The following is a 72,089-nucleotide window of genomic DNA, read 5'->3' on the forward strand; positions in this document are numbered from 1 at the left end:
ATTTGAGGAGGACCGTCTTGAATTTTGATTTGTCTTCATCATCAGCAAAGGTGAGAGAGTTGAAGATGTGGATGGCCTGGTCCCCAGCCATGGAGAGGAAGAGAGCGATCTTCCTGGCGTCTGAAGCAGCTTCCAGGTCTGTGGCTTCAAGGTAAAGCTGGAATCGTTGTTTGAAGATCTTCCAGTTGGCCCCGAGGTTACCGGTGATGCGGAGCGGCGGTGGCGGACGGACACTGTCCATTTTGCAGGCTGGCTGTGAGCTGGTGGAAGGCAGATCACTTGCAGGTCGGTCTAAGAAGTTCTAACATCAACTACTGGTACCATGATGTGTTGGGTACTCTGGATCCGTGGAGACTGCGTTTACCTCAGCAGTAACACATACAGGCTACCAACACTTGAAATAGTACAACTATTTTATTAAGCTAGAAACTGTTGAACATACTTTCACTGTGGGTCGACACTATATTAGATTAAATTAAAGACCTATGCCTATCCTAACCAGTCTATGCACTCAGCACATGGTGAAGATCTGAGCTGCAAGCAGTGAGCTCTGTCCTTCTGAGAGGCTGCATCCCGAATGAGCGGGAAAACTGATGCCCTCTGTGAGTGTGCTCTAACTGGTGATTGGCTGCGGTGTTGTGTGTGTTGATTGGTCTTGCTGTGTGTCAATCAGTGTGTGTGTCTGCACCATGATATACTGGTGTACATTATGACAGATGTTGTCTACATGGACTTTAGTAAAGCATTTGATAAGGCCCCTCATGGCAGGCTGGTGCAAAAAATTAGATCACATGGGGTCAGGGGTGAACTAGCTGGATGGATCCAGAACTGGCTCGACCACAGAAGACAGAGGCTAGCAGTGGAAAGGCGTTTTTCCAAATGGAGGCCTGTAACAAGTGGTGTTATGCAGGGATCAGTTCTGGGACCTCTGCTCTTTGTAATATATATAAACGACTTGGAAGAAAATGTAGCCTGGAATGAAGAACGTGTCGTATGAGGAACGGTTGAGGACTCTGGGTCAGTACTCAGAGTTTAGAAGGATGAGGAGGGGAATCTTATTGAAACTTACAATTTACTGCAAGGCCTGGATAGAGTGGACGTGGAGAGGATTTTTCCACTTGTAGGAAAAACAAAAACCAGAGGACACCATCTCAGACTAAAGGGACGAGCCTTCAGCCAGAGGGTGGTGAATCTGTGGAACTCTTTGCAGCAGAAGGCTGTAGAGGCCAAATCACTGAGTGTCTTTAAAACAGAGATAGATAGGTTTTTGATTAATAAGGGGATCAGGGATTATGGGGAGAAGGCAGGGGAATGGGGATGAGAAAATATCAGCCATGATTGAATGGCGAAGGAGACTCGATGGGCTGAGTGGCCTAATTCTGCTCCGATGTCTTATGGGCTTATGGTAGCGGATCTGATTAGCAAGTTTGTGGATGATACTAAGATTGCAGGACTTGCGGATAGTGATGAAGATTGTCAGAGAATACACAGGATCCAGATAGGCTGCAAAATTGGGCAGAGAAATGGCAGATGGAATTTTACCCGGACAAATGCGAGGTGATGCATTTTGGCAGATCCAACTCAGGTGGGAGCTATAAAATAAATGGCAGAACCATCAGGAGTATAGAGACACAGAGAGATCTGGGCGTCAAGGTCCATAGATCCTTAAAAGTGACAGCACAGGTGGAAATGGTGGTAAAGAAAGCATATGGCATGCTTTTTTATTTAATAAACATTTTATTGGGTATTTCTTTGGCATTGTAGCAGCAGCAACATAAACAATGTACATGAAAATATAAACATAGTGCAAATACCCGCTCCCTCCCCAACAGGTCCCACCATTAATTTACCCCCTAATCTACGCTAACCTAACCCCCTCCCCTCCAAACGGCTGACGATTAATTTTCCGCGAAGAAGTCAATGAATGGTTGCCACCTCCGGGTGAACCCTGACACTGGCCCTCTCAAGGCGAACTTGATTTTCTCCAGACAGAGAAAGCTAGCCATGTCCGATAGCCAGGTCTCCGACTTCGGGGGCTTTGAGTCCCTCCAAGCTAATAGTATCCGTCTCCGGGCTACCAGGGAAGCAAAGGCCAGAACGTCTGCCTCTTTCTCCTGCTGGATTGCCAGATCCTGCGACACCCCAAAAAATCGCCACCTCTGGACTCAATGCCACCCTTGTTATTAATACCGTGGACATGACGTCAGCAAACCCCTGCCACAATTCCCGAAGCTTTGGACATGCCCAGAACATGTGGACATGGTTCGCTGGTCTTCCCACACATTTTGCGTACCTATCTTCCACCCCAAAGAATCTGCTCATCCAGGCCACTGTCATGTGAGCCCGATGAACGACCTTGAATTGAATCAGGCTGAGTCTGGCACAAATTGCAGTCGCATTGACTCTACTCAACGCGTCTGCCCATAGACCATCCTCTATCTCTCCCCCCAGCTCCGCCTCCCACTTTCGCTTTAGCTCCTCGGTCTGCGTCTCCTCTGATCCCATAAGTTCCTTATAATTGTCAGAAATGAGCGGCAGGAGTGGGAAGGTTGGTACCTGTCTACGCAGAAAGTCCCGCACTTACAGATATCGAAATTTGTTTCCCTCCACCAAAGCAAACTTCTCCTCCAACGCCCCCATAGTCGGAAACCTCCCCTCTATCAACAAGTCCCCTATCCTCTCAATCCCCGCTCTCCGCCTTATTCGGAACCCCCCCCCTCCCCGGTGATTATCGCAGATTGGGGACCACACCGATGCTCCCACAGCTCCCACATTTCTCCTCCATTGCCCCCAGACTCTCAAGGCCGCTGCCACCACCATGGTGCTGATGGAGTACCGCGCCGGCGGGAAAGGCAGAGGTGAACAGCGCCCCCAAACTTGTGCCCTTGCAAGAAGCACCCATGCATTCCCCCACCAGCCACTTCCTAATCATGGCTATGTTAGCCGCCCAGTAGTGGTCTAGCCGGGGTGGCCGCAGCCGGCCAGCGAGGAGGCCCCCGACCAGGTCCCTTTCCCCTTGTCCGGCCCTAGGAAAACCCAGAAATCCTCTTTTAGCACACACACCCCGCATATCCACCTACACCCCAAAGAGCCCTCACTTCTAGTGCAAGTCCCATCACTTCCCTTGTCCAAATATATACAACATTGGCTCCTTTAGCCCACACACCGGCACGCAGTAAAACAAAAAGAAGAAACAAAAAAGAAGAAAATACAGACCTGAGGTTACATCGGCACATGGCCATTTCTCAATTCTGCCACAGTCCTTCTGCCTTCGCAAACTCCTCTGCTGCTTCCGCCGTTCTAAAATAAAAGTCCTTGAGCTTATAAGTCACCCTCAGCTTCGCTGGATATACAATGCCGCACTGCATCTTGCTGATGTACAGTGCCCTCTTCACCCGGTTGAAAGCAGTCCTGGTATACACGTATACCAGCTCCAACCCACTGCACCACCCGCTTCTGCTTGGCCCAGCACAGGACCTTCTCCTTCGCACTGTACCTACGGAAGCACAAAGTCACTATTCTTAGCGGCTCACCCGCCTTTGGTATAGGCCTCCCCGACCGATGAGCCCAATACAGTTCATATCGGGAGGGATCCTTCCCCTCCCCCAATAGTTTCGCCAGCATAGCGGCAAAATACTCCGTCGGCCTCGGCCCTTCAACTCCTTCGGGCAGCCCCACAATCCTCAAATTCTGTCGCCTGGACCTGTTTTCCAGGTCTTCCAATTTTCCTCGCAGATCCTTGATCACCTCCATCACCTTCCCAATCTCCTTCCCCATCGATGTAAGTTGATCACTGTGCTGCAATAATGTCTCCTCCACTTCCTTCAGCGCCTCCCCTTGCTCCCGCACCTCCGCCACTGCACTCGCCACCGCCGTTGTCACCGGGGAAATCGCCTCCTCCAGCAGCACACTCAAAACCTCCCTCATCTCCTTCCTCATCGCCTCCAACTGCTTTTTGAATTCTGCAGCCATCACCTTGGTTATTTCTTCAGCCTTCAGCAATGCGGCCTCCCCTGGTGCTCCAGCCTCCTTTTTCCCTGGTGACCCAGTGGTGACCTCTCCACTCCCCGACGGGCCCTCAGCTGCTTTTTTAACGGCCGTTTTCTTACTGACCCTTGACATCTTCTTCTGCTGTGCCTCCTCTGCGCCTGCTCCGTGCCTTTGATGCCTCCGTGGACCATGGGACTGGGCTTAAAGCCCCGAGAATGCTATTCCCGAACGATGGCCCTCCGTTGCACGGCCGCCTCCTGCCCTCCGTCACCGGAAGTCATCATGATCACATTTAACAGCCTTCTTATATTGGCCACAAGCTGCCTGCCCTTAACAAACCCCGTCTGATCCTTGACAGTGACGTTCGGCACACAATCCTCAATCCTGGAGGACAAAATTTGGCCGACAGTTTGGCATCTACATTCAACAGGGAAATCGGCTTATGAGACCCACAAAGCTCTGGGTTCTTGTTCCGTTTCAGGATAAGCAAAATCGTGGCCTGTGACATCGTCTGGGGCAGAACCCCTCTTTTCCTTGCCTCATTAAACACCTTCATCAGCGCCGGTCCCAATATCCCGGAAAACTTTTTGTAGAACTCAACTGGGTCCCCGTCCGGTCCTGGGCCCTTACCTGACTGCATGGCCTTCAGGCCCTCCACTATCTCTTCCAACCCGCTCGGGGCCCCCAGTCCTTCTACCAGCTCCCTGTCCACCTTTGGGAAAGTCAGCCCCTCCAGGAAGTGCCTCATCCCCTCCGGCCCCGCAGGGGTTTCCGACCTGTACAACCTGCTGCAGAAATCCCTAAACGCCTTGCTCACCCCTGCCGAGTCCCCAACTAAGTTCCCAACCCCGTCAATAACTTTCCCTATTTCTCTAGCTGCCTACTCTTTCTGAGCTGCTGTGCAAGCATCCTACTGGCCTTCTCCCCGTGCTCATAGATTGCCCCCCTCACCTTTCTCAGCTGTTCCACCGCCCTCCCTGTTGTTAACAAGCTGAACTCCGCCTGTAGCCTCCACCATTCCCTCAAAAGCCCTGCCTCTGGAGTCGCCGTGTACTTCCTGTCGACTTGTAGCATCTCCTTTACCAGTCGGTCCATCTCTGCCCTGTCCGTCCTGTCCCTGTTATCCCGGATCGAGATCAGCTCTCCTCTCACCACTGCCTTCAGTGCTTCCCAGACCACCGCTGCTGAGACCTCCCCCGTATCATTTACCTGCAGGGAATTTTGTATGCATTTCCTCAGCCTCTCAAACACCGCTTCGTCCACCAATAGCCCCACTTCTAACCTCCATTGCGGGCGCTGATTGCTATCTTTACTAACCTGCAGATCAACCCAGTGTGGAGCATGGTCTGAGATCGTAATCTCCATGTACCCCATGTCCACCACCCCCGCCAATAGGGCCCTACCCACGACAAAGAAATTGATCTGAGAGTATACCTTATGCACGTGGGAGTAGAAGGAGAACTCCTTCACCCTCTCCTGCAGCATTACCATATCCGCCTTCAGTCCCCTCAGGTGCACAAACACATGTGCCCTCTAACCAGCCCATTCAACCCTGAAACATTCCAGGTGATCAGCCTAGTTGGAGAGCAAAGTGCCCCCACCCCGCCGATCAGCCATCCCCTTTTTTGGGCCCGTCTCCAGCCCATGCGCCGTGCCCCTCGGCAGCCCCCAGCACCGACCTCTTCTCGGTCCCTCAACCGAAGTCCTTCCCTCGCAGGAGAACAACTACCACCCCCAGCAACACCACTCTGAAACCTGACCCTGACAATAAACGAAACATATGCACAACCCCCACTGCGCTTCTGTGAGTTAGCTCACCCAGCTAGCTTGGTGGCTCCCGCCCCCTGCACCAAAAAGTCTCCCACCTATTGTTCCCTCACTCCCCTCCCCCCCGCTCATTACAAACAAATTCCCTCATCTAACAATCCCCACACAATCACCCAGCTGAAAAAAAACAAACACCAAAACCCAAACAAGCTCGTTTCCATCCCACAAAAGAAAAAGACATTGCCAACGTCCACCAAAAAGAAAACCCGAAAACAAAAAAACTTTCCTCCCCACTTCTTAAACAGAACTCAAAAACAGAAGAGAAAAAATAAAAAAAGAGACCCAATATAAGCCAACAAGTTGCATCAAAGTTTGAGAATTCTCAGCCCCCCCTCAGTCCTTTTCTTTTCGCGAAGTCAGCGCGTCTTCGGGCGACTCAAAACAATGATGCAGATCCTCATATTTGACCCAGAGATGAGCTGATACAGGAGTCCAAATTTCACTTGTTTCTTGAAGAAGATTGAAGCCTGCCCTTTTCCGGCCACCTCCACACTCAGGTCCTGGTACACCCGCAGGACACTGTTGTCCCACTTACAGCCCCGCGTTCGCTTGGCCCACTGAAGAATACATTCCTTGTCTAGGAACCTGTGGAATCTCACCACCATTGCCCTCGGAGGGTCCCCGTTCGTGCCTTCCTCGCAAGCACTCTGTACGCCCTGTCCACCTCCAAGGGTCGGGGGAATGTCCCCTCCCCCAGCAGCTTTTCAAACATCCCTGCTACGTATGTCCCAGCATCAGCTCCCTCAGACCCCTCCGGGAGCCAGACAATTCCTAAGTTCTGCCGACGGGACCGATTCTCTAGGTCCTCCACCTTCTCCAGGAGCCTTTTCTGCTGGTCCCTCAGCATCCCCACCTCCAGCTCCACCGCTGTTTGATGCTCCTTCTGCTCAGCCAGAGCCTTCTGGATCGCCCGATCCTGGCCGTCCAATCTGTGCTCCAGCCGATCAATCGACTCTTTACTTGGGTCCAGGTAGTCCCGTTTCTGCTTGGCAAAGCCGTCCTGGATGACTTTGCATCAACTGCTTGCTGGGCCGACACACCAGGGGTCCGATCCTCGGCCATGCTGTCTCCTGCTGCAGCTTCAGCGTAGATGTTGCCTATCTTTCTATTTCTGTCTTTTCGTGCACTTCTGGTTCTTTTCTCCATAGACCGATATGTGGAAACGGTGCCCAATTGCCTTAGCCTTTGAATTTACAGTTTAAAACCGGAAAAAAGTCTGGGGGAAAGGTCCAAAAGTCCAACCAGAGTGATAGCCACCAAATGTGCGACTTATTCCTTCATAGCCGCCAACGGAAGTGTCCCAGCATATAGCATGCTTGACTTCATACGACAGGGTATCAAGTATAAAGGTTCAAAAATTATGTTACAATTATATAGAACGTTGGTGGGCCACATTTGGAATACTGTGTCCAATTCTGGTCACCGCACTACCAGAAGGTCGTGGAGGCTTTGGAGAGAATACAGAAAAGATTTACCAGGATGTTGCTTGGTCTGGAGAGTACATAGAACATAGAACATAGAACGATACAGCGCAGTACAGGCCCTTCGGCCCTCGATGTTGCACCGACATGGAAAAAATCTAAAGGCCATCTAACCTACACTATGCCCTTATCATCCATATGCTTATCCAATAAATTTTTAAAATGCCCTCAATGTTGGCATGTTCACTACTGTTGCAGGTAGGGCATTCCACGGCCTCACCACTCTTTGCGTAAAAAACCCACCTCTGACCTCTGTCCTATATCTATTACCCCTCAATTTAAGGCTATGTCCCCTCGTGCTAGCCACCTCCATCCGCGGGAGAAGGCTCTCGCTGTCCACCCTATCTAACCCTCTGATCATTTGTATGCCTCTATTAAGTCACCTCTTAACCTTCTTCTCTCTAACGAAAACAACCTCAAGTCCATCAGCCTTTCCTCATAAGATTTTCCCTCCATACCAGGCAACATCCTGGTAAATCTCCTCTGCACCCGTTCCAAAGCTTCCACGTCCTTCCTATAATGAGGCGACCAGAACTGTACGCAATACTCCAAATGCGGCCGTACTAGAGTTTTGTACAACTGCAACATGACCTCATGGCTCCGGAACTCAATCCCTCTACCAATAAAGGCCAACACACCATAGGCCTTCTTCACAACCCTATCAACCTGGGTGGCAACTTTCAGGGATCTATGTACATGGACACCGAGATCCCTCTGCTCATCCACACTACCAAGAATTTTACCATTAGCCAAATATTCCGCATTTCTGTTATTCTTTCCAAAGTGAATCACCTCACACTTCTCCACATTAAACTCCATTTGCCACCTCTCAGCCCAGCTCTGCAGCTTATCTATGTCCCTCTGTAACCTGCAACATCCTTCCGCACTGTCTACAACTCCACCGACTTTAGTGTCGTCTGCAAATTTACTCACCCATCCTTCTGCGCCCTCCTCTAGGTCATTTATAAAAATGACAAACAGCAACGGCCCCAGAACAGATCCTTGTGGTACGCCACTCGTAACTGAACTCCATTCTGAACATTTCCCATCAACTACCACTCTCTGTCTTCTTTCAACTAGCCAATTTCTGATCCACATCTCTAAATCACCCTCAATCCCCAGCCTCCGTATTTTCTGCAATAGACGACCGTGGGGAACCTTATCAAACGCTTTACTGAATCCATATACACCACATCAACTGCTCTACCCTCGTCTACCTGTTCAGTCACCTTCTCAAGAACTCGATAAGGTTGTGAGGCATGACCTACCCTTCACAAAACCATGCTGACTGTCCCTAATCATATTATTCCTATCTAGATGATTATAAATCGTATCTTTTATAATCCTCTCCAAGACTTTACCCACCACAGACGTTAGGCTCACCGGCCTATAGTTACCGGGTTATCTCTACTCCCCTTCTTGAACAAAGGGACCACATTTGCTATCCTCCAGTCCTCTGGCACTATTCCTGTAGCCAATGATGACCTAAAAATCAAAGCCAAAGGCTCAGCAATCTCTTCCCTGGCTTCCCAGAGAATCCTAGGATAAATCCCATCCGGCCCCGGGACTTATCTATTTCACCTTGTCTTATCTATTTTCACCTTGTCATTAGGGGTATTAGGGGTATAGATCGGGTGAACAGTTGGAGGCTTTTTCCCAGGGCGGAAATGACAATTACAAGGGGGCACAAGTTCAAAGTGAAGGGGGAAAGGTTCTGTGGAGATGTGCGGGGGAAGGTTTTCACACAGAGGATGGTGGTGGCCTGGAATGCTGTGCCAAGTGAGGTGGTTGAAGCAGTTACCTTGTTCCATATGCTGCTCACATGATAATATTCAACACCCTCAGTCCCGCATTGACACCACTTCCTTTCTCATACTTGTCACCTTTTTTACTCTGCCTGAGGGTGATGTTCTATTATTTTTGTTCTCTATTTCTCCTTCAGTTATTACACCTTCTAAGCTAATGTTCTGGTTCCCACCCCCTGCCATACTAGTTTAAATCCTCCCGAGTGGCTCTAGCAAACCTCCGAGCCAGGATATCGGTGCCCCTCCAGTTTAGATTCAACCTATCCGTCTTGTACAGGTCACAGCTGCCTCGGAAGAGATTCTAATGGTCCAGAAATCTGAAACCCTCCCTCCTACACCACCGGTTTAGCCATGTGTTTAGCTGCACCATCCTCCTATTTTTAGCCTCACTGGCACATGGCACAGGGTGTAATCCTGAGATTCCAACCCTGCTTTTTAGTTTACTGCCTAACTCCCTGAGCTGCTTCTTCAGGTCCTTCTCACTCTTCCTGCCTATGTCGTTAGTACCTATGTGTACCACGACCTCTGGCTTTTCACCCTCCCCTTTCAGGATTTTTTCATAGAATTTACAGTGCAGAAGGAGGCCATTCGGCCCATCGAGTCTGCATCGGCTCCTGGAAAGAGCACCCTACCCAAGGTTAACACCTCCACCCTAGCCCCATAACCCAGTAACCCCACCCAACACTAAGGGCAATTTTGGACACTAAGGGCAATTTATCATGGCCAAACCACCTAACCTGCACATCTTTGGACTGTGGGAGGAAACCGAGCACCCAGGAAACCCACGCACACACGGGGACGATGTGCAGACTCCGCACAGACAGTGACCCAAGTCGGAATCGAAACCTGGGACCCTGGAGCTGTGAAGCGATTGTGCTATCCACAATGCTACCGTGCTGCCCTGTGGGCACAGGATGTCCTGTGTTCGTTAGAGACATCCTTGATCCTGGCACCAGGGAGGCAACACACCATCTTGGGAGTCTCTTTCACGTCCAAAGATGCACCTATTGTGCCCCTTACAATAGTGTCCCCTATAAACTATCGCTCTCCTGCACTTTGCCCTCCTCTGCTGAGCAACAAGTCAGTTGTGGTGCCACTGTTGTGGCTGCTGGTTGTTTTCCCCTGATAGGTTGTCCTCCCAAAACAGCATACAAAACGATATACCTGTTTGAGAGGGGGACAGCCACAGGGATTCCTGCACTGATTGCCTGCCCTTTCTAGTGGTCACCCATCTGTCTGCCTTCACCTTGGGTGTGACCACGCCTCTACAACTCCTATATAAGATATTTTCCACCACCTGCATGCTCCTATATGCATCCAACTGCTGCTCCAACCGAGCTGGTCCGCTGGTGTGATGTATTCTCATCAATTGCCACTGATTGTGCTTTACATACCAACATTTTACAGAGGAATGAGTAACAGGCCCAGGCCAGCCGGCAGCTCAAACCTGCTGCAACATTTTATAAGATTATAGCTGATATGATTTCTCCATATTCATACCTACCCCTTAGAATGTATCACCACTCTACCTTTTCATATTTGTGCATATTTGCATTAAAAGTATTCAAAGTCTATGCTTCCAGCACATTTTTATGAAGAGACCTTCCATGATGCATGATAATGTATGAGAAAATAATATCCCCCTGCTTTGTATTTGGCATGGGGGACCTTTCATTTTTAAACAGTGGGTCAGAGTTCTCTATTCTCCCACAAGAGGAAGAAAGCTTCTTGGCATCGACCCTGCATAGAAATTTCAGGTTTTTGAGGTCCGACGCCCTTCTAACTAAAATCTCCAATGTCAAGATTCTGAATTTAGCATTCACGGACATCCATTGTGCTTCCCCTAAAAAAGTAGGAATACAACAGTTTTTCATGAATCAAGCAGAGTTTTATTAAGCAAACATTTTACACATACTTAACAGAAAACAGTGAGTACAACATAGAGTTTTCCTCATCTCTCAAGTTCCTTCGGTGTCTTTGATGTTGCCAGCACAGGCCTTTTCTGATCTGTCCCTGAAATGAAATATCATTGTGTCTAATGGCACCTAGGGTTCCATTATCACCGTGCCAACAAATATTTCTATTTCCAACTAGTAACTCTGCTTTCATTATTCCTCTTCGCTTATTTGCAAGCAATTCAAACTACCTCTTTGATCGCTGAATGGATGCGTATTAATCTCATATCAGCCCAAGTCTGTACCTAGAGCCATGTTGACTGAAGAGACATCACAATCTGTTTCTGAAGGTAGGTCTGTCAGAGTTTACATTCCATTGTGAACAAGTAACACATTTCCTTTAGATGCAGTAAATAACAAGAAAAGTCACATCCTCTGGTCAATAACACTTCAAACCATAATCTCAAAGTTCATGAGCAGGAACTACCATGATGGAGAAACTTGAATGTGTATCATGTCAATCACAACATTTCAACAAAGTACATTGAAATGTATGTGTGTATGTCTGTGATCTTTTATATATTGCCGTATAAAATAGATTTAGTAATTGCATACTGAATGAGTACTGTGCTATTTAGTGCTCTTATGTATTTTATCTCGTCTGCGGTCCCGTTAGTATGGAATGAGTTTGCACATAAGTATTGAAGTACAATCCTAGTTGCCAATGAACATTATCAGCCCAATTTTCAAATTGATTAATCCAGATGCGCTTCAGTTGATACAAAGTCATGCAGCTAAATACAATGCGAGAACAAACCTCCAAGGTTATGAGTTGTGCACTGCCCTGTGAAAATGTTGTTGGTTGCAGACTGAAATTGACTATGTGATGTAACACATTACCTTAACCCTCAAACAACCGGGCTTGTTATATAACTAGGGTGGCACGGTGGCACAATGGTTAGCACTGATGCCTTACAGCACCTGGGCGTGGGCCTAAGTAGAGTGTTCCTCCTGAAAGTCGGGGCAGTCTCGATGGGCCGAATGGACTCCTTCTTCATTGTTGGGATTTTATGATTCTAGTTTACATTACGGAGGCACTATCAGGGTTCTTCAAAAGGGAGGAAGACAGAAAGGAATAAATGACAGGCCAGTTAGCCTAACATGCATGTTAGATAAAATATGATAAAAGGGAGAGTGAAAATAATATTTTCTCAGAGGGTCCTGTATCTCTGGGAACTCTCTTGCTTAAAATGCAAAGGTACTGGAAGCAAAGTGTTAGAATATTTTAAGGTACAGCTCGACAGATGTGTGCAGAACAAGGGGATGGAAGGGTTTCAGGGGGTAAGCAGAAAATGTACGGTTCAGATCAGGCATGATCTTATTGAATGGTAGAACAGGGTCGAGGTCCCAGGTGGCCTCGTGCTGCTCATAATTTGTGTGTTTGATTCAGGATTGAGCTTTAGAGTTATTGAATAGATGTGGCTGGAAATAATGACGTATCCCTCGCCTTCTGTCTATCTGCAACCTCTTGTTGCACAATTCAGTCATCTCAAGTTGTGCTGTTAGGTCTGCGTCTCTCTTGCACCTCACTGTAATAAAACATTGAGCTGCGTCCACCCTCCACCCTGCAACAGGCTCACACTATGCGTCAGGGTACATTTGTCATGTGAGGGTCCCTTTAAGAAAAGTGTCTTTATCAAATAGCTGTAAGTGATGTCATTGTGTGGGGGCAGCTGAGCTGTTTTTCTGGCTTTACTTTTGTTTTGAGATGGAAGCTGTTTTGTAGTTGAGTTTTTGGTTTCATTTTCAGTTGGGAGCTGCATTCACAGAAGGTGTATTTTGATCTCTCTCTCTCTCTGCATGCAAAGAATGTCTTCAGATCACTTGATAATCTAAAAGTGATATTGCTTTCTGGTAGAGAATTCAAACCTGCTGTCTTTGATAAAGAGCCATGATGTGGAGATGCCGGCGTTGGACTGGGGTGAGCACAGTAAGAAGTCTTACAACACCAGGTTAAAGTCCAACAGGTTTGTTCAAAACACGAGCTTTCGGAGCACGGCTCCTTCTTCAGGTGAATGGAAAAGGTGCCTTTTCCATTCACCTGAGAAGGAGCCGTGCTCCGAAAGCTCGTGTTGAAAACAAACCTGTTGGACTTTAACCTGGTGTTGTAAGACTTCTTACTTTGATAAAGAGGGCATTTCACTGATGGAAATTGTTAGGAAAGTTATAAGGGGTTTCCTATAGAGTATTGTATCTGTGGGGATTATTTGTATTGGTAGTTGATAAACTATTTACTGTGTGTTTATAACATGTGAACTAGATTCATAGAATAACATTATTATTGTTTAAAAATACTTATGGTCTCTGTTGCACAACACCTGGAAAGTGGGCCCTTGTGATCCCCATAGCCAAAATCTATTAAACATTGTGGGTCAGGTGAATTCCATGATATACTTTGGTGCTCTTGACCCCTGGCCCTAATAAATTGGGGGCTCGTGGGGTAAAGTATATCTTTTGTGATTGAATTGGCTTAGTGAACGTAAAGACAGTGAGGGGTGATCATATTTTGGTTTGCTTTCAGGGTGTGGTATTCCAGTTCAAGTAGGGAGTGAGATGTGGACAATGGATCTTTCAGAGGCTCAGAAAGTTTTGGGGTGGACAAAGCCCATGCAGTACCTTACGAACAGAGACTAAAAAAAGGCTTTTAGAATGGCAAAACATTGCAGTTAACATTACTTGACAGCATAAGAAAAGATACAGGCAGACATCATTAGAAAATGGCAAATAGTCAGTTACAGATTTATCAATTTTAATATGAAAGAGCAGTAAAGCAGCTTGAGGGGAAAAGAAAGAGAAAGGGAAAAAAAGAAAGAATGTCTAGCAGGACAACAAGAAAAGAGAAAGGGAGATACAGATCGGGAAAAAGAAAAGAGAGTTTGAACTTCAGAAAATGGCCATGAAATATGAGGGTAAAGAGAAAGAGCATCATAGTCAAAAGGCTTCATGGTGATCTATAAAAAATACGTCCACGCATTGCCAAGGTTTGATGAGAAGGAGGTAGAAGCCTTTATTATTTCATTTGAGAAGGTAGCTAATAACTGAAATGGCCACAGGACACTGATTCAAAAAAGTTGGAAGGAATAGCTAGTGAAGTGTTTGCATCGAGGAGGTATCTTTGACGTATGAGGAAGTGAAAACATCCACCTTAGGTGCATATAACAAGTGCCTGAAGCCTACAGACAAAGGTTTAGAAATTTAGAAAGAACCTGGTCAGACATACATGGAGTTTAAAAGGCTCAAACAGTGTAATTTTGATAGGTGGATAAACGGCTTTGAAAATAGATCAAATGTATGAAGCTCTCAGAGAAATTATACTTTTAGAGGAGTTTAAAAATTCAATTCCTGATGTAGTGAGAACTCATGTGGAAGAGCAGAGGGTTAAAACTGCGAGTTTAGCAGCAGAAATGGAAGATGATTATGAATTAGTTCATAAATCAAAGATTGGTTTCCGACATCAGTTTGAGCCGGTAAGGGATAGAAACTGGGGAAAAGAGAAATACTCAAGTGGTAAAGGTAAAGGGGACCTGGTCGGAGATAAAAAAGGAGACTGTACCTCAGATTAAAAAAGAAATCCAGGAGGGTGGGAGAGTAATGAAAAGTTTAAAATGTTTTCACTGCAATAAACCAGGCCATGTAAAGTCACAGTGATGGTGGTTGAAGAAAAGCACTGGGAAGGCCGATGTGATAAAAACAGGACAAGTCAGTGGGGTTTGATAAAGGGGTAAAGGAAAGCCCAAGTGAAGCGAAGGAGATGCAAAAAGATTGTACAACCTGATCAAGAGTGATTGATAAGAAGGTGACAGATCTCTTTAAAGAATTTACTTGTGTGGGTAAAATTTACTCAGGTGTACCAGAAGTAGGTAAAGAAGTAACAATTTTAAGAGATACGGGAGCTAGTCAATCTTTGATGGTAAGAGATGAGGTGTTATGTAGTACGGAAGGAATATTGCCAGAAAAGGGGCAGCATGGTAGCACAGTGGTTAGCACAATTGCTTCACAGCTTCAGGGTCCCATGTTCGATTCCTAGCTTGGGTCACTATCTGTGCGGAGTTTGCATGTTCTCCCCATGTGTGCGTAGGTTTCCTCCAGATGCTCCGGTTTCCTCCCACAGTCCAAAGGTTAGGTGGATTGGTCATGCTAAATTGCCCTTAGTGTTCAAAATTGCCCTTAGTGTTGGGGTTACTGGATAGGGTGGATGTGGACGAATTAAGTGGGGTGCTCTTTCCAAGAGCCGGTGCAGACTCGATGGGCCAAATGGCCTCCTTCTGCACTGTAAATTCAGGGTGAGAAGAGTAGTGTTCCATTATATAAGGTAAGGATGGAAAGTCCAGTGAAGAGTGGTGAAGTGGTAGGAGGAGTAATAGAGAAACTATCTGGTCCAGGAATACAGTTTATCTTGGGTAATGATATAGCTGGATCGCAGGTGGGAGTGATACCTACTGTGGTTGATAAACCAGTGGAAAATCAGACAACTGAAGTGTTGAAAGACGAATATCCTGAAATTTTCCCGGATTGTGTAGTAACAAGGTTGCAAAGTTACAGGTTAAGACAAGAGGAGAAATCATAGAGTGCAGATAAAGTTGAAGTGCAAATTATCATTATCAGAAACGATTTTTCATCAGATGGTTGGAAAAGGACAAGAACAGGTGGAGGATGAGGCAGATAATTTTAGTTCAGGAAAATTGGCGGAGTTACAACAGAAAGACATGCAAATAAAATGGATGTATCAGAAAGCATACACGGAAGAGAATTCTGATTGTATATCAGAATGTTATTACCGTGAAAATGAAGTCTTGATGAGAAAATGGAGACCTTTACATATGCAGATGGATGAAAAGTGGGCAAAAGTGGTATTGCCGGTAGGGTACAGAAAGTAGGTGTCGCGAGTTGCACATGAGGTCCCAGTGGGGGGTCATTTGGGAGTAAGGAAAACACAATCTAAAATACAAAAACATTTTTATTGGCCTGCACTATATAAAAATGTAGTTATATTTTGTTGATCATGACACACTTGTCAAGTGATAGGGAATCCTCAAGCAGTGATAAAACCAGCGCCCTTAATACCAATTCCAGCATTTGACGAATCTTTTCAAAGGGTCTTAATTGATTGCATAGGACCGCTTCCTAAAACGAATAGTGGGAATCAATATCTTTTGACTGTAATGGATGTGTCTACTAGGTTTCCAGAGGCCATTCCAGTACGTAATATTACAGCTAAAAAGGTTGTGGAGGAGTTACTTAAATAATTTACTAGATATGGACAACCCAGAGAAATACAATCGGTTCAAGGATCAAATTTTACCTCAAAGTTATTTAAGGAAGTTATGGATAGCTTAGGAATAAAACAATTTAAATCAACTGCATACAATCCAGAATCACAGGGAGCGTCAGAAAGGTGGCATCAGACATTGAAGACATGTTTGAGGGCTTATGTCAAGATTATTCATGGATTGGATAAAGGAATTCCAGTTGTATGGGTTTGCAATTAGGGATGCACCTAATGAGTCAAACCAAATTCAGTCCTTTTGAACTAATTTTGGTCATGAAGTTCAGAGGACCACTTGAGAGGAAAAATTGGTGAGTGAGAAATCGGAACTCACATTATTGGTAGGTAGAGCGGGTATCAAATGTTAGGGACCATTAAATAGACCAGGGGAATTGACTGGACCAACATTTAAAGTTGCACAACATGTGATGAAACGGGTAGCGGACAAGAAAGCAAAGTTTGGAGTTTTGCCGGTGGAAATAAAGTTGTAGTAGTTTACCAGTGGTAGGTGAACAGTGATAAGGTCCACAAAAGCAAGGTTTGTTGGGACCTTATCAGATTGAAGGAAATTAAGTGATTGAATTAGTGGTAAGAACGCCGAATAGAAGGAAAACATCACGAGAGTGTGTCATATGAATATGCTTAAAGGCACTTTGAAAAGGGAGAGAGGAAAAGGAGGGAGGTTTCAATGATTCTAACTCAAAGTGAAGAACCAAATCCAGATGACTTGAATTGACGTCCCTCAAATTAAACTGGAAAACAAGGATATTCTTAAAATTGGGATAAATTGTGAGTTACCTTCCAGAGGAAAAAATGAACTGACCTGAAAGAGTTATTGATTTCACATGGAAGTGTTGTGGGGATATGTTAGGACGTACTAAATGGGCTGCACTTGATGTAGATGTGGGAATGCTGTTCCTATCTAACAACATCCATATAGACTTAACCCTTTAAAATTGGCACACGTTAACAAAGAAATTGAAAGTATGCTTAACAATGGCATAATTGAAGTGCTTTGCAGCCAATGGGGCTCATCCATAGGGTTGGTACAAACCGGATAGTAACCCAATGGTTGTGTGTGGACTAGGTTAATGCGTTATAATAATGGACTCTTATCCTATCCCACGCATTGAGAACTTGGGACAAGGTACCTGTATCCGAAAGGGCGTCGGAGATTTCAGCTTTTGTAACTCCAGATGGGTAATAGACAATTCAAGTTATGCCATTTGGCATGAAAAACACCCCAGCCACATTTTAAGTTAACTAAGAAAGTGGTTTCAGATTGCCCAATTGTGTGGTATAAATCGACGATCTGGTAATTTTTAGTCAGACATGGAAAGAGAACATTTGAAGCATCCTGGTGGAGTTATTCGATCGACTTCAGGAGGCGATTTGGTGGCAAACCTAGCCAAAACTGAATTTGGAAAAGCAAGTCACTTTCCTTGGCCATACAATTGGACAGGGTCAAAGGTCCCACGGGATGTGAAAACAAAATTATTAGGGAGTTTCCAGGGCCCTCGACACAAAGGGAAACTAATAATAATTAGTTATTAATTTTGTTTTCACATCCCGTGGACCTTTTGACCCTGTCCAATTGTATGGCCAAGGAAAGTGACTTGGCTTTTCCAATTCAGTTTTGGCTAGGTTTGCACCAAATCCGCCTCCTGAAGTCGATCGATAACTCCACCAGATGCTTCAAATAAGTGGATTTTACCTCCAATTTTGCCGAATTTTAGCAGTATGGTCGCTCCACTGATGGACTTGATTTAGAAGCGTAGCAAATTTTCAGTGGACAGCGGAGTGTCAACAGGCATTTGACGGCCTGAAGACTGTGTTAATCACTGCTCCTGTGTTGGCCATCCCAATTACATAAAAACCATTCAAAGTGACTGTTGTTGCGAGTGATGTGGGTGTAGGTACGTGCTCTTAACAAGAAGACGATGAGGACTAGAGCAGCCTTCTTGAAAATTGGTTATTTTCAAAGAAATTAATTAACACCAGAAGAGTATTCAACGATTGAGAAGGAGATTTTGAGCTTGGTGCTAGCTTTGCAACATTTTCAAATTTATATTACCATCAAATAGCTGCAGTGATGTCATTGTGTGGGTGGAGCTGAAGCTGGTGTTCGGCTTTTACTTTCGTTTTGAGCTGGAAGCTGTTTTGTAGTGAGTTTTTGGTTTTGTTTTCAGTTGGATCTGCATTCAAACAAGAGGTGTATTTGATCTCTCTCTCTGCATGCAAAAGAATGTCTTCAGATCACATGATAATTTAAAAATGATCACTGCTTTCTGTGGAGAATTCAAAACCTGCTGTCTTTGTAAAAGGATATTTGATTTATGATGTTGTTCGGAGTTATAGATTATTGTATCTATGGATTATTTGTGTTGGTATTGATAAACTGTTTGCTGTGTGGTTATAAAATGTGAACTGGATTCATAGAATAAACATTGTTTGCTTAAAATACTTATGTCTCTGTTGCACAACACCTGGAAAGTGGGCCTTGTGCTCCCATAACAAAATCTATTAAACATTGTGGTCATATATATATTATATATATATATAATATATATATTTATCAGTATATCCCTGATATACTTTGGTGTTCTTAAAACCCTGGCCATTATACATTAACAAAGCAAGTTAGAGCCATTGTGGTTCATTCCATGGGCGATGCCACGGTTAATCAGAGACTCTGGTGCTTGATTTAAATTGTAAGAAATGTTTGGCAGTTGACCTGTCAGTCATGATTAAATGAAGGGCATGTTTCAATGCCATGACAAAATAGATTCGGCTTGCAACCAATTAAGCGCCCCCTTATCATATAGTATCAAGTTCTATTTACATCTGATATCCTTGCAAAGTGCCTTGATAAAATTTGAAAATCTTTGACAAAATGTCCTTTTTATCTGCACTCCGATTACGTTTTGGTAAGCTATAAACATTGATTTTTTTTTCTGCAATTCTGTGAACAATTTCTCTGTTAAAATATTCCGGAATGCGCTTTTCAAAAAAGTCGATGGGTTCCCATGTCCTGACGCATTTTTGAAGATAAATAATGATGGTGTTTTGGTTGCTCAAGTGTAGTAACGTATTCATCAGTAAATCGAATTCATGTGATTTGTAGACATATCTGAACCCAGGATGTAGTCATAGTCTGATGGAAATTGATAAGGTCTCTACCCCAAGAGAGGGCACAGACTTTTGCGAGGTGAAGATTGGCAGAGGGGATATTATTGGTGACGTTGTATTCTATTTGACTCAGAACCTTTGGTTGGTCTGTCAATGTTACATGTCCGCCTGCGAAAAGAAATTCAAGAATAATAACATATCAACTTATATTGAATCCCCATGATTGCAATGTGAAAAGACTAAATATGGGAAAAAGCATCTGGAGCAATGCAATTAACCCCACAATATATACACAATCATGCAATTTTATTATAGCGACAATGTGAAATACCCATGAATCAGTGATTAAGCAATTAACACAAATCCGTGCTGACTATCCTGGATTAAACTGTATCTTTCCAAATGATCATAAATCCTATCCCTCAGGACCCTTTCCAATAATTTACCTAGTACCGAACTGATGGTTTGCTGCAGGTTCCGGGATTTAGATGTTTCTGTAAGAACAGAGAAGATGGTAAAAGAGGGGCTGGGTGGCATTGTTAATCAAGGAAAGTATTATGGTGGCAGAAAGGAACGTTTGAGGACTCGTCTACTGAGGTATAGGGGCCGAGGTTAGGAACAGGAGAGGCGAGGTCACCCTGTTGGGAGTTGTCTATAGACCTCTGAATAGGTCCAGAGTGTAGAGGAAAGGATTGCAAAGATGATTCTCGACAGGAGCGAGAGTAACAGGGTAGTTGTTATGGGGGACTTTAACTTCCAAATATTGACTGGAAATACTATAGTTCGAGTACTATAGATGGGTCAGTTTTTTGTGCAGTGTGTGCAGGAGGTTTTTCTGACACAGTATGTAGACAGGCCAACAGGGGCGATGCCACATTGGATTTGGTACTGGGTAATGACCCGCCAGGTGTTAGATTTAGATGTAGGTGAGCGCTTTGGTGATAGTGATCACAAATTCGGTTATGTTTACTTTAGCGATGGGCAGGGATAGGTAAATACCGCAAGGCAAGAATTATAGCTGGGGGAAAGGCAATTATGATGCTATTCGGCATGATTTAGGATGTATAGGATGGGGAAGGAAACTGCAGGGGATGGGTACAATCGAAATGTGGAGCTTTTTCAAGGAATAGCTACTGCGTGTCCTTGAGTAAGTATGTACCTGTCAGGCAGGGAGGAAGTTGTTGAGCAAGGGAACTGTGGTTTACTAAGGATGTTGAAGCACTTGTTAAGAGGAAGAAGAAGGCTTATGTTAAGGATGAGACATGAAGGCTCAGTTAGGGCACTTGAGAGTTTACAAGTTAGCCAGGAAGGAGTTAAGAAGAGCGAGGAGAGGACACAAAAAGTCTTGGCGGATAGGATCAAGGAAAACCCTAAGGCTTTCTATAGTATATCAGGAACAAAAGAATGACTAGAGTAAGATTAGGGCCAATCAGGGGAGTAGTGGAAAGTTGTGTGTGGAATCAGAGGAAGATAGGGGAAGCGTTAAATGGATATTTTTCGTCAGTGTTTACACTGGAGAAAGACAATGTTGTCGAGGAGAATACTCAGGTACAGTCGACCAGGCTAGATGGATTGAGGTTTCACAAGGAGGAGGTGTTAGCAATTTTGGAAAGTGTAAAAATAGATAATCCCCTGGGCCAATGGGATTTATCCTAGGGATCTCTGGGAAGCCAGGGAGAAGGTTGCAGAGCCTTGTCCTTGATCTTTATGTCGTCTTTGTCGACAGGAATAGTGCCGGAAGACCTGGAGGATAGCAAATGTTGTCCCCTTGTTCAAGAAGGGGAGTAGAGACAACCCTGGTAATTATAGACCTGTGAGCCTTACTTCGGTTGTGGGTAAAATGTTGGAAAAGGTTATAAGAGATAGGGTTTATAATCAACTTGAAAAGAACAAGTTGATTAGCGATACTCAACCGGTTTTGTGAAGGGTAGGTCATGCCTCACAAACCTTATTGAGTTTTTGAGAAGGTGACCAAACAGGTGGATGAGGGTTAAAGCGTTGATGTGGTGTATATGGATTTCAGTAAGGCGTTTGATAAGGTTCCCCACGGTAGCTATTGCAGAAAATACGGAGTAATGGATTGAAGGTGATTTAGCGGTTTGGATCAGTAATTGGCTACTGAAAGAAAGACAGGGGGTGGTGGTTGATGGCAAATGTTCATCCTGGAGTCAGTTACTAGTGGTGTACCGCAAGGATCTGTTTTGGGGCCACTGCTGTTTGTCATTTTTATAAATGACCTGGAAGAGGGTGTAGAAGGATGGGGTTAGTAAATTTGCAGATGACAAGGAGTCGGTGGAGTTGTGGATAGTGCTGAAGGATGTTATAGGTTAAAGAGGATCATAGATAAACTGCAGAGCTGGGCTGAGAGGTGGCAGATGGAGTTTAATCCAGAAAAGTGTGAGGTGGTTCACTTTGGAAGGACTAACAGGAATGCACAGTACTGGCTAATGGCAAGATTCTTGGTAGTGTAGATGACAGCGAGATCTCGGCATCCAGGTACATAAATCCCTGAAAGTTGCCACCCAGGTTAATAGGGCTGTTAGAAGACATATGGTGCGCTAGCCTTTATCAGTAGGGGGGTTGAGTTTCGGAGCCACGAGGTCATGCTGGCAGCTGTACAAAACTCTGGTGCGGCCGCACCTGGAGTACTGCGTGCAGTTCTGGTCACCACATTATAGGAAGGATGTGGAAGCTTTGGAAAGGGTTCAGAGGAGATTTACTAGAATGTTGCCTGGTATGGAGGGAAGGTCTTACGAGGAAAGGCTCATGGACTTGAGGTTGTTTTCGTTAGAGAGGAGAAGGCTGAGAGGTGACTTAATAGAGACATATAAGATAGTCAGAGGGTTAGATAGGGTGGACAGTGAGAGTCTTTTTCCTCGGATGGGTGATGACCAACACGATAGCTTTAAATTGAGGGGTGGTAGATATAGGACAGATGTCAGAGGCAGTTTCTTTACTCAGAGAGTAGTAGGGGTGTGGAACTCCCTGCCTGCAACAGACTCGCCAGATTTAAGGGAATTTAAGTGGTCACTGGATAGACATATGGATGAAAATGGAATAGTGTAGGTCAGATAGGCTTCAGATGGTTTTCACGGCTCGGCGCAAACATTGAGGCCGAAGGGCCCGTACTGCGCTGTAATGTTCTATGTCCTAACCTGTCTATAATTCCGTAATTCATTTAGGGCCTCTCCTATATCCTGCCCCCTCCGCTCTCCCATTTCCCCCCCATGTTTCTCTCTGTGGCTCCCTCCTCATCTTCTCCGCCCTATTCCATTTGTACCTCCTTGTTTTATTACTTTTTGTGTGCTCTGCCCCGTCTCCTTCTCTTTCCCTAGTCGCTGGTAGCCTCAGCCAGGTGTTGGAACAGGCCGAACGAATGGCCTTTCGGGTTTGTAGAAGCCTCGTCCGACCGTTGGACGGTGTACCAGGTGGAGAAATTCCACGAGGTCTGCCCTCCAGTCCTGAAACTGTGGTGGTGTTGCTGATTGCCAGCCGACTAGGATTCTCCAGTGTGCGATTAAGGAAGCAAAAGCAATGACATCGATCTTCTTCCCCATATGTAGCTCTGGCTCTTCTGATACCCAGAAGACTACCACTCTTGGCCTCGGCCCCATCCTCACCCCCACAACCTTGGACCTTGAACCTCGAAGAAGGCTGCCCAGAGCCCTACAGGTCTGGGGCAGCCTAGAACATTGGGCATAGTTCTCCCTGACACCTTCGGGAAAAGCCTGTTTCATTCGGGTTCTGGTGCAGGTGCGCTCTGTGCACCACTTTAAACTGCATGAGGCTGAGCCTTGCACAGGAGGAGGTGAGTTGGCCCTGCTCAGTGCTTCGCTCCAGAGTCCCACCCACTTTTTATTTTTACTTTGTCCTCCCATTTTCATTTGACTTCGTCCAGTGGTAATCTTGCCCTATCCAGTAACCTTCCATAGACTTTCCCACAGTTCCACCCATTCCTTACTGTCCAGTTTTATAGTTCCTCTAATATGGTGTCTCTTGGGGCCCTGGGGTACCTTGCCATCTCTTTGTGGAGAAAGTGTTTGATTGGGAGGTGTCTGAATTCCTGTCTTTCCTGTTTCAGGTCTTCCATCAGTTCACCCACGGTCATTAGTCTGTCCCTTATGTTGAAGACCCTGATTGTTAGCATCCCCCCATCCTATCTCCATTTTTTAAGGTGGTGGCGAGCATGTCTGTGGGAATTTGTGGTTTCCACAGTTGGGGGCCATGGCAGAATCTCTTGGCAAAATGCTGCTTCATCTGGCTCCATGTCTTTAGTGTGGCTACCACCACTGGACAGGATGTGTATATTGTCGGGGGTGGGGGGGGGGAATGGGTTGGGAGCGCTGCCGTAGTGAGGGTTCGGAGGGTTGTTCCCTTGCCGGAAGCCTGCTACACCCTCGCCCATTTCATATAGGGTTCATGTATTCATCCCTTCACCCTCTCTGCCAGAGCCGCCCAGTGGTAGTATTGTAGATTCGACAGGGCCAGATGCCCATATTTTCCCTCCTTTGCAGTGTCGATTTAGGAATCCTTGCGTTCTTAGCAACCCCCCCCCCCCCCCCCCCCCCTCCCGCCCACCACAAACACCATAATGATTTGTCTATGTTCTGGAAAAAGGACTTGGGGATGAAGATTGGCATGGATCAAAACAGGAAGAGGAACCTCGGCAGTATGTTCATCTTGATCACCCTCTCTTCCATGTCTCTATGTGCCTTATAGGCTATAATTTCTCCACTAATCACGGCCTTCAGTGCCTCCCAGAATGTGAAAGGTGAGACTTCCCCATTCTGGTTATTAGTAATGTACTCGCCTATGCTTTGTTATGTTTTTTGGCAGAAGGCCTTGTCGGCCAAGAGGGTGACATGTAGGGTGCTGGGCACGACCGGTCTCCAACCTCCATAATGTGGAATGAGGTCAGAGATGACTTTCACTGAATATTCCGCCCTTCTTATGCCTGGAAGCACAATTTTCCCACTGCAAAAATGTCTATCCTCAAATATATATTGTGCATCGGCGAAAAGAACGAGAATTCCCTCTCATCGGGGTGAGGAAACTGCCATGGGTCCACCGCCCCCATCTGTTCCATGAATGCTCCCAATTCCCTGTGCCCTCCCAATGCCTGTCTTTTTCCCCATTCTGGGATTTGATCGGTCCATCAGAGGGTCCTGTACGCAGTTGAAGTGGGCCCCCCATGATCAGTTGGTGTGTCATATCGGGGATTTCCGCCATGGTCTTCTTTTCTAGGGGCTTTTCACAGTAACTTCATTGAAGGCTACTTGTGACAATAAGCGATTATTATTATTAAAAAGTCTGTGTCTTCCCAGTTGGCCGTACACTAGAACCACTGGTGCCCCATCCAGGACACCGCTGACCTTGGTCCATAACCATCTTTGTCTCAGTGAAACGCGTTCTCTAACTAATCAATATGGCTCCTCCCCTCGTGCTTGGTACTTTCCACCCACCCTTTCTTACCTGCAGTTTGTCCTTCTCCCTCAGGTGTGTCTCATGCAAGAAAATTATGTTGGCTTTCAGACTTCTTAAGTGGGCGAAGACTCTGAATCTTTTCACTGGGCCATTGACTCCCCTCACATTGTAGGTGATAATCCTGATGGGGGTTTTCTGTCCCCCCGTTCCTGCAGGATCAACCACACTTACCTGGTGGATGTGCCCCAGCACTCCGGGGATACCCTTTGTTAGAGGGCCGTCACAAATGGCCACGGTCACCGTTTCTCACCATGAGGCTGGGACCCTGAGCTCCGGCCTTACCCTTTGTCCAGCGGGCACCCAACATGGCCGCCAACTGTGTGTATGCCACATGCCTGCACTCTAGGGTTTCCCTTGTTTAAGGACCCACCAAGGGCAGCACGGTAGCATTGTGGATAGCACAATTGCTTCACAGCTCCAGGGTCCCAGGTTCGATTCCCGGCTTGGGTCACTGTCTGTGTGGAGTCCTGCACATCCTCCCCGTGTGTGCGTGGGTTTCCTCCGGGTGCTCCGGTTTAGTCCTACAGTCCAAAGATGTGCAGGTTAGTTGGATTGGCCATGATAAATTGCCCTTAGTGTCCTAAATTGCTCTCAGTGTTGGGTGGGGTTACTGGGTTATGGGGATAGGGTGGAGGGGCTGACCTCGGGTAGGGTGCTCTTTCCAACAGACTCGATGGGCCGAGTGGCCTCCTTCTGGACTGTAAATTCTATGAAAAAAAATGTGTTGCTTGCGGCACCACCTTGTTTCCTCGGCTTGCTCCCGACTTGCTGAAGCCAATCCAAGAACCAACTCTTTTTTCCCACCCTGTTTCCTACATGTTCCTTTTCACCCACTGCCTCCCCATCCCCCCTTCTCTGTGTCTACCCACTCCCCATCTCATCTCCACCCCATGCGTTCCCCCTCACTGTCCTGCACCTCCCCCTCTCCCCCCTCTCACCCCCCACCTCTGGCCAGGCACTCTCTCCATGCCGGGAGGTGCGCCGCAGCCCCCACTTACTGTCAGTCTTCCCATGCTAGCTACGCCTGTTAGTACAGTGGCTCCCCTCCCGGGGCTGATCTCGCCCTTACTCACGTGTGCAGGAACTTAGCCAGAAGTTTCTGCTCGGCAATTCTGCGTTGTCACGCATCCTGAAGGCCGCCTTGGAGAATCATAGAACATAGAACAGTACAGCACAGAACAGGCCCTTCGCCCTCAATGTTGTGCCGAGCCATGATCACCCTACTCAAACCCACGTATCCACCCTATACCTGTAACCCAACAACCCCCCGCCCTTAACCTTACTTTTTATTAGGACACTACGGGCAATTTAGCATGGCCAATCCACCTAACCTGCACATCTTTGGACTGTGGGAGGAAACCGAGCACCCGGGAGAAACCCACGCACACAGGGGGAGGACGTGCAGACTCCGCACAGACAGTGACCCAGCCGGGAATCGAACCTGGGACCCTGGAGCTGTGAAGCATTTATGCTAACCACCATGCTACCCTGTTGCCCAATCCTGACTCGAAGATCAAGGCTGAATGCCCTTGACTGCTGAAGTGTTCCCCGACTGGAAGATTCCTGCCTGGCGATTGTCGTGCGATGTCCGTTCATCTGTTGTCGCAGCACCTGCATGGTCTCGCCAATGTACCATGCTTCGGGATATCTTTCCTGCAGCGTATGAGGTAGACAATGTTGGCCGAGTTGCACGAGTATGTTCCATATACCTGTGGGTGGTGTTCTCACGTGTAATGGTGGTACCCGTGTCAATGATCTGGCATGTCTTGTAGAGATTGCCATGGCAGGGTTGTGTGATGACGTGATCGCTGTTCTGAAGGCTGGGTAGTTTGCTGCAAACAATAGTTTGTTTGAGGGTTGCGTGGTTGTTTTAAGGCAAATAGTGGGGGTATGGGGATGACCTTGGCAAGATGTCCGTCTTCGTCGATGGCGTGTTGAAGGCTGCAAAGAAGATGTCGTAGTTTCTTCTCCGCTCCGGGGAATTACTAGACGATGAAGGGTACTCCGTCGGTTCTCTCCCATGTTTGTCTTCTGAGGAGTCAAAGAGATCTGGTCGTGCATGTCCCACAGATGTTTGAAAGTGCAACACAAGTGGACAAGGTAGTCAGAAAGCAGACGGAATGCTTGCCTTAATTGGACGGGCATCGAGTATAAAAACCTGCCAAGTCATGCTACAGTTGTATGGAAACTTGGGTAAGGCCGGAATTGGAATACTGCGCACAATGCTGGTCGCCACACTATCAGAAGGATGTGGAGGCTTTGGAGAGGCTGCAGAGAAGGTTTACCTTGATGATTGCCTGGTCTGGAGGGTGTTAGCTATGTGGAAAGGCTGAATAGATTTGATCTGTTTTCATTAGAAAGACGGAGGGTTGAGGGGTGACCTGATAGAGGTCTACAAGATTATGAGGGGCATGGATAGAGTGGACGGACAGGCACTCTTTCCCAAGGTGGAGGGGTCAGTCACCAGAGGGCATAGGTTTAAGGTCCATGGGGCAAAGTTTAGTGGAGACATGCGAGGCAGGTTTTTTACGCAGAAGGTGGTGAGTGACTGGAACCTGTTGCCAAGGGAGGTTGTGGAAGCAGTTACATTAACATTGTTCAAAAGACATCTTGACAAATACATGGATACGATGTGTATAGAGGGATACGGCACAAGGAAGGTTGGTATCATGACCGGTACAGGCTTGGAGGGCCGAAAGCCTGTTCCTGTGCTGTATTGTTCTTTGTTCTTTGGAGTTCTTTGGAAACCCATAGGCTCGGAATTACAATTTAATATCATTAATTCTGCCTTTGTATAGATTCATATTAAATTTGACATAACACTAAAAGCTATCACCTGCACTCCAAGCTACATATTCCGCTCAATGCTATCCATGGAGGTGATGTGACCATCAATTCACAAGCCACGAGTTGGAAGTGAACAGTGGTTTAATAGTCTTACAACTGAGCCTGCCTGCGATGAGATGAACTGGCAGCAGGCTCACAACCGCATATCTTTATACTTCCAGTTAGTGGGAGGAGCCATGGACGGAACCATGGGCGGAGCCAAGGATGGAGCCCAGTACAAACTCCTCATCTCCCCCTATGGGCAGAGCCGCGCAAGTGCTCGTATACCGATCTTACAAGAACACAACACATACAATATAACACAGTGTGAATTACTAGGATGTGATTCACCACAGGAGGGCAACAATACTAAAGTAATAAACTGGAGAAGTAATACTAAAAGGAATAAAACTGGAGATGTTAAGATTCAAACAGAGGTAAAAAAACCAACATAAGTGTACTTTACTTGAATGCTCGTAGTATTCGGAATAACGTAAATGAGTTGATGGCGCAAATCATCGTGAATGACTATGATTTAGTGACCATTACTGAAACATGGTTAAAGGATGGTCACAACTGGGAGTTAAATATCTGAGGGTATCAAACTATTCGGAAGGACAGAGTGGATGGTAAGGGAGGTGGTGTAGCTCTGTTATTTAAGGATGACATCCGGGCAGTAGTAAGGATGACATCGGCGCTATGGAGGATAAGGTTGAATCCATTTGGGTGGGAAATCAGGAATAGTAAGGCGAAAAAGTCACTGATAGGAGGAGTCTATCGGCCACCAAATAGTAACGTTATGGTGGGGCAGGCAATAAACAAAGAAATAAACTGATGCATGTAGAAATGGGGGATTTAATCTACATGTCGATTGGTTTAACCAGGTCGTCAAGGCAGCCTTGAGGAGGAGTTTATAGAATGTATCCGCGATAGTTTCCTAGAACAGTGGTGTAATGGAACCTACGAGGGAACAAGCGGTCCTAGATCTTGTCCTGTGTAATGAGACAGGATTGATTCATGATCTCATAGTTAGGGTTCCTTTCGGAAGGAGCGATCACAATATGGTGGAATTTAAAATGTGAGAAGGAGGGTGAGAAGGTAAAATCAAATACTAGTGTTTGTGTTTAAACAAAGGAGATTACAATGGGATAGAGAAGAACTAGCTAAGGTAGACTGGGAAGCAAAGACTTTATGGTGCAACAGTTGAGGAACAGTGGAGAACCTTCCAAGCGATTTTTCACAGTGCTCAGCAAAGTTTTATACCAACAAAAAGGAAGGACGTAGAAAGAGGGAAAATCGACCACCGATATCTAAGGAAATAATGGAGAGTATCAAATTGAAGGAAAAAGCATAAAAGTGGCAAAGATTGGTGGGAGTCTAGAGGACTGGGAAATCTTTAGGGGGCAACAGAAAGCTACTAAAAAAGCTATAAAGAAGAGTAAGATAGATTATGAGAGTAAACTTGCTCAGAATATAAAAACAGACAGTAAAAGTTTTTACAAATATATAAAACAAAAAAGAGTGGCTAAGGAAAATATTGGTTCCTTTAGAGGATGAGAAGGGAGTTTTAATAATGGGAGATGAGGAAATGGCTGAGGAACTGAACAGGTTTTTTGTGTCGGTCGTCACAGTGGAAGACACAAATAACATGCCAGTGATGTGCAAGCTAATGGGGCTAAAGGTTGACAAGTCTCCTGGTCCTGATGGAATGCACACCAGAGTGCTAAAAGAGATGGCTAAGGAAATTGCAAATGCACTAGTGATGATTTACCAAAATTCACTGGACTCTGGGGTGGTCCCGGTGATTGGAAATGAGCAAACATGACACCACTGTTTAAAAAAAGGAGGTAGGCAGAGAGCAGGCAATTATAGGCCAGGTGACTTTAACTTCGGTAGTAGGGAAGATGCTGGAATCGATCATCAAGGAAGAAATAGCGAGGCATCTGGATAGAAATTGGTCCATTGGACAGACGCAGCATGGATTCATGAAGGGTAGGTCGTGCCTAACTAGTTTAGTGGAATTTTTTGAGGACATTACCAGTGCAGTAGATAATGGGAGCCAATGGATGTGGTATATCTGGATTTCCAGAAAGCCTTTGACAAGGTGCCACACAAAAGGTTGCTGCATAAGATAAAGATGCATGGCATTAAGGGTAAAGTAGTAGCATGGATAGAGGATTGGTTAATTAATAGAAAGCAAAGAGTGGGGATTAATGGATGTTTCTCTGGTTGGCAATCAGTAGCTAGTGGTGTCCCTCGGATCCGTGTTGGGCCCACAATTGTTCACAATTTACATAGATGATTTGGAGTTGGGGACCAAGGGCAATGTGTCCAAGTTTGCAGATGACACTAAGATGAGTGGTAAAGCGAAAAGTGCAGAGGATACTGGAAGTCTGCAGAGGGATTTGGATACGTTAAGTGAATGGGCTAGGGTCTGGCAGATGGAATACAATGTTGACAAATGTGAGGTTACCGTGAGGGGCCTCACGGTAGCATGGTGGTTAGCATCAATGCTTCACAGCTCCAGGGTCCCAGGTTCGATTCCCGGCTGGGTCACTGTCTGTGTGGAGTCTGCACGTCCTCCCCGTGTGTGCGTGGGTTTCCTCCGGGTGCTCCGGTTTCCTCCCACAGTCCAAAGATGTGCGGGTTAGGTGGATTGGCCGTGCTAAATTGCCCGTAGTGTAAGGTTAAGGGGGGGATTGTTGGGTTACGGGTATACGGGTTACGTGGGTTTAAGTGGGGTGATCATTGTTCGGCACAACATCGAGGGCCGAAGGGCCTGTTCTGTGCTGTACTGTTCTATGTTCTATGTTCTATGTTATCCATTTTGATAGAAATAACAGCAAATTGGATCATTATTTAAACAATAAAATATTAAAGCATGCTGCTGTGCAGAGAGACCTGGGTGTGCTGGTGCATGAGTCACAGAAAGTTGGTTTACAGGTGATTAAGAAGGCAAATGGAATTTTGTCCTTCATTGCTAGAGGGAGGGAGTTTAAGACTAGGGAGGTTATGCTGCAATTGTATAAGGTGTTAGTGAGGCCACACTTGGAGTATTGTGTTCAGTTTTGGTTTCCTTACTTGAGAAAGAACGTACTGGCACTGGAGGGTGTGCAGAGGAGATTCACTAGGTTAATTGGAGACCTCAAGGGGTTGGATTACGAGGAGAGGTTGAGTAGACTGGGGCTGTACTCGTTGGAAATTAGAAGGATGAGGGGGGATCTTATAGAAACATATAAAATTATGAAGGGAATACATAGGATAGATGCGGGCAGGTTCTTTCCACTGGCGGGTGAAAGCAGAACTAGGGGGCATAGCCTCAAAATAAGGGGAAGTAGATTTAGGACTGAGTTTAGGAGGAACTTCTTCACCCAAATGGTTGTGAACCTATGGAATTCCTTGCCCAGTGAAGCAGTTGAGGCTCCTTCATTAAATGTTTTAAGGTAAAGATAGATAGTTTTTTGAAGAATAAAGGGATTAAGGGTCATGGTGTTCAGGCCGGAAAGTGAAGCTGAGTCCACAAAAGATCAGCCATGATCTCATTGAATGGTGGAGCAGGCTCGAGGGGCCAGATGGCCTACTCCTGCTCCTAGTTCTTATGTTCTTATGTTCTTATGTCAGGCAGTGGATGTGGTGTATATGGATTTCAGTAAGGCATTTGATAAGGTTCCCCATGGTAGGCACATTCAGAAAGTTAGGAGGCATGGGATGCAGGGAAATTTGGCTGTCTGGATACAGAATTGACTGGCTGAAAGAAGACAGCGAGTGATAGTGGATGGAAAGTATTCCGCCTGGATGTTGGTGACCAGTGGCGTCCCAAAAGGATCTGTTCTGGGACCTCTCCTCTTTGTGGTTTTTATAAATGACTTGGATGAGGTAGTGGAAGGATAGGTTAGTAAGTTTGCCGATGACACAAAGGTTGGGGGAGTTGTAAATAATGTTGAGGGCTGTTGCAGGTTACAACAGGACATTGACAGGATGCAGAGCTGGGCTGAGAAGTGGCAGACGGAGTTCAACCTTGATAAATGTGAAGTGATTCATTTTGGAAAGTCAAATTTGAATGCTAAATACATGGTTATAGGCAGGATTCTTGGAAGTGTGGAGGAACAGAGGGATCTTGGGGTCCACGTACATAGATCCCTCAAAGTTGCCACCCAGGTTGATCGGGTTGTTAAGAAGGCGTATGGTGTGTTGGCTTTCATTAACAGGGGGATTGAGTTTAAGAGCCCCGAGGTTTGCTGCGGCTTTATAAAACCCTAGTTATACCATACTTGGAATATTGTGTCCAGTTCTGGTCGCCTCATTATAGGAAAGATGTGGATGCTTTGGTAGAGGGTACAGAGGAGATTTACGAGGATGCTGCCTGGACTAGAGGGCATGTCTTATGAAGAAAAGTTGAGGGAGCTAGGGCCTTTCTCACTGGAGTGAAGAAGGCAAAGAAGTGACTTATTAAGAGGTGATGAGAAGCATGGATAGAGTGGATAGCCAGAGACTTTTCCCCAGGGTAGAAATGGCTGTCATTTTAAGGTGATTCGAGGAAGGTATAGGGGAGATGTCAGAGGTAGGTTCTTTACACAGAGAGTGGTGGGTGTGTGGAATGCACTACCAGCGGAGGTGGTGGAGTCAGAGTCATTAGGGACATTTAAGCAACTCTTGGACAGGCGCATTGTCAGCAGTACATTGAAGGGGTGTTGGTTAGGTTGATCTGAGATTAGGCTAAACGGTCGGCACAACATCGTGGGCTGAAGGGCATGTACTGTACTGTATTGTTCTATGTTCGAGGGTTTGGAGAACCCCAAAATGTATCATGGAGTTCACCTGACCCACAAGTTTTAATGGATTGTGGTATGGGGAGCACACGGCCCACTCTACAGATGTGGTACAACTGAGCTTTACAGTACTTTTAATTTAAAACAATGTTTATTTATGAAACCAGTTAACCCTTAATAAACCCACAGTAAACATCTTAACAACTATCAACACTAATAAATTCCTAAAGAATACAGTACTCGATAGATAACCCTTAATAAATTCCCAAACAAAATTCGGAACGCAGCGATCAGGTTTAAATTCACTGAGAGAGTCAGGACTTTGAAATCACCCAATTGATTTGGAGACAATCTTTAATTTACAGAGAGCGATCTTTATGCAGTTCCTTGCTTTGCCTGTAGCTATCCAGCTCTCAAAACAAAATGAACCACACTCTGCAGCAAACAGCCTATAACAAAAGTAGAGCAGACAGACAGCCCAGCTCCACCCACTTTCTGACAGCACTGCAGCTCTCCAATAAACACCCATTTCTTAAAGGTACACCCACTACAGCTATTCGATAAACCCCCATTTCTTAAAAGGTACTCTCACATGACAACGTGAGGACACCACCCACCAGGTATGCCGTGCATACTCATGTGACTCGGCCTACGCTGTCTACCTCATACGCTGCAAGAAAGGATGTCCCAATGTGTTTGTACATTGGCGAGACCATGCAGACGCTGTGATAACGGATGAACGGATATCAAGCGACAATCGCCAGGCAGGAATGTTCCCTTCCAGTCAGGGAACACTTCACCAGTCAAGAGCATCAGCCTCTGATCTTTGGGTCAGCGTTCTTGCAAGCGGTCTTCAGGACATGCAACAACGCAGAATCGCTGAGAGAAACTGATCGCCAAGTTCCTCATGCATGAGTACGGCCTCAACTGGGACCTTGGATTCATGTTGTAATATATTCACCCCCCACCATCTGGCCTGGGCTTGCAAAATCCTACCCAGGTGTGAGACAATTCACACCTACTTAACCTGTGATTATCCCTCTCTCCAGTCACACTGTCTGGACCTGTAAAGACTTATTTACCTGCAAAAACACCTTGATTCAAAGTATCATCTTGCATCATTGACTTTGTCTATGTCTGTGTTTGTGGACCCCATCTCTTCACTCACCTGATGAAGGAGCCGTACTCCAAAAGTTAGTGATTCCAAACAAACCTGTTGGACTTTAATCTGGTGTTATAAGACTTCTTACGATGTCTATCGACGTAAGGGTTCTTCATCACAGAATCCCAATCACTTAGAATGAGGCCATGAAGTTTGCCTCTGGTAGACTCTTCCTTGACCCATTCCCCTGCCCTACCACCGTAACTCCTTCTAACCTGCAGAGCTTTGGACTACGAGAGGAAACCGGAAAATCTGGAGGAAACCCATGCAGTCACAAACCAATACAATCTCCGAACACTGGGGCCCCTGGTGCTATTACCCAGGATTGATAACCGCTGTGCTGCAGTGCCACCCCAAAAACACTGGCACCCAACGTTGGATTTAAAGCCAATGTGGTTTGTGACAGGGAGTGGAGAGGACAAATTAGAAAACTATTGATCAGTGGACCAAGTTTAGAGAGGTGAACTGCTGAATCCGATATCTGAAACATCTCCGTTCTTCTCCCATCCAAATGATCATCCTCACTGAGGAACTTTTTGTGTCCAATCCCTCCTCCATAGAAAACTGCGCACAATGAGCAGGATTAATTTCTGTCTCTTTGTGAGGTTCCTTCGACTGAACTTACCAAACCGCACACTGCAAACTGGAAGGGCAATGGCAACAAACAAATGGGAAAATGGCCATCTTTACCTTCCCATACAATTCACCCACCATCCAAACTTAAGAGACAAAACTCACCTTCCATCAGAACATATAATTTATCAGATCCATTACATTCAATGCGCCATTAGCAACTGATGAATCAGCTATGTAAAACAACCATTAGTTTCGATTCAAGCAACATGTTTGTGGTATCTAATATCATGCCACATCAGGAACTGGAATTGTGGCTGAATAAAACATGGACTGTAAATATCAATAAAGCCACATGCAAGGTTATTCAATTTCAAATCAGAATAGAATTGGTCCGGCTGTTGAGAAAATATCCCACTGGATATTTCCAGGCACGTTCTATACATAAATCAGCATTGAGATATTCTCTCACACAGAGAAAATCTCCAAGCTGATCCAAAATTCCCCGACTGGAATTGCAAAGCACTGTAAATGAATTGAGGTTTTATTGTTATGCGCTAGGGATAGGATTGCATGGTTTTGAAATGGTTATTTTCTAAACAATAAATTTCTATGCTAGCGAGATCAATACTCAAGGTCTCCCTCTCTCTCTCTGAACATACAACATACTAGTGTGTGGAATTGTTGACTTACCAAGCATTACAGCAAGAATCCCTACCAGGCCAGTGCCTGAACCCAATTCGATCACTTTTTTCCCAGCAAAAACAATTTGCGCTTCCTCAAAATAATGACAGAGCACCCGCCCCTGAAATAACATGTTGAATAAAAATAGAATTAATTCACTGCCATCATTAACAACTTTACTGAAGTTCGGGATGTGCTTTGGGACAACGAGAATCCAAGTTACAATTCCTGATGCGCTTAAAGTCTCAATATTGATCGACAGCTAAGAAACAATATGTTGAAACAAACATTCAGGTGGATCATAATGGAAACATAACATGAAAGAGTTAACTTTTAATTTTCACATGGTGTTAATAGCGCATAATTCAGTACACAGAGGGTATTATTCTGACAAAAGTTGACAGGCATCCAGTTGCTGAGTACCATTGTGAAAGGTTGCTTTTCAAAAATAGTATATCAGAAATTTGAATAATGACTTGTGGTATGAATGATAAGCTCCCGAGGAAGACCTGAATTATAGCTCGTAATCTCTGACTGCTGAAGCTGCCCTTGCTCCTTTGTACAGTCTTATGTGGGTGAATATGGTAATAAGATCAGATATGACAGGAGATCAAGAAGATCATATATGGCCAGAGTGGACAGGGAACAGACACTTTTGGTAAATTTGTGACAGAACAATGGAATGCATTCAAGAAGTAACTAGGGAGAATATAAGGATGCCATGTTCCATTCAAGAAAAAATGGTGGGACCAACATATCCAGTGAACCCTGGATATTGACGGATGTACAGTATTGGATAAAAAGATATCGAGGGCAAAAAAACAACAGGAACGCGAGAGGGTTGTAGAATATGCAAGAGAGAACTTAAAAAGGAAATTAGAGGAGCAAAAGTGAACATCAAAGGGTATCTGAATAACTGGTTTAGCACAGGGCTAAATTGCTGACTTTTAAAGCAGACTAAGGCAGGCCAGCAGCACGGTTCAATTCCCATACCAGCCTCCCCAAATAGGCGCCAGAATGTGGTGACTAGGGGCTTTTCACAGTAACTTCATTGAAGCCTACTTGTGACAATAAGTGATTTTCATTTCATTTCATATTGGCAGGTGATTTACAGGTATATTACGATTAAAAGGTTAACTAGGCAAAGAGTATGGCCCATTCAGGACCACAGTAGTAATTTGTGTGTGGAGTCAAAGGATGTAGGTCGGGGTGTAAATGAATACTTTATGTCAGTGTTCAGCCATGAGCGAGGATGGTGTGGGTATATAAATCAGGGAATAGGACTATAATAAAATTAAAGAGATTAACATAGACAGAGAGGTGGTTCTGAGCAGCCTGGGAAATTCAAAAGTCCACAAATCTCCAGGGCCAGATGAAATGTATGGCAGGCTGTGGAGTGAGGTAGGGAGGAAATACCAGGGGCGTGGCAATAATTTTCAATTCCTCTCTGACCACAGGAGAGGTGTCGGATGGTCAATGTTGAACCATTATTCAAGAAGGGAGGTCGGAATAAACCAGGAATCTATAGGGCAGTCAGTATCACCTGTATCACCTCAGCGCTGGGGAAACAATTGGAAACAATTCTGAGATACAGAATTAATCTGCACTTGGAGTCACAGGTGTTTGTCACGAACAGTCACCATGGTTTTATTAATGGGAAGACATGTCTGACCAACTTGGTTAAATTTTTCAAAGTGTTCACCGGGTGTGTAAATTATGGAAATGCAATTGACGCAGACCATTTGGAATTCAAAAGGCTTTTGAACAGGTCCCACATGTGAGACTGAAAGCAAAGATAAGAGCCCACAGGATCCAAATAAATTTGGCAAATTGTATCCAAAATTGGCTGAGTGGCAGGAGGCAGAGGGTAACTAATGATCTAGTGGTGTATTTCTGGCTGGAAGCCAGTGGGGTCCCACAGGGATCACTGTTGGAGTCCTTGCTGCTTGTGGTTTCTATAATGGATGTAGATATGAATGTATAAAGGTTGACAGGTAAGTTGACGGATGATACGAAAATTGGTTGGTTGGTACATAGTGAGGAGGATAGCCTTAGATTACAGGAGAATATATGGTCAGATGGGCGGATCAGTGGCAAATGGAATTCAATCTGAATAAGTGAGAGGTGATACACTTGGCAGGACAAACAAGGCAAGGGAATGCATGATACACAGCTGGACCCTGCAAAGCACTCAGGATCAGAGGTGTGCATTTATACCAATCCCTTACAGTAGCAGAGCAGGTGTGTGTACACTGGTTAAGAAGGCAGATGTTATATTTGCCTTTATTCACCATGGCATAGAGTTTAAGAGCAGTGAGGTTATGCCAGAACTGAAATAAACATTGGTTAGGCCACAGCTAGAGTACTGTCACAGTTCTGGAATTCACATTATGGGAGGCATGCGCTTCAAGGGATGCAGTGGAGATTTACCTGTATGTTGCCTGGACTGGAGAGTTATGAAGAAAGATTGGACAGACTTGGATTGTTTTCCTTGGAGAAGAGGAAATTGAGGGGGACATCATTGAGATGTATAAAATTATGAGGGGCATAAATAGAGAAGACGGGAAGAAACTGTTCCCCTTGGTGTTGGATCAATTACCAGGTGGCATAGATTTAATCAAGGGGGCAGGATGTTTAGATGGGATGTGAGGAAAAACCATTTTACCCAGAAGGTGGTGGGAGTTCGGAACTTGTGTCTGAAAGGTGGAAGCAGCGAGCCTAATTTTATTTAAGAAGATGTGTACTTTGGATCCAAAGCATTCAATAGGGTTTTTTGTGCTGGATGATGCTGTTACTCTATGATTCATTACTATAATTGGGGATAATGAATGAAATGAAAATCACTTATTGTCACGAGTAGGCTTCAATGAAGTTACTGTGAAAAGCCCCTAGTCGCCACATACCAGGCTGGTACGGGAATCGAACCGTGCTGCTGGCCTGCTTGGCCTGCTTTAAAAGCCAGCGATTTAGCTCAGTGAGCTAAACCAGCCCCTGCTACTATCAGGGTATTATGTCACTATTGTCAACATAATAACTGCCGATATAGAGTGGCCTAAGTCTTCAGCATTCAACAATCATTAATTTCAATCGTGCATTCATTTCCAACCCCCTACATCAATTTGACTTTCAGCATCATAATGGAGGTTTAAGCGGATGTTGTTTTGTGTTGGCGAAGACAGAAGGTCTAGATTTGCTTTAAAAAACACTGGGACTTACAGGTTCCCAGATAACTATAGCGACCCCAATGTTTTTGCTGAAGTCCCGAGTGATGTGCAGTTCGTGGCCGCAGAACTCAAAGCGATTGATGACCATGTCGGGGTCCTCCTTGGAGCAGGAACTGGTAGAATTAGTTTTTTCAAGATGTGCGTCCATTTTCCACTCTGAATTTCAGAAACAGGGAAGTGAGACTATCTTCTTTTCCGATTGCCCAACTAAACAAAAGGGATTAAATATTACACACTTTAATCTGGAAAAAAGGAAGTGGAGCTTTTAATCACTTTTCATTGCTTCTGAAATCAAATTGCCAATTGCACATAAAAGCAATATTGTGGAGATGTTGAAGGCCACTCATTGCAGAACGCGACCAACGAAAGTCAGGTTACAGCTAACATGAACTGATAACTTGTGTTCAGACAATGCTGGTGTGGACCTTACATGCGCTTGCTTTTGTAAAATCGCCCCATTTGAGCCAGCATGTGTGATTGTTTCAGTCATAACAGCGAATATTTGTTCGGAGACTTTTACTGGAGAGGCAACTTTAACCAGAATGGCTAACGCACTGTTATGATGCTACCTGATGTGATTTCTGGAAAAGTCAGGTCCTAGAATGGAACCTGGTTTCATTGATCAAACTGTTGTACTTATTTTTAAACCATGGAAGGTATTTAGTTAATAGGTTCCCAGGGGTCTGCTGTTGATTGTTTGACAATAAGATCAAACAAATATTAAACAAGTAACAGAACATAGAACATAGAACAGTACAGAATATTACAGGTCCTTCGGCTCACGATGTTGTGCCGACCATTTATCCTAATCTAAGATCAACTTAACCTCCACCCCTTCAATTTACTGCTGTCCATGTGCCTGTCCAAGAGTCGCTTAAATATCCCTACTGATCTGACTCCACCATTTCTGCTGGCAATGTCTTCCATGCACCCACCACTCTCTGTGTAAAGAACCTACCTCTGACATCTCCTATACCTTCCTCCAAACACCTTAAAATTACGTCCCCTCGTGACAGCCATTTCCACCCTGGGGAAAAGTCTCTGGCTATCCACTCTATCCATGCCACTCATCACCTTGTACACCTCTATCAAGTCACCTCTAGAACATAGAACATAGAACATAGAACACTACAGCGCAGTACGGGCCCTTCGGCCCTCGATGTTGCGCCGACCTGTGAAACCATCTGAAGCCTATCTGACATACACTATTCCATTTTCATCCATATGTCTATCCAGTGACCACTTAAATGCCCTTAAAGTTGGCGAGTCTACTACTGTTGCAGGCAGGGCGTTCCACACCCCTACTACTTTCTGAGTAAAGAAACTGCCTCTGACATCTGTCCTATATCTACCCACCCCTCAATTTATAAGCTATGTCCCCTCGTGTTGGTCATCTCCATCCGAGAAAAAGACTCTCACTGTCCACCCTATCTAACCCTCTTACTATCTTATATGTCTCTATTAAGTCACCTCTCAGCCTTCTCATCTCTAATGAAACAACCTCAATTCCCTGAGCCTTTCCTCGTAAGACCTTCCCTCAATACCAGGCAAACATCCTAGTAAATCTCCTCTGAACCCTTTCCAAAGCTTCCACATCCTTCCTATAATGTGGTGACCAGAACTGCACGCAGTACTCCAGGTGCGGCCGCACCAGAGTTATGTACAGCTGCAGCATGACCTTGTGGTTCCGAAACTCAATCCCCCTGCTTATAAAGGCTAGCACACCATATGCCTTCTTAACAGCCCTGTTAACCTGGGTGGCAACTTTCAGGGATTTATGTACCTGGATGCCGAGATCTCTCTGTTCATCTACACTACCAAGAATCTTGCCATTAGCCCAGTACTCTGCATTCCTGTTATTCCTTCCAAAGTGAACCACCTCACACTTTTCCGCATTAAACTCCATCTGCCACCTCTCAGCCCAGCTCTGCAGCTTATCTATGTCCCTCTGTATCCTACAAGATCCTTCAGCACTATCCACAACTCCACCGACCTTCGTGTCATCTGCAAATTTACTAACCCATCCTTCTACGCCCTCTTCCAAGTCATTTATAAAAATGACAAACAGCAGTGGCCCCAAAACAGATCCTTGCGGTACACCACTAGTAACTGAACTCCAGGATGAACATTTGCCATCAACCACCACCCTCTGTCTTCTTTCAGCTAGCCAATTACTGATCCAAACCGCTAAATCGCCTTCAATTCCATACTTCCTTATTTTCTGCAATAGCCTACCGTGGGGAACCTTATCAAACGCCTTACTGAAATCCATATACACCACATCAACAGCTTTACCCTGATCCACCTGTTTGGTCACCTTCTCAAAAAACTCAATGAGGTTTGTGAGGCATGACCTACCCTTCACAAAACCGTGTTGAGTATCGCTAATCAACTTGTTCTTTTCAAGATGATTATAAACCTTTTCCAACATTTTACCCACAACTGAAGTAACCTGATTATAACCTTTTCCAACATTTTACCCACAACTGAAGTAAGGCTCACAGGTCTATAATTACCAGGGTTGTCTCTACTCCCCTTCTTGAACAAGGGGACAACATTTGCTATCCTCCAGTCTTCCGGCACTATTCCTGTCGACAAAGACGACATGAAGATCAAGGACAAAGGCTCTGCAATCTCCTCCCTGGCTTCCCAGAGAATCCTAGGATAAATCCCATCTGGCCCAGGGGACTTATCTATTTTGACATTTTCTAAAATTGCTAACACCTCCTCCTTTTGAACCTCAATTTCATCTAGCCTGGTCAACTGAACCTGAGTGTCTTTCTCCAGTGTAAACACTGACGAAAAATATCCATTTAATGCTTCCCCTATCTCCTCTGATTCCGCACACAACGTTCCACTACTATCCTTGATTGGCCCTAATCTTACTCTAGTCATCCTTTTGTTCCTGATATACCTATAGAAAGCCTTAGGGTTTTCCTTGATCCTATCCGCCAACGACTTTTCGTGTCCTCTCCTCGCTCTTCTTAACTCTCCCTTTAGGTCCTTCCTGGCTAACTTGTAACTCTCAAGTGCCCTAACTGAGCCTTCATGTCTCATCCTAACATAAGCCTTCTTCTTCCTCTTGACAAGTGCTTCAACTTCCTTAGTCAACCACGGTTCCCTTGCTCGACAACTTCCTCCCTGCCTGACAGGTACATACTTATCAAGGACACGCAGTAGCTGTTCCTTGAAAAAGCTCCACATTTCGATTGTACCCATCCCCTGCAGTTTCCTTCCCCATCCTATACATCCTAAATCTTGCCGAATAGCATCATAATTGCCTTTCTCCCAGCTATAATTCTTGCCTTGCGGTATATACCTATCCCTGCCCATTGCTAAAGTAAACATAACCGAGTTGTGATCACTATCACCTACATCTAAATCTGCTCACCTACATCTAAATCTAACACCTGGCCGGGTTCATTACCCAGTACCAAATCCAATGTGGCCTCGCCCCTTGTTGGCCTGTCTACATACTGTGTCAGAAAACCCTCCTGCACACACTGCACAAAAACTGACCCATCTCTAGTACTCGAACTATAGTATTTCCAGTCAATATTTGGAAGTTAAAGTCCCCCATAACAACTACCCTGTTACTCTCGCTCCTGTCACTCTCTTCCTTCTTCGCTCCAGTGAGAAAAGCCCTCGCTCCCTCAACCTTCATAAGACATGGCCTCCAGTCCACGCAGCACCCTGGTAAATCTCCTCTGTACCATCTCCAAAGCATCCACATCCTTCCTATAATGAGGCGACCAGAACTGGACACAATATTCCAAGTGTGGTCTCACCAGGGTTTTATAAAGCTTCAGCAAAACCTTGCGGGCTGAAACTCAATTTCCCTTTAATGAAAGCCAACACACCATACGCCTTCTTAACAACCCTGTCATAAAAGTAAATTACTGCGGATGCTGGAATCTGAAACTAAAAAGAAAATGCTAGAAAATCTGAACGTGGGCCCCAAGATCCCTCTGTTCCTCCACACTTCCAAAAATCTTGGCCAGGATTCTCCGCTACCCGGCGGGGCGGGCCGTACTGGCGCCGTGGAGTGGCATGAACCATCCGCACCTTTAAGGGCTAGGCCGGTGCCAGTGGGGTTGGCGCCGTGCCAACTGGCGCCGAAGAGCTTCCGCCGGCAGGCGTGAGTTGCCACATGCACAGGAGTGCAAGCGTGTACTGGCGTCATCCCAGTGCATGCGCAGGGGGGCTCATCTCTGCGCTGGCCATGGTGGATCGTTACAGCGGCCGGTGCAGAGGGAAAGAGTGCCTGCCCTTTCGGTGGGCCTCCGATTGTGGGCTAGGCCACCGTGGGGGCCCTTCCCGGGGCCAAATCCACCCGTGGACTCCGCAGGCCGCCCGCAGAACCAGGTCCCGCCGGTAAGGACCTGGTGTAATATACGCTGGCTCATCGCAGGGCAGAGAATCAACAGGGGGGGGGGGGGGGGCGCTGCCAATGGCCCCCAACCGGTCAACCGGTGCGATGTGATTCCCGCCCCCGCCGAAAAACCGGCGACGGAGAATCCGGCAGTCGGGGTGGTGGGGCGGGATTCACGCCGCCCACCGGCGATTTTCCAGCCCGCCGGGGGGTCGGAGAATCCCACCCCTTGCCTTTTACCCTGTATTCAGCATTCAAATTTGACCTTCCAACATGAATCACTTCATATTTATCCAGGTTGAATTCCATCTGCCACTTCTCAATCAGCTCTGCATCCTGTCAATGTCCTGTTGTAACCTGCAACAGCCCTCAACACTATTTTCTACTCCATCAACCTTTGTGTCATCGCAAATTTCATCATTTATAAAAACCACAAAGAGCAGAAGTGCCGGAACAGATCCTTGCGGGACACCACTGGTCACCGACTTCCAGGCGGAATACTTTCCATCCACTTTCACTTGCTGTCTTTTTTCAGCCAGCCAATCTGTATCCAGACAGCCAAATTTCCCTGTATCCCATGCCCCCTAACTCTCTGAATGAGCCTACCATGGAGAACCTTATCAAATGCCTTACTGAAATCCATATTCACCACATCCACTACCCAACCTTCATCCATGTGTCTCGTCACAGCCTCAAAGAATTCAATGAGGCTTGTGACGCATGACCTGCCCCTCACAAAGCCATGCTGACTATCTTTAATCAAACTATGTTTTGCTAAATAATCATAAATCCTATCTCTCAGAATCCTTTCCAGTATTTTGCTCACCACAGATGTAAGACTGACTGGTCTGTAATCCCCAGGGATTTCCCTATTCCCTTTCTTGAACAGGGGAACAACATTTGCCTCCCTCCAATCATCTGGTACTACTCCAGTGGAGAAGGAGGACGCAAAGATCATCGCTAACGGTGCAGCAATCTCCTCCCTTGCTTCCTGTAGTAACCTTGGGTATATCGCGTCAGGCCCAGGGGACTTATCTATCCTGGTGCTTTTCAAATTTTCCAGCACATCCTCCTTATTAATATCAAGTTCCCTCCACTATCCCTGATCAGCCCTACTCTCACTCTGATCATCCTCTTATTTCTCACATAAGTGTAGAATGCCTTGGGGTTTTCACTAATCCTTCACACCAGGGCTTTTTCACGCCCCCTTTCAGCTCTCCTAAGTCCATTTTTGAGTTTCTTCCTGGCTACCTTGCAACCCTCTGGAGCCGTGACAGATCCTTGCTTTTTCAACCTTACTTAAGTTTCCTTCTTCTTCTTCTTCACTAGAAGCTCCACTTATCTTGTCATCCAGCCTTCACCTTTCCATACCTTCCTTGTCTCAGTGGGACAAAACTATCCAGCACTTACAAAAAGTGCTCCTGCACATTACTGTTGTGCATTTCCCTGAGAACATCTGTTCCCAGTTTATGCTCCTCAACTCCTGTCCAATAGCAGTGTAATTTCTCTTCCCCAATTAAATACTTTCCCATACTGTCTGTTCCTATTCCTCTCCATGACTATGGTAAAGGTCAAGGAGTTGTGGTCACTGCCACCAAAATGCTCTCCCACCAAGTAATATCAACTACACTAGGCAGTAGAAAGGTTGGGAAAATATCAACATAGACGCCAAGTAAAAATGATTTAGCCTTACTCCATCCCTCTTCTCCGAGCAATATCCTTACAGAGCCAACATTCCAGTGAAGAGCCACCATTATTTGCACGACAAGGGTACAGCAGATTCATTTGTAAAGAGCTTTATTCTCCAGTACACTGCGGAACAATCACCAGAATGCCATTCAAATTGATATCTTCCTTGAGATCATGGAAACGTAATCTAAATTCACTGTTACATTAACTTTAGAGAACTACATAGTAGTTCCTTGAACTCATTCGTCAGATGTCTGCCATAATTTTCAGCCAGAGATAACCTTAGACCTATTGTCTTCATTCTCTGGTAACGTCAAACCAACTGAAACTAAAACTGCTTATCTTGATTCTCCCTGTCTCCGTGTCAGCATTTCCTCTAATCCCATAGTGTTGGACAACAGGACAGCTCAGCCAGGGGCAGCACGGTGGCGCAGTGGGTTATCCTTGCTGCCTCACGGTGCCAAGGTCCCAGGTTCGATCGCGGCTCTGGGTCACTGTCCGTGTGGAGTTTTCACATTCTCCCTGTGTTTCCGTGGGGTTCGCCCCCACAACCCAAAGATGTGCAAGGTAGGTGGATTGAACACGCTCAATTGCCCCTTAATTGGAAAAAAATGAATTGGGTACACTAAATTTTGATTTTAAAAAAAGGACAGATTTGAAATTCCCTGAGCAACGAACCCCTTGATAAACAATCTATTCCCTTCAAGGGTCATAAAACTTCTTTAAAATCCATGTAAACAAATAGGGCCTGGATAATCCCGCCTCCATATAATAAACATCCTCTAAATTAAACCAAACTCAGACTCCAATTTTTTACACAGGTGCTACATTTTGTTCCTAACACTGCATATTACGAAATATCTTATTAAAAATTATATACAGTCCCTAAGCTACACATTATCTAACTTAATTATGCAGTTCAGCTGTTTGACCTGATCTTTCTTCCTTGCACAGGATCCCAAAGAACAGGCATCATTTTCCTCAGCTCACTGCCTCCATCTATGTGCAGGACCCAAGTGAATCTTGGCACTTTTGAACCTTTTAACTGTTAATTTCAGAAATAAGTTTGGTTTCATGGAAGCAATGGAGAACAGTCTCGGACTCTGAGTTACCAACTACTAATATTCAGGATTGCCAACTGTAATTATAAATTTTGCTGCAGGTTTCATCACATGATTTGGCCCCAAGGCCCCCAAGGGGGCAGCAGGGTAGCATGGTGGTTAGCATCAATGCTTCACAGCTCCAGGGTCCCAGGTTCGATTCCCGGCTGGGTCACTGTCTGTGTGGAGTCTGCACGTCCTCCCCCTGTGTGCGTGGGTTTCCTCCGGGTGCTCCGGTTTCCTCCCACAGTCCAAAGATGTGCGGGTTAGGTGGATTGGCCATGCTAAATTGCCCGTAGTGTCCTAATAAAAAGGTAAGGTTAAGGGGGGTTGTTGGGTTACGGGTATAGGGTGGATACGTGGGTTTGAGTAGGGTGATCATGGCTCGGCACAACATTGAGGGCCGAAGGGCCTGTTCTGTGCTGTACTGTTCTATGTTCTAAGGTATAGCCACGTATTGACAACACATCGATTCATGTGACGCACTGCACTCATAGGACAATTGGAAACCAACATCACCCAATTTGATAACATTTTACTGTCAGCGTAAGCCTGTCAGCCTTCTCCCATCCCCACAACCATTGTCAATATGACTATATCTGATAACGGGAAATATTTGATGAAAATTGCAAAAACACAATGCATTTCTCATTTTCTGACGATTTATTCTCAGTCGCACACAGCAGTGTCCCGGAGATGGACCTTCAATTCCAGAAGAATCCAGGCCATTCCTGGAGGGTTGGCAATTATGTTAATTTCCGTGGAGCAAAACTGGAGTCAATCTAATTTCTTTTCCTCCCCTTTCCCTGTAACACTTACAATTGGCAGCAGCAAAATTATATAAAGCATTTGGGATTGCGACAAAACTGAGTACAACATAACTATAATATAGTTATTATAGTTCAATCCATTCAATAACTATAATATGGAATCATAGCGTCGTAGAGTTTTGCTGCATGGAAAGAGGCCTTTCAGCCCATTGCGTCTGCACCGATCATCCACCACCAAACTAATCCCATTCTCCAGCACTTGGTTCGTAGCCTTGCCTGCAATGACATTTCAGATACTCACCTAAATACTTTTTAAATTTGTGACCCTTTCCTTTGTCTTAATTCAATGGCCCCTGGTTATTGTCCCTTCTATAAGGGGAAAAGTAATTTTATGTCTACCCTATCTATGTCCCTCATAATTTTATGCAACTCAAATGGTCCCCCCTCAGCCTTCTCTGTTACAGGGAGAAGAAACCCAGCTTATTCAGTTTATCGTGATAATTGAAACGATCCAGCCCAGCAACATCCTGGTGAATTTTCTCTGCACCCTCTCCAGTGCAATATTTTTTTTCTAAAGTGTGGTCACCAGAACTGCACACAATACTCCAGCTGAGGTCTAACCAATGTTTTATACAGCTCCAGCAGAACCTCCCTGCTCTCATATTTAATGCCTCGGTTAATAACGGCAAAATCCCAAATGCTTTTTGACTACCTCATCTGACTGTCTTTCTGACTTAAGAGATCTATGAACATACATAGAACATAGAACAGTACAGCACAGAACAGGCCCTTCGGCCCTCGATGTTGTGCCGAGCCATGATCACCCTACTCAAACCCACGTATCCACCCTATACCCGTAACCCAACAACCCCCCCCCCCCCCCCCCCAACCTTACTTTTTAGGTCACTACGGGCAATTTAGCATGGCCAATCCACCTAACCCGCACATCTTTGGACTGTGGGAGGAAACCGGAGCACCCGGAGGAGACCCACACACACACGGGGAGGACAACGTACCAAGGTCCTTTGATCTTCTGTACTTCCGAGGGTTGGGCCATTCATCGCATATTTCCTTACCATTTGCCACTTTTCTGACCATCTGACGAGCCTTTCTATAATCGTCCTGTAATCTAAGGCCTTGCTCCTCACTATTTACCACACCACCAATTTCTGTGTTTCTGCAAACATACTTATACCTCCGGCATTCACATCCAGATTATTAATGTATACTATAAACAGCAAGGGACCCAGCACCGATCACTGCGGAACACCAATGGCCAAATGTTTCCAGTTACAAAAATAACTTTCAACCATCACCCTCTGCCTCTTACCACTAAGCTGGTTTTGGATCCTGTTTGCCAAATTGTTCTGGATTCCATTGGGATCTTACATTCTTCATCAGGCTTCTATGTGGGACTACTCAAAAGTTTTACTAAAGTCCATGTACACAACATCAACATTCATCTACACACCTAGTCAGCAGTTTCCCTGCCACTGAAGTGGTCTGTAGTTTCCTGGTTTGTCACAACTTTCCTTCTTGAATAGTGGCACCATGTTAGCTATTCTGAAGCCCTTTGTCACCTCTCCTAAGCCAGAGAAGATTGGAATATTTGTGTCAGAGTCTCCCATGCCTCCCAGTGCTACCAGGCATGCATCTAAATGTCCGCTGGCCATGTACAACTGTCAATGTTAAGTTGTTCAAGCAAATCACAATGCGTCTCCCTGATTTCTATACTTACATAATCGTTCACCTCAGTGATCACAGATTCAAAGTACTCATTTAAAAACTCATCTATATCTTCCAATTCCACACACAAATTGCCAGGTTGGTCCCTGTGATGGACCTTACTCTTACTCTGGTCAACTTCCTGCCCTTAATAAGATCAACTGTAGTATCTGCTCTGCCTTTTGGCTCAGATCTGGTATGTCTCTCTTGTGGGGACCATGAATTGGATTCAATTTGAATTTGAATTGGTTTTTGGAGCAGGCAAGGAGCTGGATTGGAGGTTCGCCCCTGACCACACCCTGAGCCCTAGCTTTGTAACTCAGAAAAAGTAATATACTGACAAAACTTATCAAAATATTCACCAATAACAAAAGCAATTGCATCAGCTTAGCTGTTCTGAGGAGACACCAGTTCAGCAACTGAGAGTTATCTGGGTCACTGTTGCTTTTACAAATCTAAAATTATATCTCGAAAAATAAGATTCACATTTCTGACCGTCGCTCAGTGATGTTGGTCCAACTTCAATGCAGTGTATTTAGTCACAGGCTGCTGCTTTCCAATGATCTTATACTGAACATGGCCTCTCCTTTTATCCTGTCATAATATTTCCAATTTGCAACATTTTTGCTTTTTTCCGGAATGTGTGGAAACTGTAACAGCGTGTGTTTGAGGGATGGGTTTCCTTGGGATGGAAACATCCTTTTGCTTTATGCTCCAATATGATGATGTTCTGGGACAGCGAGTACACTCTGTACTCTGTGCTACATTAGGCTGCGATAACACATTGACGTGAATTATTGTATTTGGAGACCATATTTGACTCAGTTCCCATATTCTGGAAGCAGTTAATCGCTCTGACGATTTGTTTAGAAATAAACATAACAGTAAACATTCAATACAGATTCTGATTTACGATAAATCCGCCCAGGTGGTTTCCTGAATAAATCCGCACTTGAGAGGCATTTTCTTTTTTTTTTAAATAATTTTTATTGAGAAATTTTGATTTTATACAACAATAACGCACCTTAGTAAAATACCGAAAATAACAATAATATTAACAATCATATACATTCGCCCCATCCCCATGAACAACCCAGCATTTTAACAACAACGCAAATTAACACACTACAAAGTTACAGAATAAACAATACAATAATGCACCCCCCCCCCCCCCCCCCCCCCCCCCACCGCGCCCCCGGGTTGCTGCTGCTATTGACCCAGTTACCTATCTCTGAGCCAGGAAGTCCAGAAAAGGCTGCCATCGTTTATAGAACCCTTGTATTGATCCTCTCAGGGCAAATTTGACCTTTTCCAATTTTATAAATCCCGCCATGTCACTGATCCAGGTCTCCACGCTTGGGGGCCTTGCATCCTTCCATTGTAACAGAATCCTTCGACGGGCTACTAGGGACGCAAAGGCCAGGACACCGGCCTCTTTCGCCTCCTGCACTCCCGGCTCCACCCCAACCCCAAAAATCGCGAGTCCCCACCCTGGTTTGACCCTGGATCCAACCACCCTCGACACCGTCCCCGCCACCTCCTTCCAGAATTCTTCCAGTGCTGGGCATGCCCGGAACATATGGGCGTGGTTCGCTGGACTCCCCAAACATCTGGTGCACCTGTCCTCACCCCCAAAGAACATACTCATCCTAGTCCCGGACATGTGGGCCCGGTGCAGCACCTTAAATTGGATGAGACTAAGCCTCGCACATGAGGAGGAAGAGTTGACTCTCTCCAAGACATCCGCCCAAGTCCCGTCCTCTATCTGCTCCCCGAGTTCCTCCTTCCATTTAGCCTTCAGCTCCTCCACTGACGACTCCTCCACCTCCTGCATTACCTTATAGATGTCAGACACCTTCCCCTCTCCGACCCACACCCCCGAAAGCACTCTGTCCATCGTCCCCCGCGAGGGCAGCAAAGGGAATCCCTCTACCTGTCGCCTAGCAAACGCCTTTACCTGCAGGTATCTGAACATGTTCCCCTGGGGAAGGCCAAATTTATCTTCCAGTTCCCCCAGGCCTGCAAACCTCCCGCCAATAAACAGGTCCCTCAATTTGCTGATGCCCGCCCTTTGCCACCCCCTGAATCCCCCATCCGTGTTCCCCGGGATGAACCGATGGTTGCCACCCAGTGGAGCCTCCATCGAGGCCCCTGTTTCCCCCCGATGCCGTCTCCATTGGTCCCAGATTCTTAGGGTCGCTTCCACCACCGGGCTCGTGGTAAACCTCTTAGGGGAGAGCGGCAACGGTGCCGTTACCATGGCACCCAGGCTCGTACCTCTACATGACGCCATCTCCATTCTTTTCCACGCCGCCCCTCCCCCCTCCATCACCCATTTACGCACCATTGACACATTGGCTGCCCAATAGTACCCCAGAAGGTTGGGCAGTGCCAACCCACCTCCATCCCTTCCTCGCTCCAGGAACACCCTCCTCACTCTCGGAGTCCCATGTGCCCACACAAAACTCAGAATACTGCTAGTCACTCTCCTAAAGAAGGCCCTGGGGATAAATATGGGCAGGCACTGAAAAAGGAACAAGAACCTCGGAAGCACTGTCATTTTGACGGACTGCACCCTCCCCGCCAACGACAATGGCAGCATGTCCCACCTCCTGAACTCCTCCTCCATCTGATCTACCAGCCTGGTAAAGTTATGCTTGTGGAGAGTCCCCCAGTCCCTGGCCACTTGCACCCCCAGGTACCTAAAGCTCTCCCCTGCCCGCCTAAGCGGGAGCCTACCAATTCCTTCCTCCTGGTCTCCAGGGTGCACCACAAACACCTCGCTCTTGCCTAAGTTTAATTTATAACCTGAGAAGGTCCCAAACTCGGCTAGTAACTCCATCACTCCTGGCATCCCTCCCACCGGGTCCGCCACATACAGTAACAGGTCGTCGGCATACAACGACACCCTATGTTCCTCTCCACCTCACACCAAGCCTCTCCACCTCTCTGAATCTCTCAATGCCATCGCCAGCGGCTCGATTGCCAGTGCAAACAACAAGGGGGACAAGGGGCAACCCTGCCTGGTCCCTCGGTAAAGCCGGAAGTACTCCGACCTCCTCCTATTCGTAGCCACGCACGCCGTCGGGGCCTCATATAACAGCCTTACCCATCTAATGAACCCTTCACCAAATCCAAACCTCCCTAACACCTCCCATAGGTACCCCCACTCCACTCTATCGAAGGCCTTCTCCGCATCCAGTGCCACCACTATCTCTGCCTCCCCCTCAATCGCCGGCATCATAATGACATTCAGCAATCTCCACACATTCGTGTTCAGCTGCCTTCCCTTCACAAAACCTGTCTGGTCCTCGTGCACAACCCATGGCACACAGTCCTCTATCCTGGTGGCCAGGATTTTTGCCAGCACCTTAGCGTCCACGTTGAGGAGAGATATGGGCCTGTATGAACCACACTGCTGGGGGTCCTTGTCCTTCTTTAAAATTAACGAGATCAGCGCCCGTGACATCGTCGGGGGCAAAGTCCCCCCCTCCCACGCTTCATTGAGTGTTCGCACCAGCAAGGGGCCCACTAGATCCACAAACTTTTTATAAAATTCCACCGGGAACCCATCCGGCCCCGGTGCCTTCCCTGACTGCATCTGCCCGATCCCCTTAACTAGCTCCTCCAGCTCAATCGGCGCACCCAACCCCTCCACCTTCTCCTCCTGCACCTTCGGGAAAGAAAGCCCGTCAAGGAACCTCTCCATTCCCCTCCTCTCCCCCGTTGGCTCCGACCGGTACAGTTCCCCGTAAAAATCCTTGAAGACCTTATTCACCTCTACCCCCTTCCGCACCACATTCCCACTCTTATCTCTCACTCCAGCAATCTCCTTAGCCGCATCCCGCTTACGCAGTTGATGAGCCAGCATCCTACTCGCCTTTTCACCATGTTCGTACACTGCCCCTTGTGCCTTCCTCCACTGTGCCTCCGCCTTTCTAGTGGTCAGCAAATCAAATTCAGCCTGCAGGCTGCGTCTCTCCCCCAACAGTCCCTCCTCTGGTGCCTCTGCATACCTCCTGTCCACCTCCAGCATCTTTCCCACCAGTCTATCCCTCTCACTCCTCTCGCTCCTCTCCCTGTGTGCCCGGATGGATATCAGCTCCCCACGAATTACTGCCTTCAGGGCTTCCCAGACCATCCCCACCTGAACCTCCCCCGTATCATTCACCTCAAGGTACCCCTCAATACTTGCCCGGACCCTCCTACACACCTCCTCCTCCGCCAACAACCCCACATCCAACCGCCACAATGGACGTTGGTCTCGCACCTCTCCCATCTCCAACTCTATCCAATGCGGAGCGTGGTCGGAGATTGCAATGGCCGAATACTCGGCCTCCTCCACTCTCGGAATCAGTCCCCTACTCACCACAAAGAAATCTATCCGAGAGTAGACCCTATGTACGTGGGAGAAGAAAGAGTACTCGCGTGCCCTCGGCCTTACAAACCTCCATGGATCCACCCCACCCATCTGGTCCATAAACCCTCTCAGTACCTTGGCCGCCGCCGGCCTCCTACCCGTCCTAGAGCTGGACCGATCCAGTGAAGGATCCAACACCGTATTAAAGTCCCCCCCTATGATCAGACCTCCCGCCTCCAGATCCGGGATCCGTCCGAACATACGCCTCATAAAGCCCGCATCGTCCCAATTTGGGGCATACACACTAGCCAGTACCACCTTCTCTCCTTGTAGCCTGCCCCTAACCATCACATACCTACCCCCCTTATCCGCCACCACCTCCGATGCCTCAAACAACACATTTTTCCCCACCAGAATCGCCACTCCCCGGTTCCTCACATCCAACCCCGAGTGGAAAACCTGCCCCACCCATCCCTTCCTCAGGCGGACCTGGTCCGCCACCCTCAGGTGGGTCTCCTGAAGCATTGCCACATCCGCCTTTAGCCCCTTCAGGTGAGCCAGTACCCTCGACCGCTTCACCGGCCCATTCAACCCTCTCACATTCCAGGTGACCAACCGGATCAGAGGGCGTCCCGCCCCCCTCCCCCGTCGGCTAGCCATAGCCCGTTGACTGCCCGCCCCAGGCCAGCACCCCCTGCTCGACCCCGTCCCCATAGCGACAACCCCTCACCTCTGTCCCCCGAGCCCCCACCAGCTCCTTCTTGACCCTACCAGCAGCAACCCGGTATTCCCCTTTCCCCCCCTCCCTTCCCCCCCAGGCTAGGAACCCTCCCAGCCGCGAACCGTCCTCCGTTGTACTTCCGTGGGTCAGCTAACTTCTGCTGACCCCGGAAACTCCCGCCAATAGCCCGACCCCTCCCGAAGTGGGATCATCCCCCAATCTATCCCTCCTCCTGGCACCGCTCCAGCGCGGGGAAGAACCAGTTAAGGCCCCGCCTCCCCCGTCACCATCTCCACCCCCCAGCCCCGCAGCACGGGAAACCCCCCACCACACTGCCCCACCACACCATCTGACGCAGCTCCCAAATATCAGCCCCACTCCATACCCCCACTCCGGCATAGAATACAACATACCCCCCCGACCCTCCCCTCAAGATACACAGCCCAGACAATGTCCCACAGCACAAAAACAAAAACATAGCAGAACAACCCCTCCGTAAATAACCATATCAAAATTGCAAAAGTACTAAAACAAGAAGAAAACAACAGAAGAAAAAGAGAACACAGCAACAGCAGAATCCAGCACTAATATCTTACAGCCGACCTCGCAACCCCCAACCCCTCGTTCAAGTCTAGTTTCTCCGTCCGCACGAAGGCCCACGCCTCCTCCGGGGAATCGAAATAATAATGCCGGTCCGAATAAGTTACCCACAGGCGCGCGGGCGGCAACATTCCGAACTTTATCTCTTTTCTATAAAGCACGTCTTTCGTCCGATTAAATCCGGACCGCCGCTTAGCCACCTCCGCACTCCAGTCCTGGTAGATCCGCACTACCCCATTCTCCCAATTGCTGCTCTTCACCTTCTTGGCCCAGCGCAGCACGCACTCCCGATCACTGAACCGGTGGAACCTCACCAGCACCGCACGCGGGGGTTCATCTTCCTTGGGCCTCCTGGCCAGCACCCTGTGCGCTCCCTCCAGCTCCAAGGGCAGATGGAGAGATCCGGCCCCCACTAGCGAATTCAGCATTACAGCCACATAGGCTGTCAGGTCCGATCCCTCCAGCCCCTCTGCAAGGCCCAAGATCCGCAGGTTTTTCCGCCTCATGCGGTGAGCCAGCTCCTCAAAGCGTTCCTGCCACTTCTTGTGGAGTGCTTCGTGCCCCTCCACCTTACTCACGAGGACCACGGCCTCCTCCTCTCGTTCAATGGCCTGCATCTGCAACTTCTTGATGGCAGCACCCTGGGTGGACTGAATCTCTGACAGCCTTCTGTTTGTTTCCTGCAGAGAGCTCAGTACTTCATCCTTGAATTCTTTAAAGCAGCGCAGGAGATCAGTTTGTTGTTCCTGGGCCCAGAGTCTCCATTCCTCTGGAGCTCTGTCGGCGGCCATCTTGGATCCCTTCCCCCGTTTTTTCTGAGGAGCTGCTGCTGTTTTTTCCCCCTTTCCACTCCGAGTTCGAGTCATGGACTGCAGGGAAAGTCGTTCAGCACACCTTCCCCCACCGGGAGACGTCGAAAAATTTCCGTTTTGGGCTCTCAAAAGAGCCGAAAAATCTCTTTAAAACGGGAGCTCCCAGATGTGTGGCTTACTGATCCATCACAGCCACCGGAAGCTGAGAGGCATTTTCTAACATTACTCGCAAAAAGTGACTGGTTTGAATACAATCTTTCCTGCACAATAAAAATCACTCCAAGAGTTTTGCTCTTGTTCAACCGCTCATATTGCATCAATTGGTGAGAAGAATCGCAAATAATGTTCCGATTGTTTGGTTATTAATGATCTAATGCTGTAATTATGTATATCAATTCATGACCATGGGATACAAAATTGTTCATTGTGTATTACTGCCATAGTCACGTGTCAGAATGTTCTGTGGATTAAGCAGCTGCAAGACAGAAACTGGGTTACTTCACTTCTTGTGAAAAGTGACAAGGGATCAAAAACTAATAAATTGGGTTGAGGGAAACATTGGATTTACAAATAGCTTCTTGACACAGTGGATTGATCAGAGCAATGTTGCTTGTGGGGTGTACATGGATTTCCAAAAGGCCTTTGGACAAATGTCATACAACAGGCTTATTTTCATGTTTTGATGTTATGGATTAAAATGAGGTATGTAATGGGAATGTGTTGGCAAAAGGAAACAAAGTATTGGTGAATGTCTGTAATTCATCGTGGACAGAATTGTGCAGTCAGGTTCCACACTGGTCAGTGTGAGGAACGATGCTTTTCACGATATATATTCATGGCCTAGAGTTGGGTGTGGACAGGACACAACTTCAACATTTTCTGCAACCCAATCGGAAGCACTGTGAACAATGAAGGAGGTAATGAAATATTGCAAAAAGACATAAACAAACTTTGGAAATGTTTGTGAAAACCTTTGGTTAAAGTTTAATACAGAGGAATCTCCGTGGCGGTCATGATGTGAGTGGTCACACATTTGGTAGTTCCCGCTTGAGGAGGTGTTTTTGGACCTTTTTCCCCAGATAAAGAGTGGATTTGTTGATGGAAAAAGGTGCAGGAGTGGTGGAAGAAGAGTGTGTTTCACCGGTGGATGGATCCGTGGACCAGGAGTGGTTCTAAGCAAAAGGAGCTGTTGGAGCGAGAAACTGTCTGACACACAGGGGAAGGTGGAGGAGGGTCAGGACCGACCCTAACATCTCAGTGGTCTATGGAGCAGCTGGTGGACATCTTGAATGAGAAGTTCACCCAACAGAGAAAGGAGACTCTGGAGGACCTGGCGAGGACGGTGGATCCAATTAAGGCGAGGATTGACTGCGTGCAGATGAGGTTGGAGTCTCAGAGACAGGCAATCCAGAAGGTGGAGGAGATGGTGTTGGAGCATTTGGAGCAGCTTATTTCGATGGCGGCCGAGATGGGAGCGGTGCGGGATATTCAGAGGCAGCTACAGGAGAAGGTGGAGGATTTGGAGAACCGGTCCCGGAGACAGAACCTGAGGATCATTGGGCTGCCTGAGGGCAGTGAGCAAGCGGATGCATGCTCGTATGTGGCCAGGATGTTCGATAGGTTGCTGGGAGAGGCGGTTTTTGCTGGGAGTGGGGGTCTTTGAACAGCCACTGGAAGTAGACTGGGCGCACAGATCACTGATGAGGAAGCTGCAGGGTAAAGAGCCGCTGAGGGCGATGGTGGTGCGGCTGCATCGGTGTCTGGACAAGGAGCAGATCCTGAGGTGGGCCAGACAGATAAACAGTGTACTTGGGAGGGCAGTGAACTCTGGGTGTAGCTGGACCTGGGTGCGGAGCTAGCCAAGAGGACAACGGGTTTCAATAAAGTGAAGGCTGTCCTCTTTATGAAGGGAGTGAAATTTGTGATGCTGTACCGGCTCGCCTCTAGGTGACCTACCAATGACCGTGCATTTTACTTCGGGATGCCGGAGGAGGTGCTGGAGTTTTTGAGGGACAATGGACTGACTCTCCTCTGGGAGATGGGTGGGTGCTCTTTTATTTCTTTGTCTTTGGTCTTTGAATGTTGGTGTTGTTGTTTTCACTGGGATAGTGTTTGAACGGAGGGGAGGAGAATCAGGATGCTAGGCGCCATGAGCAGAGGGTGCCGGGCTTGCTGGGCGGGCAAGTTATCGGAAGCGCAGTGGGGGTGCTTCGAGTGTTGATGAGGGTTGAGGTTGTTGTGTTGTGGTGGGAGGAGAGACTACTGACAGGGGTTGTGGCTTTTGAATTGTGGTTGGGGAGGGTCTATGATGGTAGACATCTGAGGGCGGGCATGAGTGGATGCGTGATGCAGGCTGCAGGCTGGCCCAGGAGGGGATATGGCTGATCGGCTGGGAAGTGAGTGGGGGGTGAAGGACGGGGTGCCTCCGACCAGGCTGGTCACATGGAATGTGAGAGGGCTGAATTGGCTGGTCAAGAGGGCTCGCGTGTTTGCGTGTCTGAGGGGCCTGATGGAACCATCAATTCTACGGACATGTGCTTGTAGGATTAGAATAGCGGTTTTAATATACTTACAACAGAGCCAGCCTGTTAGCTGTTGAACTTTCGGTGAACTGGCTGGCTGACTCTGTGGCACGGATCTTTATACAGCAGCTCCAGGGGGAGGAGTTCTGGGCAGAGCCAAGGGGGGAGCCCAATACAAACTCTCGAGTACTCCCAGAGCTACTCCCCTTGGTGGTCAGGTAGTGCAACTGCACATACAATATCGGTACATATATATACTGGGAACAGAGTGACATTGGTAACTTATAATACTGTGTGAATCTCATTCACCACATTCACCCCTTGTGAAAAAAATCGAGTCCGGCGGGCTGGTGGCTCACAGAGTCTGTCCGGTGGACGAATTGTTCGTTGCGATCTGCGGAGCACCGGGGTTGCAGCCTCTTGCGGTGGCTGGGTGGGTGTTGAGAGCTGCGGTACGATGGCAGACTCCGGGGTGGTTCTCGTCCAAACTTCATACACCTCTGGCTCGACCGGAGACTGGGGGCACTGGGGGTGGGCTGGTGCTGGCGCGTGGAACCGGTGGGGCGAGCTTGCGGAATCGGGGGCGCGAGGGGGCGGCAGCATTGGGAATGGGGTAAGGGGTTCCGCAGTGGGGGTGGGGGGGCTGGATCCAGCGGGTGCCAGGTCCCGACCCTTCGGGACTGTGTCCTGGCGACCGTCCGGGAACTCCACGAATGCGTACTGGGGGTTGGAATGGAGGAGGCGCACCTTTTCAACAAGGGGGTCAGTTTTGTGCACCCTGACGTGCTTCCTCAGGAGAACAGGGCCTGGTGTCCTCAGCCACGCCGGAAGTGAGACCCCCGTGGTAGTGCCCCTAGAAAAAATGAAGAGCCGCTCATGAGGGGTTTGATTTGTTGCTGTACAGAGGAGGGATCTAATTGCGTGGAGCGCGTCTGGGAGGACTTCTTGTCATTGGGAGACTTCTAGACCAGAGGGTCAGTAGGACGGTCTGCCAGACTGTCGCGTTCTCCCTCTCCACCTGCCTGTTCCCCCTGGGGTTGTAGCTGGTAATCCTGCTCGAGGCAATGCCCTTGTCGAGCAGGTACTGATGCAGCTCGTCGCTCATAAAGGACGAACCCCGGTCACTGTGCACGTAGCTGGGGAAACTGAACAGGGTGAAAACACTATGCAGGGCCCTAATGACTGTGTGGGAGGTCATGTCGGGGCACGGAATGGCAAAAGGGAATCGGGAGAACTCATCGATGATGTTGAGGAAATAAATGTTTTTGTTAGTGGAGGGGAGTGGCCCTTTGAAATCAATCGTAAGGCGTTCAAAGGGCCTGGAAGCCTTGACCAGGTGGGCCCTGTCTGGTCTATAGAAGTGCGGTTTGCACTCTGCACAGATCGGGTAGTCCCTGGTGACCGCTTTTACCTCCTCGTTGGAGAAAGGCAGGTTTTGGGCTCTGATGTAGTGGGCGAGCCGGGTGACCCCTGGATGGCAGAGGTCAACGTGGATGGTTTTCAGACGGCTGATCTGCGCGCTGGCGCATGTCCCACGGGATAGGGCATCCGAGGGCTCGTTGAGCTTCCCCGGTCGATATTTAATATCGTAACTATAGGTGGAGAGTTCGATCCTCCACCGAAGGATTTTATCGTTGTTTATTTTGCCCCTTTGCGAGTTGTCAAACATTAAGGCAACCGATCGTTGGTCGGTGATGAGGGTGAACCTCCTACCTGCGAGGTAGTGCCTCCAGTGACGAACAGCCTCCACGATGGCTTGTGCTTCCTTCGCGACTGAGGAGTGTCGGAGTTCTGAAGCGGATGGGGTACGGGAGAAAAATGCAACGGGCCTCCCTGCCTGATTTAAAGTGGCTGCTAGAGCTACCTCTGAGGCGTCGCTCTCAACCTGAAAGGGAGTGGATACATTCACCACCCGCATGGCTGCTTTGGCGATGTCCTCCTTGATGCAGCTGAAGGCCTGGCGCGCCTCAGCTGACAGGGGAAATCGTGTGGCCTTAAAGAGTGGGCGGGCTTTTTCCGCATATTGAGGGACCCACTGGGCGTAGTATGAAAAGAACCCCAAGCACTGTTTGAGGGCCTTGGGGCAATGAGGGAGGGGGAGTTCTAAGACATGCGGTCCGGGTCTGGGCCCAGGACTCCATTCTCCACGGCGTAGCCGAGGATGGCCAGTCTGTTTGTGCGGAAAACGCATTTCTCCTTGTTATAAGTGAGGTTTAATTTCTGTGCCGTCTGGAGAAAACGGTGGAGGTTGGCGTCGTGGTCCTGCTGGTCATAGCCGCAGATGGTAACATTGTCCAGATATGGAAATGTGGCCCGCAGCCCGTACTGGTCTACCATTCGGTCCATTGCTCATTGGAACACCGAAACCCCGTTAGTGACGCCGAAGAGAACCCGGAGGAAATGGAAGAGGCGGCCATCGGCCTCGAACGCCGTGTAGTGGCGGTCCTCCGGGCGGATTGGGAGCTGGTGATATGCAGACTTTTCCATTCACCTGAAGAAGGAGCCGTGCTCCGAAAGCTCGTGTTTGAAACAAACCTGTTGGACTTTAACCTGGTGTTGTAAGACTTCTTACTATATATGTACCGATATTGTAAGTGCAGTTGCACTACCTGACCACCGGGGGGTGTAGCTCTGGGAGTACTCGAGACTTTGTACTGGGCTCCCCCCTTGGCTCCGCCCAGAACACCTCCCCCTGGAGCTGCTGTATAAAGATCCGTGCCACAGAGTCAGCCAGCCAGTTCACCGAAAGTTCAACGGCTAACAGGCTGGCTCTGTTGTAAGTATATTAAAACCGCTATTCTAATCCTACAAGCACGTGTCCGTAGAATTGATGGCTCCATCAATTTAATATACTTACAAAACAGTCGAAGTAAATCATGGAAGCAGCCCTCAAGCCCGGATGCCTAGAACTCGACCCACATCCTGCAGAGGCTAAAGAAATTTTTTCCCACTGGCTGAGATGTTTTAAGGCCTACCTGGCAGAAGCCAGCACCGCTGGAACAACGGAGGAACAAAAACTCAGCCTACTGCACGTGAGGGTAAGCCACAGAATCTCCACACAGCGAAATCCGGCCGGTTCTTACACCGCAACGCTGGCGATATTGGACAAAATGTACGTTAGGCCCATTAACGAGGTTTATGCACATGTTTACGACTCGCCGTCAGCGGCCTACAGAAACGCTAGCCGAATTTGTACGGGAACTGAACAATCTCTCTAATGACTGTAATTATCAAGCCGTTACCGCGGCTGAACATAGGGAGCTTGCTGTGCGGGACGTTTTTGTAGCGGGCCTTAGATCTAACTATGTGCGCCAAAGACTGCTAGAAAAGGGGGCCCAGGACTTAGATACTACTGTGGAGGCTGCTACCACTATGGAAGTCTCCTTCCGCAGCCTCACCTCGTTTCCCGCGGACCCGCGACCTCATCGTGGACCCCTGACCAACAATCCCCCCAGGCCTGTGCCGCACGGCCCCCCCCAGCTACCGCGCTGCCAAAGCCAGTTACTCTGCTGCCCCAGCCAGCTACTCAGCTGCTCCAGCCAGCTACTCAGCTGCCCCAGCCTGCCATTTCTGTGGCCAAAGCCAGAACCCGCGGCAGCACTGCCCAGCCCGATCCGCGACCTGCAGCAGCTGCGGGAAGAAAGGCCACTATGCCAGAGTGTGCCTCGCGAAAAGAGCCCCAGTTTCTAACTCCCCAGTAGAGAGAACAAATCGCTCCCAGCACCAGCGGGCCCACGGGGCCCGAAACGCTGCGGCCTATGCCCCAGCTCCGCCCCCTCCCGCCACGTGCGATCCATAGGGGCCGCCATCTTGGCAAACCCCCACCAGGCGGCCGGCCACGTGCGACTCATGGATGCCGCCATCTTGGACGCCATCTTCCTCGCCGCTCACCACGTGCGATCCACGGGCCCCATCTGCATCTCCATGCTCAGATAGCTCATCTGAAGACTACGACATCCCCAGGCACTCATCACGCGGCCCGCAACTCAACGCGGTCACCCAAGATCAATCCCGCCCCAAGCACCTACAAAGTTCGATGGCGGAGGTCCAGATCAACGGGTACAGCACGCCATGCCTCTTTGACTCCGGGAGCACCGAGAGCTTCATACACCCAGAGCTGGTAAGACGCTGTTCGCTTCCTATTTTCCCTGTGAGCCAAACTATCGCCCTCGCTTCGGGCTCCCACTCAGTCCAAATCCAAGGACGCACCGTCGCTACGCTCACAATTCGAGACGCTAGTTATTCAAAATTTAAACTTTATGTCCTGCCTGACCTCTGCGTGCCACTCTTATTAGGCCTGGATTTCCAGTGCAACCTCAAGAGCCTCACCCTCAGCTTCAGCGGGCCCCTGCCCCCACTCACTATCTGCAGCCTAGCCACGCTGCGCATCTCCCCCCCTCCTCTCTTCGCCAATCTCACTCCATATTGCAAACCAGTAGCTACTCGCAGCAGGCGATACAGCCTACAGGATAGGGTCTTTAACCGATCGGAGGTCCGACGGCTGCTCAGTGAGGGGATCATAGAGGCTCACCCCAGTCCAACGCCGGCATCTCCACATCATGGGTACATATATATGCTGGGAACAGAGTGACATTGGTAACTTATAATACCATGTGAATCTCATTCACCACAGGGCCTAAACGCGGCCACGACATTTTTACAGGTAACGCACCTGAAGATTGGGGACCAGAGTAGGCTCAGGAAATGGTGGGTAGGGCAGGTATTTCACTCAGGATTGGATTTGAAAACGAGGGGGGTGGCAGTCTTGATGAATAAATGGGTAGCTTTTGAAATGGGGAGCATAGTGGAGGGAAGGAGATATGTGAGTGGGACATTGCAAGGGATGCCGGTGGTATTGGCGAATGTTTATGCCCCAAACAGGGACAATGTTGGGTTTATGAGGTGGGTGTTCAGAAAGATCCAGTACCTAGACACGCACCGGTTGATAACAGCGGGGGTGGAGATTTCAACACAGTTCTGGAGCCGAAATTGGATCGGTCAAGCCCGAGGTCAGGGGAGTATTGGCGTTGGCAAGGGAACTGAGGGGGTTTATGGAGCGCATGGGAGCTGGGGTGGTGGATCCGTGGAGATTTGGCGGGCCAAGGGCGAGGGAATTCTCATTTGTTTCACACGTGTTGCATGTGCATGGGGTGTACTCCCGAATCGACTATTTTGTGTTGGATAGAACGTTGTTGGTGGGGGGGGGGTAGTCAGTTTGGAGTACTCTGTAATTTTGGTTTCGGACCATGCATCGCATTGGGTTGACTTGCTGGTGAATGGGAGGGAGGGGGTGGTGGTGGGCAGCGCCCGCAGTGGATGTTGGATGTGGGGCGGTGGATGTGGAGGTTTGTGAGCGGGTGAGGGCTGCCAATCAGGGATATGTGGAGCTGAATGACACTGAATGGTAAGATTTTGGGCGCCATGCTGTGGGATGCATTGGAGGCAGTAGGAGAGGGGGTAGTAAGTAGTAGTATTTCGATATGGGCACACAGGGATAAGACAGAGCAGGCGGAGCTAGCGAGGTTAATGGATGAGATTCTGCAGGTGGATAGGATATAGAGGCCCCAGAAGCGGGATTACTGAGGGAGCAGCAGAACCTACAGATGGAATTTGGGCTGATATCCAGGGGGAAAGTTGTAGGCCAGTTGAGGAGAGTTAAAGGGGCAGTCTATGAATACGGGGAAAAGGCACATCAATTGAGGAAGCAGGAGGCAGTGGGGGAGATCAGGAAGATGAAGGATAGGGGAGGGAAAGGGGTCTTGGACACGGTGGGGGTGAATGGGGTGTTTGGGGATTTTTATAAGAGACTGCAGGAGTCGGAACCACCAGCCAGGGCGGGAGGAAGGAGCTGTTTGTTTGAGGTTATGGAATTCCCGAGGGTGGAGGAGGACCTGGTGGAGGGACTGGGTGCCCCCAATGGGCTGGTTTGCGGGAATGGGTTTCCAGTGGAATTTTACAAAAGGTTTTCGGGGGACCTGAGGCCTCTGGTGGTGAGGGTGTTTAATAATGTGAGACGACATTATCGCAGGTCTCGATCTATTTAATTTTAAAGCGGGACAAGGAGCAGTGTGGGTCCTACAGGCCAATCTCGCTGTTAAATGTGGATGCCAAGTTACTGGCTAAGATCTTGGCTTCAAGGATTGGGGACTGTGAGTCAGGGTGATACAGGAGGACTAGACAGGATTTGATAAGGGGAGGCATTTGTCGGCCAACATCAGACGGCTGTTTAATGTCATAATGATGCCCTTGGAGGGGAGAAATGTCGGGGTGGTGATTGCCATGGATGTGGAGAAGGCATTCGACTGGGTGGAGTGGGACTATTTGTGGAAGGCGCTGGAGTGGATTGGGTCTGGCTGTTCTACTGGGCACCAGCAGCGAGTGTATGAATGAACCGGGTGAGTTCGGAATATTTCAGGTGCATCGGGGACAAGGCAGGTTCCCCATTGCTCTTTGCCTTGGCTATAGAGCAATTGGCAATGAGTGCTGAGAGCGAAAAGGGACTCGCAGGGGGTAGTACGGGAGGGGGGGAACATAAGGTTTTGATGTATGCGGACGACTTGCTGCTTTACATTTCGAACCCATTGGAAGGTACTGGGGGGATTATGAGCATTTTGGAGGAATTTGGCCGGTTCTCGGGGTTCAAATTGAATATGGGGAAGAGCGACGTTTTTCCGATTCAAGCAAGAGGGCAGGAGAAGAGGCTGAAGGAGTTGCTGTTTTAAGAGTGGTGAGGGGAACTTTCGATATCGGGGTATTCAGGTGGCGCAGGAGTAGGAGGAGTTGCACAAGCTGAATTTGGCTCTGTTGGTGGAACAGATGAAGAGGAATTTTAGGAGGTGGGATGTGCACCTGCTGTCGCTGGCGGGACAGGTGCAATCGGTGAAGATGACGGTTCTCCCAAGGTTCTTCTTTGTGTTACACAATCCCCGATCTTCAATCCAAAGGCTTTTTTTCAGGAGAGTGAATGCTCTGATATTGGGCTTTGTTTGGGCAGGTTAAGCCCCACGGGTGAAGAAGGTGCTGCTGAGGCGCTGGTCGGCAGTGGGGAGGGGAGGGGGTGAATATAGCCATGGTGAGGAAGTGGGTAGTGGGGGAGGGTTCGGCATGGGAGCAGATGGAGGCAGCCTCTTGTAAAGACATCTATTTGGGGGCATTGTTGACGGCGCCTTTGCCGTTCTCACCATCCACGTATTCCACAAGCCCGGTGGTGGCTGCGGCCCTGAGGGTGTGGCGACAGTGGCGGGGGGGGGGGGGGGGGGGGGCAACAGGCGGGGATTGAGTGCTTTGGGGATCTATTCGTTGAGCGCAGCTTTCCGAGTTGGAGGGTTGGTGGAGGTGTTTGAGTTGCCCGTCAGGAATGAGTTCCACTCTTTGAAGGTGAGGGATTTTGTCCGGAAGCAGGTACCGTCCTTTCCTCACCTGGTGCCCCAGGGGTTACAAGATAAGATGGTGTCAAGAACAGGAATAGGGAAGGGTAAAGTATCAGGCTGGAGGGGGTCTCAATTTGTGGGAATCACCACTTTGTTCTGTGGGGGCTGGATGGGAGCTTTCGGTGGGGGCGGGGGGGGGGGGGGGGGGGGGGGGCAACAGGCGGGGATTGAGTGCTTTGGGGATCTATTCCTTGAGCGCAGCTTTCCGAGTTGGAGGGTTGGTGGAGGTGTTTGAGTTGCCCGTCAGGAATGAGTTCCACTCTTTGAAGGTGAGGGATTTTGTCCGGAAGCAGGTACCGTCCTTTCCTCACCTGGTGCCCCAGGGGTTACAAGATAAGATGGTGTCAAGAACAGGAATAGGGAAGGGTAAAGTATCAGAAATTTACAAGGAGATGATGGATTGGTAGGGAGCCCCGATAGAGGTAGTGAAGCGCAAGTGGGAGGAAGAGTTGGTGAGGGAGTTGGAAGCTGTGATGTGGGAGGGGGCTCGGAAGAGGGTGAATGCATCCTCGGATGCGCTTGGCAGCTCCTGAAGGTGAAAGTGGTCCTGAGTCCTGAAGTGGAGTTCTTTGGAGTGTCAGAAGACCCGGGAGTCCAGGGGGCGAGAGAGGCCAATGTTTTGGCTTTTGCCTCCCTGGTAGCCCAGAGATGGATATTATTAGAATGGAGGGTCTTTGGGTCCCCCGGAACTGAGGGTGTGGGTGGAAAAGATAAAGTTGGCCTTGTGAGGGTCTGCGGGGGGTTTGCCCGGAGATGGCAGCCATTCATCAACTTCTTTAAGAACAGTTAAGATATCAGCAGTGGGGAGTGGGGTGCGGGTTGGTGGGGTGTTAGGTTGATTTGGTTATTTGTTGGCTTGTTTTATTTTGTGGTTGTCTTTGATTTGTAAACATATAAGTCCCTCAATAAAATATATTTCAAAAAAAGGTTTAATACAGAGAAATGTGCAGAAATTATTTTCATTGCTAGATCAATGACGGGGGCAATCTTAAATGCTTAGCACTGCTGCCTCATAGCGCCAGAGACACGGTTTCAATTCGGGCCTTGTGTGGTGTTTGTACGTTCTCCCCGTTTCTGCGTAAGTTCCTTCTGGCTGCTCTGGTTTCCTCCCACAGTCCAAAGATTGAGCAGTTTAGGTGGATTGTCCATGCTAGAGGATGTGAAGGCTTGGTGGGAATGAGAACAAAGAAAATTACAGCACAGGAACAGGCCCTTCGGCTCAGCCTGCGCCGATCCAGATCCTTTATCTAAACCTGTTGCCTATTTTCCAAGGTCTACTTCTCTCTGTTCCCCACCCGTTCATATATCTGTCCAGATGCATCTTAAATGATGCTATCGTGCCCGCCTCTACCACCTCCGCTGGCAAAGCATTCCAGGCACCCACCACCCTCTGCTTAAAAAACTTTCCACGCACATCTCCCTTAAACTTGCCCCCTCTCACCTTGAAATCGTGACCCCATGTAATTGACACCCCCCACTCTTGGGAAAAGCTTGTTGCTATCCACCCAGTCCATAAGGCAGCACGGTAGCCTTGTGGATATCACAATCGCTTCACAGCTCCAGGGTCCCAGGTTCGATTCCAGCTTGGGTCACTGTCTGTGCGGAGTCTGCACATCCTCCCCGTGTGTGCGTGGGTTTCCTCCGGGTGCTCCGGTTTCCTCCCACAGTCCAAAGATGTGCAGGTTAGGTGGATTGGCCATGATAAATTGCCCTTGATGTCCAAAATTGCCCTTAGTGTTGGGTGGGGTTACTGGGTAATGGGGATAGGGTGGAGGTGTTGACCTTGGATAGGGGGTAGGGTGCTCTTTCAAAGAGCTGGTGCAGACTCGATGGGCCGAATGGCCTCCTTCTGCACTGTAAATTCTATGTAAACCTCTCATAATTTTGTAGATCTCAATCAGGTCTCCCCTCAACCTCCGTCTTTCCAATGAAAACAATCCTAATCTACTCAACCTTTCTTCATAGCTAGCACCCTCCATACCAGGCAACATCCTGGTGAACCTCCTCTGCACCCTCTCTAAAGCATCCACATCCTTCTGGTAATGTGGCGACCAGAACTGCACGCAGTATTCCAAATGTGGCCTAACCAAAGTCCGATACAACTGTAACATGAAAGGCCGACTCTTGTACTCAATACCCGGTCCGATGAAGGCAAGCATGCTGTATGCCTTCTTGACCACTCTATCGACCTGCGTTGCCACCTTCAGGGTACAATGGACCTGAACTCCCAGATCTCTCTGTACATCAATTTTCCCCAGGACTCTTCCATTGACCATATAGTCTGCTCTTGAGTTAGATCTTCCAAAATGCATCACCTCGCATTAGCCTGGATTGAACTCCATCTGCCATTTCTCTGCCGAACTCTCCAATCTATCTATATTTTGCTGTATTCTCTGACAGTCCGCCTCGCTATCTGCAACTCCACCAATCTTAGTATCATCTGCAAACTTGCTCATCAGACCACTTATACCTTCGTCCAGATCATTTATGTATATCACAAACAACAGTGGTCCGAGCACGGATCCCTGTGGAACACCACTAGCCACCTTTCTCCATTTTGAGACACTCCCTTCCACCACTACTCTCTGTCTCCTGTTGCCCAGCCAGTTCTTTATCCATCTACCTAGTACACCCTGAACCCCATACGACTTCACTTTTTCCATCAACCTGCCATGGGAAACTTTATCAAATGCTTTACTGAAGTCCATGTATATGACATCCCGCATCAATTAACTTTGTCACTTCCTCAAAGAATTCTATTAGGTTTGTAAGACATGACCTTCCCTGCACAAAACCATGCTGCCTGTCACTGATATGTCTATTTTCTTCCAAATGTGAATAGATCCTATCCCTCAGTATCTTCTCCAACAGTTTGCCTACCACTGACGTCAAGCTCACAGGTCTATAATTCCCTGGATTATCCCTGCTACCCTTCATAAACAAAGGGACAACATTAGCAATTCTCCAGTCCTCCGGGACCTCACCCGTGCTCAAGGATGCTGCAAAGATATCTGTTAAGGCCCCAGCTATTTCGACCCTCGCTTCCCTCAGTAACCTGGGATAGATCCCATCCGGTCCTGGGGACTTGTCCATCTTAATGCCTTTTATAATACCCAAAACCTCCCCCATCCCTAGCCTCAACATCCATCATGTCCCTCTCCTTGGTGAATACCGATGCAAAGTACTCATTAAGAAGCTCACTCATTTCTCTACTCCACACATAAATTCCCTCTTTTGTCTTTGAGTGGGCCAATCCTTTCTCCAGTTACCCTCTTGCTCCTTATATACGAATAAAAGGCTTTGGGATTTTCCTTAACCCTGTTAGCCAAAGATATTTCATGACCCCTTTTAACCCTCTTTATTGCGCGTTTGAGATTTGTCCTACTTTCCCAATATTCCTCCAAAGCTTCATCAGTTTTGAGTCGCCTCGATCTTATGTATGCTTCCTTTTTCATCTTAGCTAGTCTCACAATTTCACCCGTCATCCATGGTTCCCTAATCTTGCCATTTCTATCTTTCATTTTCACAGGAACATGTCTGTCCTGCACTCTAATCAAATGTGGATTTACCCTTAAACAGCTGCTCCCAATCCACATTCCTGCGCTCCTGCCGAATTTTGTTATAGTTGGCCTTTCCCCAATTTAGCACTCTTCCTTTAGGACAACTCTCGTTTTTGTCCATGAGTATTCTAAAACTTATGGAATTGTGATCGCTATTCCCAAAGTAATCGCCGACTGAAACGTCAACCACTGGCCGGGATCATTCCCCAATACCAGGTCCAGTATGGCCCCTTCCCGAGTTGGACTATTTATATACTGCTCTAAAAAAAACTCTCCTTGATGCTCCTTACAAATTCTGCTCCATCTACGCCTCCAACACTACATGAGTCCCATTCAATGTTGGGGAAGATAAAATCTCCCATCACAACCACCCTATTGCTCCGACATTGTTCTATAATCTAGACAGATTATATTTGTACCTCTACTTCACGCTCACTTTTGGGAGGCCTATAGTAAAGTCCCAACAATGTTACTGCACCCTTCCTATTTCTTAGCTCTATCCATATTGCCTCAGTGCTCGAATCCTCCATCGTGCCCTCCTCAATCATAGCTGTGATATGATCTCTGACCAGTAATGCAACTCCTCCACCCCTTTTACCTCCCTCTCTATCCCTCCTGAAGCATCTATACCCTGGGATATTTAGTTGCCAGTCTTGCCCATCCCTCAGCCAAGTCTCAGTAATACCAATAACATCATATTCCCAGGTACTAATCCAAGCCCTAAGTTCATCTGCCTTACCTGCTATACTTCTCGCATTAAAACAAATGCACCTCAGACCACCTGTCCCTTTGCGATCATCATCTCTTCCCTGTCTACTCTTCCCCTTAGTCACATTGAGTTTATTATCCAGCACCTTACTGGCTTTAGTTGCTGCCTCTTTACTGACCTCTAACTTCCTAATCTGGTTCCAATCCCCCTGCCACATTAGTTTAAAACCTCCCAAACAGTGTTAGCAAAAGCACCCCCGACGACATTGGTTCCAGTCCTGCCCAGGTGTAGACCATCCGGTTTGTAATGGTCCCACCGCCCCCAGAACCCTTTCCAATGTCCCAAAAATCTGAACCCCCTCCCTCCTGCACCATCTCTCAAGCCACGTATTCATTCTGACTATTCTTAAATTTCTACTCTGACTGTTTTGTGGCACTGCTAGCAATCCTGAGATTACTACCTTTGAGGTCCTACTTTTTAAACTTATCTCCTAACTCCCTAAATTCTGTTTGTAGGACCTCATCCCGTATTTTATCGATATTGTTGGTGCATATATGCACCACGACAACTGGCTATTCACCCTCCCCCTTCAGTATGTCCTGCAGCCGATCTGAGACATCCCTGACCCGAGCACCCGGGAGGCAACATACCATTGGGGAGTCTCGTTTTCGACCACAGAAACGCCTGTCTACTCCCCTTACGATTGAATTCCCTATGACTATAGCCCTGCCAGTCTTTTTCCTGCCCTTCTGTGCAGCAGAGCCAGCCACGGTGCCATGAGCCTAGCTACTACTGCCTTCCCCTGGTGAGTCATCTCCCCCAACAGTATCCAAAATGATATACCTGTTTTGGAGGGAGATGACCGCAGGGGACACCTGCACTGCCTTCCTGCTCTTTCTCTGCCTTTTGATCACCCATTCCCTGTCTCCCTCACCAATCCTAATCTGTGGTGTGACCAACTCACTGAACGTGCTATCCACAACCTCCTCAGCATCGCAGATGCTCCAAAGTGAGTCCATCTGCAGCTGCAGAGCCGTCATGCGGTCTAACAGGAGCTGCAGCTGGACACATTTCCCACACATGAAGGAGTCAGGGGCATCGGCCACGTCCCTGAATTGCCACATTGAGCATGAGGAGCATAACACGGGTCTGGGATCTCCTGCCATTTTCACATTTTACCTTAACTGATAACAAATAAAGTATCAAAAATTGAATAAATGAAAGGAATAAGGATTTTACTTACAATCACAATACGTACCAACGCACAGAGTTAAATTTCTCCCAGCTACTGCTAATTGGAGCACTTTCCTTACCAGCCAATCAGGTCACTGCTTTGCTGTGATATCACCCTTCAAGGTAAGTTTTTTAAGAGATAAACTTACCTTCCCGACAACCACAGTTGTTTTGTTTTGGTTAGAGGAGGGGGTGGGGGGGAAACACTGAGGAAGTGTTTCGGGTTTAACTGTCACTTGACAACAGCCCCTCCACAAACCACCTTCAAATTACGCTGACCGCACTGCACGTATGCAAATCTCCCCAGAACAGCCAATCAGTAGCTCTGCTCTGCTGCCCTCTGCTGGATGCTTGCCTTCACTTGAACACCTAGGGCCTCTTGCACAGGTACACCTTCAAATTACACTGACCGCACTGCACGTATGCAAATCTCCCCAGAATAGCCAATCAGTAGCTCTGCTCTGCAGCCCTCTGCAGATAGGTCAAAGGTGTGGGCGGTAGAGAGCTCTTTCCGAGGTCAAATGGCCTTCTTCTACACTGTAAGGAATCTATGGAAAATAACTCGTAATAGAGGTGATGTAGAGTGGAAGACATCTGGGGATATTGAGCAGGGCTTATAAGTTGGTCGATCGATCACAAAATGAAGGAAGTTGCGAAAGATCTGTATATAATATTGATATGTACTTAACTGAAGCACTCTATCGTATTCTGAGTAGCACACCACAGGAAGGATGTGAAGGTTTCAGAGTGTTTTCTCACAACATTGTCGAAAATGGTTCAAGAGATGAGGGACTTCAGTAGGTTGATAGATGGGAGAATATGAAGTTGTTCTTCATGGAGAAGATAAGGTTCACAAGAGATTTGATAGAGGCTTTGAGAAGCACGAGGGGCATGGAAAGTATGGACATGGAGAAACCTCTCCCATTGGTGGAAACACCGAGAAGCAGAGGATACCGATTTGAGGAAATTACCCAAAGAACGGAACAATTCTTTTGGTCTGAATGGCAAACTTAATAAATCATGTTGTAAAAACAACAAATTCCCCTATATTGTTTAAATGTAGGTTGCTGACCGCAATTGATTGAATTAAGTGCATACGTGAGCTTTATTTAAGAACATAAGAACATAAGAACTAGGAGCAGGAGTAGACCATCTGATCCCACGAGCCTGCTCCACCATTCAACGAGATCATGGCTGATCTTTTGTGGACTCAACTCCACTTTCCGGCCCGACCCTTAATCCCTTTATTCTTCAAAAAACTATCTATCTTTACCTTAAAAACATTTAATGAAGGAGCCTCAACTGCTTCACTGGGCAAGGAATTCCATTCCCTTCTATTTCCTTCGTGGGCAGCACGGTAGCATGGTGGTTAGCATAAATGCTTCACAGCTCCAGGGACCCAGGTTCGATTCCCGGCTGGGTCACTGTCTGTGCGGAGTCTGCACGTCCTCCCCGTGTGTGCGTGGGTTTCCTCCGGGTGCTCCGGTTTCCTCCCACCGTCCAAAGATGTGCGGGTTAGGTGGATTGGCCATGCTAAATTGCCCTTAGTGTCCTAAAAAGTAAGGTCAAGGGGGGGTTGTTGGGTTACGGGTATAGGGTGGATACGTGGGTTTGAGTAGGGTGATCATTGCTCGGCACAACATCGAGGGACGAAGGGCCTGTTCTGTGCTGTACTGTTCTATCTATCCATAGGTTCACAACCCTTTGGGTGAAGAAGTTCCTCCTAAACTCAGTCCTAAATCTACTTTGTCTTATTTTGAGGCTATGCCCCCTAGTTCTGCTTTCACCCGCCAGTGGAAACAACCTGCCCGTATCTATCCTATCTATTCCCTTCATAATTTTATATGTTTCTATAAGATCCCCCCTCATCCTTCTAAATTTCAACGAGTACAGTCCCAGTCTACTCAACCTCTCCTCTGCACACCCTCCAGTGCCAGTACGTTCTTTCTCAAGTAAGGAGACCAAAACTGAACACAATACTCCAGGTGTGGCCTCACTAACACCTTATACAATTGCAGCATAACCTCCCTAGTCTTAAACCCCATCCCTCTAGCAATGAAGGACAAAATTTCATTTGCCTTCTTAATCACCTGTTGCACCTGTAAACCAACTTTCTGTGACTCATGCACTAGCACACCCAGGTATCTCTGCACAGCAGGATGCTTTAATATTTTATTGTTTAAATAATAATCCCATTTGCTGTTATTTCTATCAAAATGGATAAGCTCACATTTGTCAACATTGTATTCCATCTGCCAGACCCTAGCCCATTCACTTAACGTATCCAAATTCCTCTGCAGAATTCCAGTAT

At 47.5% G+C, this 72,089-nt stretch overlaps 1 pseudogene; it reads right to left on the reverse strand.

Moving 5' to 3' along the window:
• Nucleotides 1–18,935: 18,935 nt before the first annotated feature.
• Nucleotides 18,936–48,381, reverse strand: LOC119975173 (annotated as a pseudogene).
• Between the last annotated feature and the right edge of the window lie 23,708 nt (nucleotides 48,382–72,089).

Source organism: Scyliorhinus canicula, chromosome 12 (genome assembly GCF_902713615.1).
Source record: "Scyliorhinus canicula chromosome 12, sScyCan1.1, whole genome shotgun sequence".
Classification (NCBI taxonomy): domain Eukaryota; kingdom Metazoa; phylum Chordata; class Chondrichthyes; order Carcharhiniformes; family Scyliorhinidae; genus Scyliorhinus; species Scyliorhinus canicula.